At 41.9% G+C, this 72,089-nt stretch overlaps 1 protein-coding gene across 1 annotated transcript; it reads right to left on the reverse strand.

Annotated features, from left to right (window-relative positions):
• Positions 1–19,286: 19,286 nt before the first annotated feature.
• CHIT1 (chitinase 1) lies at positions 19,287–32,021 on the reverse strand. Its single transcript, XM_027082629.1, is given in 12 exon segments — positions 19,287–20,027; positions 20,029–20,186; positions 20,711–20,837; positions 22,134–22,247; positions 22,558–22,743; positions 24,704–24,827; positions 25,515–25,639; positions 25,846–26,011; positions 27,607–27,663; positions 28,245–28,446; positions 30,672–30,701; positions 31,997–32,021. Coding segments are annotated over 12 exon segments (1,401 nt in total). The 3' UTR covers positions 19,287–19,940.
• Between the last annotated feature and the right edge of the window lie 40,068 nt (positions 32,022–72,089).

A 72,089-nucleotide genomic window follows, 5' to 3' on the forward strand; every position in this document is an offset into this window, starting at 1 on the left:
ATTTCTTTCAGAAGACTGAATTCCTGATCTTTAGCTTGTAGCAGGGACCTTTAGTAGATGCAAGGAAAAGTAATCTGTAATTATGATTAATTAACTATCATCTGTAATAAGAAGATTAAATGGTTCTGGTTAATCAACAGATTGTAGGAATGTAGAGCCTTTTTAATTCAAGTATAATATGCAATCAATTTGTGTGAGAGAGTGAGGATACTAGCAAATCTCCAGGGCCTTTATTTTATGCCATAAAGTAAGAATGTCACCAGTTGACAAGGATATTTAAACCTAGGGACAAAACCTAAAATAAATAGATGTGTTGGCAATTATTGTGTCAGTTTTTGTACATGAACATCAGAATGTTTCTTTTCAAAGTGAAATGTGAGTATGATTGTTTTCAATGGAATCACTGAAATGGTTAAATGAATACATTTTACTTATAAATACTTAACCCTAAAAAGCTGAATGTTTCTTTTTGATAAGCAGGAATGAAAAGGATGGCTCTAACAACTGTGTTGAGCTAATCAATCATCTGGAGAATGTCAAATATAACTAATTATTTTTCATATCTCACCTTTTATAAGGTAAAAAATAAATTCACGTGCTACCCATGGCCATCTAAAAAAACCCATAAATAGTCTGGTAAAAAAAGACATCCTAACAGTTTTATGATTCTGAATAAGGGGCCTGAATTTGGGCAAGATAAAATTTGAAAGAGTTGTCAGAGGATACAAGATATGAACTTACATCAAAGTATCTAAAGGCAAGAAATAAACAATGTTTTTTTAAAACACTCAGATATAGGTAGTAATAATTATTAGAAATATTAACTTTTTCAAAAAGAAGTATCTTTGTTAAAATGTAAAAACATGCCAAAAGAACAGAGAATTAATATTAACAGAATATATTAATGATAAAAAGAGATTTCTGTTGTTTTGGAATAGGTTAAATTGATTATGTAAATGGACAGAAAAATCTCAGTAAGGGAACACAATACTAATGAGTAAATTAATTAACATTGGTCTAACTGCATTTAAAAACTTAACATATATAATTATGCTTTTCAAACTCATTATTTATAGCTATTTTAAACACAAGAAAATAAAGTTTACTTCCCCTCAGACCATCTAAGCTTATGACACAACCTCAGATTTGTCTCTTTTATGTTTTGACACAGCAAGAACATTTTCAGTTTAAGATAAAGTTATTCCTTTTTTTCCCCTTGATAAGCAAAAACACATCCATTATCTTGCATACACATTTCCCTACTGGCCCAGACATTTTGTACTTTTCTTAAAAACTCAATGTGTACATTAACATAACCCAAAGGCATTTACATAAGCTTCCAACCTGTTACTGTTGGCTATGTTAGGATGCATTAAATAACAGTGGGAGAATTTTAAATTTGTTGTTTGAGTATCCAGAGATTATTACTAATTCAAATCAATACAGTATTAGTTTAAGGTCATAAAGTTAGCTAAGGGTCTGGAAATTACAATTTAAGTTGGCACATCAAGTCTATGTGATCTTTTAGCATTACATAAAATAATCTCCTTTTACAAAGATATTACTTATTATCATCTATTTAGCTGAACTCTTTAATTTGCAATTTTATAATCTTAAATAAATTGATGTTAGTTTATATGACCAGAAAATACAGTAGGGGAAATTTAGGCAATCCAAAATAACTGGATTTTTCAAGAGAAAATAATCCTAAGAGTTACAAACTAGAATACTGTGCCTGCATTGTTTTTAAATGGTGGTAAAATCAGGGAGAAGGCATAGAGGTGTTTTAAGCCAAAATTGTTAAACCAGCTTAATTTTTCCAAAGAATCATCTTGACGAGAATACTATACAGATTTTTCTTCTTATACAATTATATATTAGATGTTAAAACGTCCACCTTATTTAACAGTAATACTTTTGCTTCTTATTTTGTAACCTAGAAACAAAGGTCATTAATTAAACCCAGAGTCAAAACTCTTTTTTTTTCTTTTTCCCCTGAATTACAGTTTTAGGGGAAAAAAAAAATCTGAAACAGTCAACAGATTTAAAGCATGTAAGTAGAAAATATTTTAGAAATCTTTGGATTCTTTACATTTGCGTGTTTGATATGATAGTATTGTTTTTAGAAAAAAGACGTTTGGAACATGAGTTTGCTCCACTAGATTTTAAAACCTTGTAAATGGGACTTCCCTCGTGGCGCAGTAGTTAGGAATCCGCCTGCCAATGCAGGGGACATGGATTGTATCCCTGGTCCGGGAAGATCCCACATGCTGTGGAGCATCTAAGCCCATGCACCACAATTACTGAGCCCGTGTGCCGCAACTACTGAGGCTGCGTGCTGCAGCTACTGAAGCCTGTACCCCTAGAGCCAGTGCTCCACAGCAAGAGAAGCCACCGCAATGAGAAATCTGCACATCACAAGGAAGAGTAGCTCCCACTCGCCACAACTAGAGAAAGCCTGCGTGCAGCAATGAAGACACAACACAGCCAATAAATAAATAAATAACTTAAAAATAAATAAAACCTTATAATCTGATTTATTAACTCCCTCCAGAAGTTTAACTATATCAATTTGTTTGCTCAAAATTTTTTCATATTTATAAAGTAGATAATTTTATCAACTCTTATACAAGTTGGAAGAACTAAAAGGATCACCTAAGAAAAAACTAAAAGGTGATCCATTAAAACATATAATTAAGCACCATTAGTTCTTTTATGGGGGGAAGTATCACTGTTGAAAACCTGAGTAATTGGGGGATTTCCTTCTGAATTCAGCAGGCTAAGCTCTCTCTCTTCTAATGTCCACATCCCTTTTTTAACCTTGTTATTTTTGAATCATTTGAATCTAATTTTTGAATCATTTAATTTTTTAGAGAAATTAAAGAAAGCTGATTTGTTTCCTTTCAACTTAGGTATAGGAATTTCACCTTTGTAGCTATAGTAGCTATTGGGACCATAATGAGTTATACACTTTAAAAGCCAGAACTTTGGGATGAGAAAGGAGGCTCTGAGTTAACAGAATCCCCATTGGCACCAACATGAAATACATCAACACAGACAATTCTATCAATAGTCATAGAACCACCAAAACCAAAAAAAATCCTTTTTTCAATTCTGTATTCTCAAATGCCAGGAAATATTAGAATCCTCAGAAAAACATATTTTCCCCCAAAAGACTACCAGGGAATCAGATTCCAGAAACACCATCTATTGCTCCCTGACAGAAATCACTTAATGGCCAGATCATGTACCATTCCTGCTGCCACTAGTGTGGGCACAACTTGCTGTGCTCCATCAGAGCCAGAAGCAAAACTGGCTAAGAATCAGCTTTAGCTCCATCACCTCAAATGAGAGTCCTCAGAGGTGTCAGGGGAGGGTGACTACAGAGTCCCCTCAGAGGGACTCTGTAGGTTCCATGTGTCTGTTGGCATCATTGGTGGAACCTCTAGGAATAAGTTGTCAAAGGAGGACCAGAGACCAAAGCATTTAGAAAATGGAAGAAAACACTCACTTGTGAAGTCTGTGAATGAATTCGCCTTCAGACAACTGGCTGGCCAAATACAAAGCACAAGTGTTTAAAGGAAAACATTTTTAATGGCCAGGATGACCATGTTTATATTAGTCTATTCATGGTGGAAAACAGCAACTTTCTTACATAATCATCATATTCACATCATATCCTCACATTTCAGCATAGCAAAACTCAGGGATCAAATTGTTTTTGTTAGGGAGTCCAAGTTTCTCAGGAATATTCAATATTTGGGGGACCTGAACCTGTTAGGCCAACGCTGTTGGTTTGTTTTTCCCCTTTTCCTGGCATGTGAGTGTTTAGTCATTTTGGAAACAGGGAAGTGTCAACTTTTGTTTCTTCAGTGCTCAACACATTTGTTTGCTGTTGATGGTCCCTCATAGGACCAGGAAAACCATGGTCTCTCTGGAGAAGCCACGTGAAGATAATGGACAGGTGGTTGTACTAGGTCTCCTTGGCTGACCTGAAATCAGTTTCCGGGTAAGTAGACTGGATGGGAAGTGACCCAGGCACCATTTCTCCCTGGAGAGATGGGATGGCCATGCCGGGGGTGTGAGGGGGTCCTCTGTAAGGAAGCAGTGGCTCCCTGTGGGTCTGTGTTCTCTGAGAAGTGGCCTGGGAAGAGATCCAGTTGATCCAGGCGATTCCCGATCCAAGGCCTCAGCTGGCTAGCTCTCACCTCTCTTGCCTTTACAGGCCTCTCAGATGGTAAGCTTCTCTCCCAACTTCAGCACTCTGGTGCCAACCCCCTACTTCAGTTTTCCTCTCCCTGATTCCAGACTCATGTCCTCCTAGAACCTTCCCTTTTTAACCAAGCTCACATTGAATGGCTCTTTCCTCTGTCTCTGGCTTTACAACCATTGAACCATGTGGGTTTGGGAACATTTGCCCCTGTAGTGGTGTGTTTAGTGCCTATGGGTTATAGCATTCCTCTCAGACTGGGAACTCTCTGAGGGAAGAGGCTGTCTCTTTCCCAAATGCCACACATGGCTCTCCCTGAAGGTAGGGCTCTCTCCTCCTTTCCATCTCATATCTGAGGGCAGAGATTACATCAATATATGCCGGACTTCACCGCCGTATCTAGGCAGGGTTATGACTCTCAACAGACCTCTTTAGCTCGAGGACCAAAGTCTCTGACAAAAGTCTTTGGATAATAATGGTGGTGATTTCAAGCCACTGCTTTGAGGGATATTTTGCACTCATCAACAAAGTGAATACAGAGGTGGTTTTAGTGATTCTTTGCTGGGCCTCCCTTCCTGTCCAGGTGACAATCTTAATCTCCCATCCAGTAGGGCATTCTCCCCCATTTCCTCTCCATTTGAATATCCAGAGGTAAGTAGGAATTAATTTTCCTCTCTCTCCTCTGTAAGCTCTAATTCTCATTTACAAATGTGTAGCTCTAACCTGTCTAAATATAGGCATTTTCACCATAACCAATGGTCCCCTCATTGGGATTGCTTATAATGCCAAGAGAAAAGAAATGCTGGTAAAATATAAAACCAGGGCTCTAGTGACCCCCCCAACCCCACGGTGTGCTGAGGAAGACTCAGAAAGAACCCTTTCACTCTCATTCAGCTCTGCCACCTCCTTACATTTGAGGCTCAATTTCTCCCCAGGATTAAATGAGAGGTTTGTATGTAAGGGCTGGGTGCATAGCAGATGCTCAGCAGCTGCTAGTTACCTTCCTTCTCCACTCCCCACCTTAATTTCTGGCTCTTCCATAGAATTTCCATCTTCAGATGAAATGTTTCTGTGGCTCTGCCACTAAGTACTGAATTTGTGGAGCACTTGGTCAGAGCTACATGGATCTCTTATACCATAGCCAGAGATGATTCCTTTAAGGGCTTTCAACACTAAAACAGGCAACTAGAAGAATCTACAGATCCTCCATTCTTAGGGAATCTTAAGTCAGGCCTTTTGAACTGAGATGAGATAAGAAGATTCTGGAGCCTGGGAAATGGATGAGGTTTGAAAAAAACAGCTTATATAGTAAGAAGATTACAGTAGACAGAATACTGGTTTCCCAAAGTTACCCACATCCTGATTCTTAAACCTGAGGATACAGTACCTTACATGAAAAAAATGGCTTTGAAGATGTGTCTAGGTCAAGAATCTTGAGATGGGGAGATTTCTCTGGATTATCTGGGTGGGTCTGATATAATCACAAGAGTTCTTCAGACACAGAAAAGGGGATGTGATGATGGAAGCAGAGGTTGGAGTGATCAGCTTTGAAGATGGAGGAAGGGGCCACGGGCCAAGGAATGCAGGTGGCTTCTTGAAGGTGTAAAAGGCAAGAAAATGGATTCCACCCTGGAGTCTCTAGAAGAAATGCAACCCTGCTGACACCTTGATTTTAGCCCCATAAAACTTATTTTGGATTTCTTACCTCCAGAACTGTAAGACAATAAATATGTGTTGTCTTAAACCACTAAAGTTCGTGGTAATTTGTTACAGAAGCAGTAGGAGACTAACACAGAGGTTGTTTTCTCCATCTGGCAATAAGGAAGCTGAGAGTACGTGACCTTTCCAGCTCATTCAGCTGCTGTGGCAGAGCCTGCCCTAGAGCCCAGACTTCAGTTTTGTTTCACCAGGCATAGCTTACAGCAGACCTGAGCTCAGGGACTGTGAGGCCATTCCTGAAAGTGAAAGTTCTCCTGCAAAGTGGTGGCCTTGGGGAGGTGAAACCTCCACGGTGTGAAATGAATACCTCCGGAATGTTGAAAGGGACATTTCGGCTCCCTTAATTAAAAAAAAACTTCAGGCAGGACTGCCCGAGTTGGCACTGGAAGAAGAATTCCTACATGGGAGGGGCAATTGGACCACGTGATCCCGACTCTGTCCCCAGGATTCACCAAGATGCACCTTCCCCTTGAGAGGCTATCACCAATGTGGCTTTGGGGACACTGGTTGTCCCTTAATAAATAATCTAGCCCAGGAGGTGGCACACTTTTCCTCTGCAGAGCTGACTCTGAGCCACGGCATTCAAATAAGACTTTAGGGAAGGTTCCAGGGTATCAAAGGGAAGTGCACACTGAGAGATGGATACCAGAGGAGGAGACCTCCCAGCTATGCTTTCGCCCTGATCCCACAGGAAGGGGGCCATCTCACAACCCATTTTCAGGGATGCACCCCTGCTCCCAAGCTGGGACCAAGAGAACCAGGCCCAAGAGATGGGTGACCCTCTCCTGTCTGCCTAAGATCAGTCTTATGAGCTCTGATTTCCAATAAAGATTTGCCCTTTCCCCACTTAAGTGCAGCCCTTAGTCCCAAGCCAACTCCTCTTCCCTTCCCTCCTCACAGAGACCAAGCTCCTGCCCTACAGACATGACCTGGCTCACCATTCAGGCCACAAGAATGTACCAGTCAACCAATGTACCATCCAATGCACCAGTCATCCAATACCATATCAGTTTCATGTGTACACTATTTGGTTAAAACACTAAATTGTTCACTAGAGCCTAAGAGTCTGTTACACCATTTATCCACCTGAGGGGGAAGAGGGCACTTTTTATGGGTTCCAAATGCTTGACGTGTATTATGCCAGTCACCGCTTTGGCAGTTCCTGGAATGGAGGTATTGTTCTTATCCTATTTTACAGATGAGCAAACTGAGGCTTGAAGAGGATAAGTAATTTGCCCAAAGTCACACAGATTTTATGTGGCAGAGCTCAAGGGCTTGAACTAGACCATGACCTTTGAACTACTGAGTGTGGGGGTAATTTAAGAAAGGTTGTTGTCATGGGAGAAGGGCAGGAAGAGAAGGGTAGAGCAACCATATGGTAAGAAAACTCATGGTATGTAGTCAGACACTAGAACAGAATGGTGGGAATCGGGACTGTCCTAGAAACTGGAAAGATCTTGCCAAGAAGGGCAGTCAGGAGCTAATTATATAGCACCACCATGTCCACAGGAGCTGCGTCAGGCCCTGGACTCTGCCACTTCTCCCTGTTGGTGATCTTCCATTCTCTCCACTCTTCCCCTGCAGTGACTAGCTTTTAAACCTGAAACTGAAGGTGACAGCAAGGAAGCAGGTAGCAAAGGAATCTTTGTCCAATTGTGCAGCTAAATTTGGAGAAGAAAGAAACCCCACAGTACGGTGCTTGTGTGGGCAGTTTTGAGAAAGTGTAAAAATGAGGGGAGGGTGCTGAGTCCCCGGTGGTGTGGAAGGAGGAAGAAAAGAACTCACAGGAGCTGGGACCCAGGGCTGCAGCTATCCATCCTTTCAGGAAGTATCTGCTGAGTCCCTGCTAGGGACCAAATCCTGGGCTAAGCTGGGGGCGGGGGCAGTGATGAGTGGGTGGAGGGACTTACTTTAGTTTGGATGGCCAGGGAAGCCTCTCTGGGGAGGTGAGCTTAAGCTGAAATCTGAAATGCCAAGAGGTGGGAAAGTGATCTAGGCAGAGAACACCATATGCAAAGTCCCAGAGGTGAGAAACAGCTTTGGGCATTAAAAAAAAAAAAAAAAAAAAGTAAGAGAAGGCCAATGTGGCTAGAGTATACTGAACCTAGGGGGAGAGAGGCAGGGGGCCCAGTGCAGAGAGAAGAAGGTCTGGGTCAGGGGGCCCTTGTAAACTATGGAGGGGTTTTGCTCTGTGTGCAATCAGATGCCACTGAATGTTTAAGCAAGGAGATACATGATAGGATTTTTATTTTAGAAAGTCACTCTTGCTGCTCTGTAGAGAATAGATATGGAGGCGGGAAGAGGTGAGAACATAAATAGCTATTAAAGAGGTCCAGGCAAGAGATACAGTGGCCTGGACCAGGCTGGTGAAGATGGGGATGGAGATAAGTGGGCAAATTCTAGACATTTATTGGAGGAAAAGTAACAAACTTACTGCTGTAAAGGGATGAGGGAAAAGGAAGAATCAGGAACCACACTGGGCTTCTACTTTTGGCAACTTAGAGAGGATTGTGGTAATTTTTTAAAGAGAGGAACACTTGGGGTAAGGATAGGCTTTAGAGTAAGGGGTTCTATTTCAGGCATAGTAAAGATGAGCTGTTTACACTTCATCTGAGTGGAGATAGCAAGAAGGCTTGTGGATATATGTGTCTGGAGCTCAGAGGGGACCCTGGGACTGGAGCTCCCCAGTATAAGTATGGGAGTCATTAGCATAAAGACGCTATTTAAAGTCATGGGAATGGATGAGATCATCTAGGGATAGAAGGGCAGAAGGCCCCTGTTCAAACCCTGAGGGATACTGACATTTAGAGATCAGGTGGAGGTGGAGGAAACCAAGAAGGTGCAGCTGCAACTATTTCATTCAACCAAACATTTATCAAGCCTACAGTCTTGGCTGCATATGCCACAGATGCTGGGGACACCAGGGCAGTAGGACAAGGCCCTTGTCCTCAAGGAGCTCACAGTGCGTAAGAGCAAGTGTATGAGCTGGTAGCTCCAGTACAACATGGTAAAGTAGTTTAGAGATGAACCCAGGAGAAGGGGCTGTTGGTCTCAGGTCTCTGAACCTGGGGGTATGGCCGAGTCTATGGGAGGGGCCATGGGCCCCCAGAAGATGAAGACAAAGGATGCAGAGGCTTGGAATTATTCCAGATCTGGTAGATCTCCCTTGAGACTCCTTGAGTCTCCTTGAACCCAGCTTCACCTCTCTTCCACCCTCCACGCCCTGGTTTTCCTCTACCAGAATGCCCACTGTCCATGCCAACACCACAGAGCCCTGCTCGTTCTTTGTTTCCATCCCTGTCTCCAGTCCCCCAGGTCTCCACCCCTTCCCAGACAGGCTAGCACCCTTAGGAGGAGAACTGTTTTCAAAAACAGGATTAACTTCAGAGCAAAATGACCACAGCCTGGAACCTTGCCCTCTAACAAGGCAGGATGTTGTCTCAAAAACTGTTGCTTAATTTCCTGCTGTTGAGAAATCATGTGTGTTGACCAGCTTGTTTTTCGTACTGTTTGAAGAAACGAGAGGAATCTGTCTCACTGAGCTTCTCAGAGAGAAGCCAGGTCAGCCCCCTCATGACTGCAGGTGAGGACCCTCCACTGACCACCCTCCCTCCTCCCATCTGCTGCTGAGTGCAGGGGGCTGGGCTGCACTCGTTCACTTTGCTGCCTGGGTCAAGGTGCCCCCATGGCTAATTCTCCCATGGCTATGGTTCAGTCCATGAACCTGCACAATCTGGCCCCAACCTCTCCTTCCGTCCTTGTCTCATGCTGCCTCCTTCCTGTGTGCCTTTATCAGTCAGTCTGGACGTGCCCTGGGGATCCTGGCACTCAGTCCTTGCCTGGGTAATGCTCTGCCGCTGAGACTGAGGAAGGTCTGAACCCACATTCAAGGCTCAGTCTCAGTGCTGGCCCCTGTATCTGTTAAAGCCCTCACCAAAATCACCCAACCAAAGAGTTCTTCTTCCTTTGAACATGCTTAGTTTGTTCCTTTCTCACTACTTATGGCTCATTTAATCTTGAACTATAATGCTTCATGGGCATGTTTATTGCCCCTTCTAGACTCTGTAAACTCCAGGAGATCAAGCTTTGAGTCTTGGGTCCAAATCTCATTTATCTCCATCCACAGTCTCAGCAAAGAGCTTGGACAGGCTTGTGGAATGGATGAGTTTTGATTAAAGTTGTAGGGGGGAACCTAAACTGATGTGGAAAATGCAACCTAGGACTTGATTTTATTGGTTCACTGGGAAAAATGCACCTCTATGCTAAGAACAGAGTCCATAAAGGGATAGAGAGCAGTTTGTTCATCCATCCATCCATTAATTCAACCATACATTCATTCAACAAACAGTTATTAAGTATCTACTATATGCCAGAAATAGTGTTAGATGCTGGATATATAGTAAGAAAACTGATAAGTTCTTGCTCATGTGGAGATTCTGTTCTAGCCCAGAAAGACAGATGATAAGCAAGGAAAACATCAAGTAGTGGTAAGTGCCATGATAAAAGAAAAAATAAGTCAGAGTGACGTGACAGTGTGACTAGGGAGTGATTGAAAGGGCTCTCAGAAGAGGTGACACTTAAGGAAAGACCTGAAGGATGAGCACAGGTGGCCATGGAAAGGTCTGGGTATGAGGAGTCTGTGAAGGGGGAAACACAAAGCTTTGAGGTTGGGGCAGGTGGGGAGAGAGATGGAATGAGTTTAATGGGCGCAAGGAATGGAAGGAAGGAAAGAGTGACTGGGTCATGGGGAACAAGTGTTCAGTAGGGGGGCAATGGTGAGATAGCCAATAAGAGATGGCGTGGCATGTAGAGGTTTGGAACAAGGTACGAATTTGAGCTCTGATTCTAATTATTAGTGGTGTGTGAACTTGGGCATCTTTTCTGGGTCTTAGTTTCTTCATTTGTAAAATATCTCATTTTTAGAGCTCTTACGAGGATTAAATGATATAATAGAAATAAGCACCTATCATGTTGACTCTGTATAAGTGGTAACCTATAATCCACATAATAACTTAAAAACAAGCATTACAAGGTTAGAGATGACCAGGAGCATGAAGCCCAGAGAGTGACAAGTTAGCAGTTGTCCTAATGAGCCTTCCTCGCTCTCTCCTAATTTCATCTCTTTCTTTCTCCCTGACTTTTCTCTCTCCTTCACCTTTTATCTTATCTTTTTATCTTTCTTTCTTTTCTCCCATCACAAATTTCTTACTTTTGCTCTCCTTCACATTATTTCAAGTCATATCGCAACTGCCCAAAATTTGGATTAAAGACATATTTTCAAATATTGCTTATTCTGTATAGTTTTGTCTTCCTTTTACAATCAGGTGTGTTTAATGTTCATGCACCTCCTCTAAGTTAAAACGCAGCAGCAGCATCCACACCTCAATTAAGTAAGTTTATATGATTATATGACCCTTGGTTGTTGTGTTTTTCCACTGAGGTCACTGTCTCTTATTAGAAAATGGCTCCAACCTACTGGATTAAAGGATTGGAAAGAGATTGTTTCAAGGCATTTGAGGACTGGTGTGCTAAGAGATCTCTCCACCCCTGGGGAGTGGAGGTCTGGATGCCCTCCAAAGGACAGTGACCTCTGAATCACTCCAAGGATGCTCTGGCACACAGCCAGCACATCACGCTCAGCTGCCGGCTGGCTCTCGCTCTGTGGCTGCTCCTGCAGATGTGGGCAGATGAGAGGGCAAGGGAGGCCTGGCTGAGGTCGCTAGTGGAGATGGAGGCCCCGAGAAATGTGTAAAGACACACTCTGGCATGAAATGAAGGGTAATGTAAGATTCTCCATCCCAGTGTTGCAAGTCCCTTTGCTTAGCTAAGAAAGCACAAGTTCCCTGTGCGTGCGTGCGTGAGTGTGTGTGTGTGTGTGTGTGTGTGTGTGTGTGTGGAGGAGAGAGCCGCAGAGCAAGCCCCCAACATTCAGCTCAAGACTTATATTAAAAGGGGCCTTTCACTTGGGAGAGCAGGGTAAAGGGGTAATACTTAGGCCAAAGGGAGGCTCTGGCCCCCCCTTGCTTTCCTATTTCTTGGGAAGAGGTGTTCAGTGGTTGGTTGTGGCTGGCTGTGGCCAGTAAATCCAACCCACCCACCGTACGGCAGGAAGCTGAGGACTCAGGATAAGAAGCAACGTGCCCAAGTCCACACAGGGAGGCAGAGGTAAAAGCCTAGTATACTTTCTTCCTTATCAGGTCACTTTTGAGTCTGGGTGATGGTGGTAGGAATAGGATAGGGTGACAACCTCTCTGTACTTTGACTTTATGGGTCCCAGATATCTAACTTCAAGTCCTGCCCTGGCTCGTGTTACAGGGTCTGAGCCCCTCATATTCGAAGTCTGCCTTTCTATGGGGCAGGGCTGAGTGAAGGAGCATTGGGTTGTACACTGGAAGGCAGCCCAAGACTTAACCATGGACACAGAAAAGCCATATCTGGCAAATTGAGAGCTAACTTTAAAAATGAATAGGGTGGAGGTTTCCATCCTTACAGGGGTCCAAATAAGGTCATGTGATCTATTGCTACAGCACAACACTCTCAAATTTAATGCTAGGAAGGAGCTTAGGAAAAACAAGACCAAGGGCCTATGCTCTGGGCTGGTTTAGACTGGTCTGCCTCCTCAGTACCCCAGCTGTTCTGCTTCAGAGGAAGGCCAAGGGCAAGGTGTAGTGATGATGGAAGTTATGGGCACTGAGTCCTTCTGCCCTTTTCCTCCAGATGCCTCCCCTTCTCAGGTTGCCCTTTCAGTGTCCTTTCTTGGAGTGTGGTCGCCAAGAAATGAAGGAGCTGAGTGGGTGGGAGAGGTTATCCTCAGCTAAGCCTGGGATCCTGGCTGCCTGGCATTGTCAGTTTCCTATTGGCGTGGGTGACAGCTGGGAATAGCAAGGACACTCTGAAGGAGGGAACGTGTGATGCTGGGGCCATCCTAAACTCCCAAGATCTCACATGCCATATGGTGGAGGCCAACGAGGAGAGGGGGAATGCCAGGAATGTCTGCGTGTTCTCTTGTCCCCACTCCCATGCTGAACAAAATGAGGTAAGGCCCAAGAGAAATTGGACAGTGAGCTTTCGGAAGCTATGCTTTTCTACTTGAGATGTATTTAAAAAACATAGTTTGCTGAATGACAGAATTAATTATTGGATTAATTAATTAATATATGACTGGGTATTTCCTCTTGGCACCAAGCTCTGAGCACAAAGAAACGGGTTTTACTTACAGCAGAGGACGGTGGAATGAGCTCCAAGAGTACTTGTTAGCAGTGATTCCACACTGAACTGGGTGGTGGCATCTGGAGAAGATGCTTAGAAAAAGTAGCTGCCCGGACAGCATGACACGGCAGGTGGTGCCCAGGGATCCCTTAGCAGCTCCCCACTCCCGATATACCCTCCACCACCCTCTCAGAGGCAGCTCCATCTAAAATGCTTTGCCATCCTTCTCCATTTTGGCACTGGCCCCTCAGCCATGATCCTCTCCAGTTTCCCCCAAACTCAGGGATAGCAGGACGTAGAGTCAAGGGAAATGCATGTGTCTCCCAGGTGAGAGCCTTACAATGCAGGGAGAGTGGCATTCTGAGGCTTTTGCCTTGTGGGATGGGGGTGGGGATCAGGGCAGAGGAAGGAGGCAGAGAGGCATGGAGGAGGCTGGTTCATTGAGCCTGAACTCCCTGGACATCCCTGGGGGTGACTGAGAACTCCCTTAGTGGGAGGATATAAGGATGGCGCCTCTAGATGAACAACATTTTCAGGAGGTTCATAACTGTCCATGAGACCTTCAAAAATCTGAGTCCACTCCAGTGACCTCTGAGAAAATTGTGGGTTTACAGCCTGACCCAACCCTTTCCAGGCCACTTGGGAGGGACTGATGGGAAGAAGGGAGAACCAACAACTTCCCTGACTTTATCTCAAATAAGGGCTCTACCCAGGAGCACAAGGATACTAAGTTCTGAGTAAAACAAAAGCAAGCTCTAGTGCCACCAGCTATAACCCTTATACCCATTGGGGAGGAAGGGGAGAATCTTTGGCCCAGGGAGGAATAAAAAGCTTTAGCCCTCAATCTACTCAAGGAAAATTAGAAAATGCAATGGTCCTGTAACCACAAAGAGACATTGAATCAGCAGTTACAAATCGTCCTCAACAAAAGCATGGGGCCAAGGCAGCATTCGTAGGAACTGCTCCCAAACATTCAAGAAACAGATAAGGGACTTCCCTGGTGGTGCAGTAATTAAGAATCCGCCTGCCAATGCAGGGGACACGGGTTCGAGCCCTGGTCTGGGAAGATCCCACATGCCGTGGAGCAGCTAAGCCCCTGCACCACAACTACGGAGCCTCCGCTCTAGAGCCCGTGAGCCACAACTACTGAAGCCCATGCGCCTAGAGCCCGTGCTTCGCAAAGAGAAGTCACCGCAATGAGAAACTTGTGCACCGCAGTGAAGAGTAGCCCCCACTCGCCGCAACTAGAGAAAAGCCTGTGTGCAGCAACGAAGACCCAACACAGCCAAAAATAAATTAATTAATTGAAAAAAAAAAAAGACAAACAGATAAGTCCTTCCATACAACTCTTTCAGAGAGTAGAAAGAGGGAACCTCCCCAACTCATTTTATGAGGTTAGCAAAACCTCAGTACCTCAAATCAGTTTATTATAAGCCTGGAAGGCAGCAAGGGATGGCAAGGACATCCTAGAATGTAAGAAAGAAAACATGCAGGCCCATCTTACTCATTAATATATAAGTACAAAAACATGAGACACAATATTAACCAGATCCAGCAATGTACAAAAGCAGTAATCTATCATGACTCAGTTGGATTTACCCTAGGAATGCAAGATGAATTTCACAGGGGGAAATTGATGACTGTAATTTACTTTGTTAACAGAATAAAAACAAAAAGTTACTATAAATAGAAACCATTTGACAAAATTCACAGCCCTTCTTTTATTTTCTAGAGCTTTACAATGTTTCAGCTTTATTCCTTAGCTTTTTTTCTTCCAGTTTTACGAGATATAATTGATATACAGCACCGTATAAGTTTAAGGTGTACAGCATAATGATTTGACTTACATCATGAAATGATTATCATAGTAAGTTTAGTGAATATCCATCATCTCATATAGATATAAAATTAAAGAAATAGAAAAAAATATTTTCCTTGTGATAAGAACTCAGAATTTAGTCTCTTAACTTTCATATATAACATTCAGCAGTGTTAATTATATGTATTATGTTGTTCATTACATCCCCAGTACTTATTTATCTTATAAGTGGAAGATTATACCTTTTGACTGTCTTCATCCAATTCCCTCTTCCCCCATCCCTGCCTCTGATAACTACAAATCGGATCCCTTTTTCTATGAGTTTGTTTGTGTGTTTTTGAAGATAATTGACTTACAACACTAAGTTAGTTCCTGTTATATGACATAGTGATTTGATATTTCCATACATTTCAAAATGATCACCATGGTAAGTCTAGTTATGATATTTCACCATACAAAGATACTACATAGTTATTGATGCTGTACATTTCATGCTGGTGACTCATTTATTTTGCATCACAGACCTTCTCTTGAAAACTCTCAGCAAACTAGGAATAGAAGGAAACTCCCTTTGTCTTATAAAAAGCATCTATGAGAACCCTACAATAAATAGCATACTTAAGGGTGAATGTTGCAAACATCTCCTTTCTGGCCAGAAACAAGATAAAGATGCCCACTGCCACTGTTTTTATTCACCACTGTACTGGACAGTCGACAAGAAAAAAAGTCATAAGGTTTGGAATGTAAGAAACAAAACATTAATGGAGATGATATGATTGTCTACATAGAACTTTCTGCAGAATAATCACTGAAACTAATAAAAGGGTTGGGAAAGTTTCTGGGTACAACACTGACATCCAAACATCAATGACATTATTATACACTAGCAATAATTAGTGAAAAAAATTTAATTTTTAAAAAGCATAAAATTTATCAAAAATTTAAAATCTAGGAATAAGTATCATAAGAGATGTATGACATCTTTAAGAAGAAAATTACAAAATTTTATTAAGATATGTTTTAGAAGAAATAACTACATAAAAAGATATACCATGTTTTTAGAATGGGAGACTCAATATCATAAAAATGTCAGTTTTCCCCAAATTGACCTATATATTCAATGCAGTTCTTGTCAAAACCTAAACAGAATTTTTAATGGAACTTGGCGAAAGGATTCTAACATGTACATGGAAAAGTAAGAGCTAAGAATAGCCAAGACATTCCTGAAACAGAAAGCATAATAGGATTTACCCTCCCATATACCAAGAAGTATTGTAAAGCTTTAGTAATTAAGTCTGTGAGTTACTGTGGCAGGGGTAAAAAAATAGATCAAGGCAGAGAAAGATACCCACGCATAGATAGAAACCTGATTTTTTAGTATCAAAATGAAAATGATGGATTATGCAATAAATGGTTCTGGGACAACTGGTTATCCAAATGGAAACAAAATTATTTTGGGTCCTACCTCACAGCATACTCAAATGTCAGTTTCAGAAGGATTAAAGACGTAAAGAAAAAAACTATAAAAATTTTAAATGACAATCTAGGAAAATATCTTTCTGACCTCAGACTAAAGAAAGATTTCTTAAACAAGACACAGGAAGCACAAACAATAAAGGGTATAAGATTACATTAAACAACACCTAAAAAGAATGAAAAGCCAAACCTCAAACTAGGAGAAAATATAGCCAAACTTGTAACTATCAAAGGATTTGTGTTCAGAATATGTAAAGAACTCCTACATTTCAATAAGAAAGAGACAAACAAACCAACAGAAAAATGGGCAAGGTACACTCATTCTATTCACAAAAGAACACAAATAGCTTATGACACAGGAAAAGATGCTAAAATAATGAGTAATTATGGAAATGCAAGTTTAAACCATAATGAGATACCATTTTGCACCTCTTGGATTGGTATAAAGTATAGTGTAGTAAAGGTGGGGATGGAATGCAGTGTGAACTTTGCAACGGGAGGGAAAACCTGTACGACCACTTTGGAAAAATATTTGACTGCACCTAGTAAAACTGAATTTGCATATGCCCCACATCCTATCAAGTCCACTCTTGGACAAATTCTACACATACTTACCAACAGTCATGCTCAAGAGTGTAGCAATATTGTCCGCATTAGCCAAAAGCTGGAAGCAACCCAAATGCCTATTAATAGCAGAATGTATAAATTGTGGTATAGTCATGTGATGGAATACTGCACAGCAGTGAAGGTGAGTGGGTTACAGCTCTGTGGAGCATAAGAAGTGGGCCACAGAAGGTACCACACAGTATGTTTCTATTTATTTAAGTTTCAAAACAGACTAGACTAAATAATATCTTGTTTAGGAACATACACACGGTTGGTAAGACTATAAGAAAAAAGAGGAAATGACTAACCAAAGTCTAGCTAGAAGGGTGTGGACTAGGGAGAGGCACATGAGTAACTTCAAAGTTGTTGGTAGTGTTGTTTCCTTACTCCCGTGATGGATTCCTGGGAGATACTGAACATACGTATTTTTTTAAACATTCTTTTGCCCATGTGGTAGATTTCATAATTGAAACAAAATAAAGACAATAGCGCTTCAGTTCCCATGGCTCCAGGTAAGGTGTGGTACATTAAGAAGTGGATGATGTCAGAGCAGGGGACTGTGGGCCCACCAGGAGAGCTGGGTCCTGGGGTGTGGTGGGGGTTGAGGATTTGCCTGGTGTTCCAGCAGGTATATTTGACATTGTGGTGAATGCTCTGAGTCTGCTCAGAGAGAAGACCAGAGGAACTTCTCCTCTGTGGGGCTGAAAGTGGTCATTGTTGTTAGAGAGAGTGGCCAGACATTCATGGACTAAGCCACTAAGGCATAAGTGACCCAAAATTCCTTTACAAACTATATTGCTCAACGCGAAGCAAACCTAACAATCCAGGCAATATTTGCACTTGACTTCAAAGGCCTACTCCATACAACGGTACGACACCTAGGTTATAAAGTTGGGGGTGGGTGGGTAGGGCAGACAGGTGGGTAAAGGGAGACAGTCTTGTTTAAAGTACACAATAGGGGGCTTCCCTGGTGGCACAGTGGTTGAGAGTCTGCCTGCCGATGCAGGGGACACGGGTTCGTGTCCCGGCCCGGGAAGATCCCACATGCCGTGGAGCGGCTGGGCCTGTGAGCCATGGCTGCTGAGCCTGCACGTCCGGAGCCTGTGCTCCGCAACGGGAGAGGCCACAACAGTGAGAGGCCCGCGTACAGCAAAAAAATAAAAAAAATAAAGTACACAATAGTATTTGCTTTGGGACAGGGGCTCAAAACTCATAAGAGTGACGGTGGACATCTGGGGGTCCCACATGAGAAGCTGGCGTGGCTGAGTTTAGTAACAACAGCTGGGGTACCTGGCAACTGAACTGGGGTTGGACGATAGGAATGAGAGCAGAAGAGACTGGGCCTTGATAAAGTGTCTTGACACTGTGCTGATGACAGAGACTTTAGTCTTTAGGCGGGAGGAAGCTGTTGGTAGTTCTTAGGCATGGGAAATGACAGGGTTAGATTCCTCATTTAGAGAGATCAAGCTGGTCACAGTGTGGAGGTTGCACTGGATGAGAGAGGTACAGGAAGCAGAGAGCCCAGTGAGAAGGCTAGTGAGAGGTGGTGCTGATCACGTTGGACCCAGCTAACACGCACTTACTTCCCCTAATCCTCACCCACCCTGACAGGAGGAAGCTGTCCCCAGCTGCCGGATGAGGGCACTGAGGCTCCATTTCTTTGCCTAAAGTCACACAGCTGGTAGGTGGTGGAGCCGGAAGTCGGTTCTGCAACTGTCTGGTGCTAAGCCTCCTGCAGCCCCCGCCATAAGGAGACTTCCATCCTAGACTCCATTCTGAGCAGAGACAGGTCTCAGCTGAGACCTCAGAGGAAGGAACATGGGCAAAAGCAGACCTGTGCTCTGGACTGAAGAAGAGCAGATTTCAAAAGGCTTGAGGACAGGCAGGGTGTAGAGGGGAAGTCACCGCTAGAGGGATCTGGTGCTGCCTGTACTCATGTGAAGGGCCAGCTCATCTCTCTCCCCACTTGTCCCCATACCCAGCTGCCCGAGTCCCACCCAAAACACCAGCTTTGGGTGAGTGCATGGCAAGCTGGACCATTAGATTATGTGCAGATTTTCTTCAAATTGACCAAGAATCAACTCAAAGCTTCAAGGACTATTTGGATTACTCTATTTGTCCAGGGTACTGTATGTGCATGCTCTTCTGGCCCATATTGGCCCATTTAGGCCTTGGTTTTGGTCTCAGAACTGGGTTAGAATAGGTCTTCAGTTTAAATACCTGTTAAAGGAGGGTAATGAGTATCCCTGCCTCATCTGTCAAATGAGCGCTTAGTAGCAGGGGGTCTGGATTCTCGTTTTAATGCAGAGTGGCCGTGCGCTGAGCCCTTAAGGCAGGGAACAACTCTTCTCTGCTGCCATCTAGTGAGCATCTTGGGAATAACACCTGAATGGAGGTCACCAGGAATAGTTCTCTCTCCAAGGGGTTCTGAGCCAATGAAGAATGTGTCAGATCCAGGGCCATGCCCCAGATGTGATCATCTGTGTCCTGGAAGCTGCCCACTAGAAAGTGGAGTCTTCAAGGTGAGACCTGGTGCAGAGCATGACACCCTGAATGGATCGCCTTCTCACCTGGCTCTGACCTAGTCATGCCTTATGTCACCCTCCCCTCTTGTCTCCCTACCTTCCTCAGGGTAGAGTTTGAACTAACAGAGTGCTTAGAGAGCCTCTGTAAGTCACCACATCTGGGGGCAGTGGGGTGCAAACCAAAGATTTATTTTTCAAGTAAAATAGGCAGCCCAGGAAGAGCAGAACAAGAGGAAACCAAGGCTGAGAACAGAAAGCTTGGATATGGAAAGACACAAGAAGCTAGATTGCAACTGCCAGGGAGAGCTGGGGAGGTGGGCTATGGAGTGGTCCTGGGTCCTCGCCCAGGTGCTGGGGCCGAAGGGGCCTTGGAGACTCAACTCCAGGTGCAGCATTTGCAAGAGGAGCTGAACACCAGGCTCCTCGGGCAGCTTTGCTGGAACAACCGCCCCCCTGTACAACTTGTAGTAGCTGGACCAGTCCAGAGGGTTGGGGTAGAGCCCGTCACCTTTGCCCTGGCAGAAGATGTCTTGTCTGAGGCTGGAGCCATACTCAGGTTCAGAGAGCTGGCCTGGTGCAGGAGCTTCAGGCTCTGGGGGGCCTGAAGACATATATGGACGACCTGGGAAAACAGTGATGATTCAACCAAGGTTCCTCCAAAAGATCCCAACCCCATAGGCCAAGCACACAGGCAGCAACATAGGCAGCAGCAGCTCAACACCCCGTACCTTACAGGCAGGGCATAGTCAGACACCCAAGGCAGAGAACAGCCAGACCGCAAGCACACCTACAGCTGGAGCACAGCTCAAGAGAAAACACCGGAGCTACAAGTGTCATAGGCAGTCAATGGCTATCTACCATCTGCAAAGCCCAACCAAGTAATGGTGAGGGCCAGCGGGCTCTCACAATGAAGGCTGAGTGCAGGCCTTGAGAAGAGAGGCTGAGGGCCCTCTGGAGGGAAGCCCTGGTTACCGACACCCTGGGCAGGCATTGGTACAATCAGAAAGAGGAAGAAGAGTGTGAAAAGAGAATCATTTCTACAGCTTCCTCAGCTCCTGGGGGTGAAATTTGGGAAATCACGGTAGTGGGGCAAAGTCATTTCCTCAGAAGAAGCCAGTTCCTGAGGTGCCCTGACCCCATACTCACTCAGCTCCAGCAGCAGCATCTTGATGAGGGGGTAACGGCCCTGGTTGCAGAAGAAACCAGCAAAGTTGTCCATGTTCAGTGTCCAAACCATGACCCCACCCAGTCCCGTCTGCTTCAGATAGCTGACCTGTGTGAGGAGCGAGATGGGGGTGGAGGAGAGCAGGGAAGCCCGGCCAGCAGCCCCAGAGCCGGTTTCCTCATCCAGGCAGGGACCTCCTTTCTCCAGCACCCCCAGGTCCATTAGTCCTTATCCTTGCTGGGCATGATTCATTCTGGAATCTCCCTGCCCTGACATAAACATGGCCAGGGGTGGACATGAGGGTGGAGGTGTGAGGAGTACATAGATGTGTGACTTTCCTTAGGTTGGCAGCCTTAACTTCCCAGCATTTTCTGGGCTGAGCTGTTGTGTTTGGGGTACTGTCTGCTGATTGTGATGAGTTCAGTTACCATAGGGAACGACTAAACTTCCCCAAAGATCTGAATCCATTCCCTGTCTTCATGTCTTTTTGTCCACGCTGAGGGCCTTCTCACCTCCACCAGTTCCCTGAGGCTTCTTTAGGGTATGGCTGTGTGTCCCCTCCAAGTGGGCTTCCCTGGCCCTAGCCCTGCCAGGGGGCCATGGCTCACCTCTGGCGTGAGGCTGGGGTTACAGGGTAGGGGTGGTTGGAACCCTTGATGGCCCCAATGTCCCTCCCAGCTACCTCCCTTTCTACACCAGTCCCCACTCAGGGTTCCAGCTATGGTACAACTTGCTCTCAGAGGCCAGCTTCCCCTTTCCTCTCCATCAAGTCTTTCTCCTGCGCTTTCCTCCCCAGAAGGCCCACCTTCTCTGCTTTAAGACTTTCTCAAAATCCCTTCCACCATGATGCCTTCTCTCATCTCCCCCAGCTGCCTCCTCAATTCTCCAGAGCACTTTGTCTACACCACCAGAAGAACCTGCCACTGCATAACTGACAAAAGATAAGCAGATGAGCAAATGCAGGTCCCTCTGCAGGTGCCAATGACCTCACTGGAGAGAGAGACATGGAAACAGGTAAACGCACTCAAGTTTTGAGGCAGGAGTGGAGGGGGTTTCATATAAGTAAATCAAAGGATCTATAATTTGAACATGCACCAAATATTGTCAATGGACTGAATAAAATGATATGCCTTACTGTGTGTATTTCTCCTCTTATATATCTGTAGAATTTGTGTTTAATAAAATGCAAATACTTTCAAGAGAGATTCCAATGTAGAGCAATTTTTTTGCCATTGTGTCTTTTCTTAATCAATAGGTGATAATGGTACCAAATGCTATCACATGGAGATCTGTGAAATGCTGGGATATTTCTCCTTGAAGAAGTTCTGAATGCTGTCATTGAATGTTATTGACAGGCCTTGGGCCCACACAGGACCACACCTTCCCAGCAGGGCCAAGCCTCACCTTGATTTTGAAGCTCTCCACATCGTCAAAACCGACCCACTGGTTGCTCTGAAAGGCATAGGGCACCTTCTGGTCCTTGATTCTGTGCTCATCAGCCCCCTTCCAAGAGCAGACCTGTAGGAGCAGAGGGCAGAGCTGGGAAGGAGGTGGGAGGCACTGCAAGCATCTTCTCCCTGTCATGAGGAGACTAGAGACTGAAATATTCACGTCTGAGAAGCTTGGAGAATCTAGGAAGCTCTAGACTGAGTGACCTAGAACTGTCGATTCAATGAGGCACCTGGGGTTAGGGATAAATCCAAGATGACAGGCATGGGATGGAATTTACCCAACCAGAATTCACTGTGCCTAGCATCCTCATTCAGAAATTATGGGAGAAGAAGCCCCTGCTCTGCACAATACTCCAGGTGGCTGTGGGTTTTCCTACTTCACAGTAAGCCAGGAGTCCTCCGTCTTTGGTGAAGGGGCCAGGAGTTCCAGGCCCCGTGGCTTGGGCCCCCACTCCGGTGTCCAACAAAGAGGCCAGGGTAAAGGATCACCCATAGGTGGGCATGCCAAGGATCAGTTTGCTGGCAGGGGTCCCTTTCTGCAGCCACCATTGCATGGCAGAGTCCTGGTGGTGAAGGAGGAATGTCAGGGCTAATTTTCTTTGCCTTTAGACTGGTTCAGATCATCCAAGCCTGGGGGCTCCAGAGGAGTTTCATGAGCATTTACTAGTGTTCCAACCCTTCCCCATCTTCTTTAGATCCCGTCTTAGACCCTGAACCACAGTGATTGAAGCTGCATGGCCCTATAGCCAAGAGCATGGGCTCTGGATTCAAACAGTCATTGACTCAGTAAATATTTACTGAAGGCCAGCTGTGTGCCAGGCACTGTCCTAGATGCTTGGGATACCTCAGTAAACAACGATCTCTGCCTTACCCAGCAGTTTATTTGATCTTGCCGAGCCTCGAGCTTCCTGTCTATAAAATGGAAATGATAAAAATATTTGTCACTAAGGGCATTGTGAGAATTAAAAGATATAATGCATGTATAAGTCTAACATAGTGCAATAAAGGGGAGCTATGATTGTGATCATTACCATCACTGTTGTTTCACCCTCAGTACAAGAGCAGGGAATTTTATTTATCTCTGTATCCCCAGTGCCTAGAACAATGCTTGGCACTAAGATGCGCAAATAGAAAGAACAAATGAGCACAGGGCTTCTTCACCTCTGCACAAGACCTTCCCCCATCATGTATTACTTGACATGACACCCCCAGGCCTGTGACATGAGGAGGTACCCAACATAACTCTGTGGATTAAACAAATAATGAAGACTCTTCCCTCAAACCAGGACGGTAGGCTCACTTTCCCCAAGAAGCCACCCTGTTTGAGTCCAGGTTTTCTAGTTACCCTGCAACCTCTTAGCACTTAGGTATTTTCACTGTATTGATTTACATGTATTTGGTTTTGCTGGTCCATATGATTTATCTTTGGTCAGACTGGAGCTTTCTGAGGGCAGAGCACCCTGCTAAGTTCTGTGGTATTTTTGTGCAAATTTGGAAAAGTCACCCCTCTGGCCAGAAGCAACATGCAGGGCACATAGTATGGAGAGTAGAAGGCCTCTTTGTAGGAGGATAAAGGCCTCCCTTCCCCCACATGGATCCAGGGCACACAGCTTGGAGAGCACCGTGCCAGCGGGAGTTCAACCCCCTCACCTCTCAGCTGAATGTCTTTGTATGTCTCCCCACTTGACTGGGCTGGCTTCTCCTGGGACCCACACAGTTTCCCAGATGAGGGTGGAGGAGCCAGGTGCAATGTGAGGTCTAGATGCTCAGCTCAAGTGCCTGAAGAAGTGCACTTTATTTGTGAAAGAGCCATGGAAGTCCTAGATGTTCCACCCAGCTGACACACAAAGATGTGGGCTCCCAAAATTAACAAACATTTTAATTTAGGGCTTTTTGTTATTGTTGTTTGTTAAGAAGGAGAAATGATACGGTCAATCTTGACTTTTAAAATTAGAATGGGCTTGTAAAACAATGTCTAGCCTACTGAATGAGGAAGAGCTGGGCAGGAAACCTCCACCCACTCCAGTCTACAACCAAGCCTTCCCTTTCCCGGGACTGGGGTGGCGTAGGGGTGGTTCTGCCCTGAGATGTTATCAACTTGGGAAAGCTCTCACCTCTTTCCAGAAAACACCTTCCAGAAGGACATTCAGTGCCAAGGAGCAAAAGCTACCCATTATCTTGAAGGAAATGGGGCTGAGGGTGTATGAAGGGAGCGGAAGCCATTTTGGCTGGAAACTTGAGTTCAAAGACAGCCTCCCAGTTAGTCACTGGTTTGTTTGATGTGTCCCCAAACTAGATTTGTGTCTAATATCAGTCGACATGCTATACAGAAGTGAGGTTTCTCCTCAGCAGCGGCATGGAACAGGAAAATAAAACAAACAAACAAACACACACAAAAGAAACAAAAATATCCTGGCTTCTCCATGCCCTGCTTGGTATCCTGCTTTTCCCTTCCATTTGGTTCTTCGACGCTCAAAAGGGGCCACCGGCAAGGGCCTGTGCCAGGGGCGTCCTCCCACTTACCACATTGAATTCGGCCACGGCCCCGCTCTCTCCCTGTCTCTCGTCGGGGGAGCGGTTATGCCCTGTGTTCTTCTCCCAAGAGCCACGGAAGTCATAGGCCACGAAGCTGAGGAACTCCAGGTTCCTGCATGAGGCGTGGGAAGAAAGAGTGAGGGGCTAGTGCGCAGGGTGGAGCCCTCCCCCTTCCTTGCTCCTCCCTCCCCTCTCACGCAGTGTGTGGCCTGGGGAGAGACCTGCATGGTGGGGGCGGGCTCCCTTCTGGCTCTGGGAGACGCAGCAGCATAGGCAGCCCCTCCGGTCGCCCCGCCCGCCCCCCCCCCCCCCCCCCCGCACACCGTCATCCAGGCCATTCTCATTCTTGGCGGCTCACGTCTTCAGCATCCTCCTCCCAGCTGTCCCCCCAGCACCCTCAGGACACAGTCCACTCAAGGACACCTCTTGCTATTTTGCTATTTTGAAGGGAAATCTAGCTTAGCATTTCTCAAACTTTAGTTGTGCACATAAATCACCTGGGAATCTCATTCAGGTGCAGGCTCTTATTCAGTAGGCCTGGCGTGGGAACTCATCCTCTTGGAGATGCTAAGTGCTTCCCTCTTTCCTCCCCCAGGGATATTTCACTTTAAGACTGAGGGCCAGGCTCCAAAGAGAGGGACTCCGGAGTGATGGAGCAGCAGATGTGGTAAGGAAACCCTCCCTGGGTCTGTTGGTGGTGCAGGCGAGCCCCTGCTCCATTCTGGGGGAAGCTCAGACTACCCTTGGTCTCTTTCCCCCGCAGAGAACACAGGGTCCATGCCATCTGCTTGAGACTCACAGAGCAACGTTGTCCCCCTTGCATCCAGCTTTTGTGCAGTGTTGTCCTGCTGGGACAGCTGTGCTCGGCAGGAGGTGTGCCTTCCCTGAGGCCTGGGCTTCCTGCTGAAAGGCATTGGCCAGGGCCTGCAGGGGCAGCTCAGAGTGAACACACAGGCAGGGAACAGGTAGCCCTGTGAGCCCCAAGCAGATGTTCCCGCACAGGAGCCTGAAAACTGACCACAGGGCTGGTCTGTGCTATGCAGACACATGAAGCAGCTGAGCCTGGGGGCAGAGCAGCACCTATGTGGCCCCCTGGCCAACTAGGTCTTCCCTATCTCACCCAGCTGTACCTGCACCAGAGCTTTGAAGCACTGCTTATCTGATGGAGGGCTCCCCCGGCTTCCTGTGTACCCCCAGTCAAGGTCGAGACCATCAACGCCATATTAGCACAGAAACCTGATGGCTGAGTTGACAAAGGTCTGTCGGTTATTGGCTATAGCCACCATATCCACGAACCTGTGGGTTGATAAAGGGCAGTGTGGGCCTGTCTTACACAGGACAGTGGGTCATGCTCCCTCAGAGGCAAGTGAGAAACTACTCAAGATATTGGTGCTCAACTGTCTAGGCCAGAAGGGCACCGGAAGGGCTGCTTCAGAGGCTGCCGGGATATTTGCAGGTGGGTTATGGGCCTGGCTAAGGGAAAGGGACAATGTAGAAGTGCCCCAAAACATTGACATCACCAGGGGCACACTGACTCACTAGGAGCTCTGCTTCCCAAAATTCCCTCCAGAAGCTTACTGCCACATCCCTGCCCAGGGATTTGCTCTAACCTGAATCAGAGCTGGCTGTCAACCCAGCATGGAGATTGAAAAAAGAAGAGGAATCAGTTTCTAAGATGAGGAGGAAGAGAAGCCCAGCAGGCCAGTGAGGATCTGGGTAACCCTGGGGGGCTGCTCTTCTACTTCCCTGGCAGGTTAACATGGTTACTATTCTTCTAACTCACGTTTGTAGAGTGCTTCGTGCTCTTGGTATTACCATTACTAGTCCAGAGTTCTTTACAATTCCTGAGGTGCCCCAAGAACAACCTCCCCACATCTTACTTTCTCAACAAGTCCCTGGACTTCTTGGGGGTCTTGAGTTTTATAGACCGTTTCTATTTTAATTTATTTTTTTAAATTAGCTAATAGCATCAGTTCTTAAGTGAGGTTTGTGTGCCTGGGAACCCCAGGCTGAGAATCCTGAATTTCAGTGAAAAATCTGTGTATAAGCAGTGTTTGGGGAAGGGGAGTCATAAATTTCATCAGGTTCTCAAAAGGACTCATGATCCAAAAAAGTATTAGAAAGACTGGTTTAGAATTTTGGGGACCTTACAGTTAGCACTTTCTAGGAAAAGTATGGTTCCAAATATACCATTCCATTATCTCCATAAATCATCAAAAATGTCCTGGAAATGTCAATATTCTGGCATCCAAGCTCAATCTCACAGACTGCTTTTGACACCCAGAAAGGGAACAAAAATTCTCAGACATACTGTTCCAGAGCTCAGAAAATATAGACATTATATGTTGTCTGGGATTAGTTGAGACCCTCCCTTTACACATTTCATGGAGGAAGAGACTGAGGCCTGGAAAGAGGTCAGACTCTGTGCTGCATATAAAGCAAGACTGGATGGGCTTCCCTGGTGGCGCAGTGGTTGGGAGTCCGCCTGCCAATGCAGGGGACACGGGTTCGTGCCCCGGTCCGGGAGGATCCCACATGCCGCGGAGTGGCTGGGCCCATGGGCCATGGCCGCTGAGCCTGCGCATCCGGAGCCTGTGCTCCACAACGGGAGAGGCCACAACAGTGAGAGGCCCGCGTACCGCAAAAAAAAAAAAAAAAAAAAAAAAAGACTGGATGTATAACGGCCTGGAGCTAAGCCCACTTCACTGCCTCCTGAGGAGGTACCAAGAAGTCAGAAGGTAGGGCAGCCCCCAGAGTCCACTCTTCTCTCCCACTCTCCCTCACCCTGGCTACACCTCTACCTGGCTGATTCCCCGACTGGGGATCTCTCTGGCCAGTGAGCCAGTTCCACACTAGGGGCCCTGCCACATTGGTGCCCACAGACAACTCACTTCTGAGTGCCGAAGTTCCAGCCCCCAGTGGCCAGCAGCGTCTTCAGCTTGGGGTTCCTGGAAAAGACAAGAGAAGCACCGGAATTTATCCAGCCAGGTCCTGGGGCTCACCTCACTAACAAGGAAGCAAGGAGCCTGGCAGGGCTGGTGGGGTGAGGTAGGGGATATATAAATCCCTATGGTCATATTCTGTACCAGGGAAGCTCTAGATTGGGAAAGAAAAGACACATTCCTGACTCTGAGGACCTCTTATCTGGCTGGGGAGCCGTACACTCAAGGAATTTAGAAAGCAAGAGATCAGGACAGATCTTCAGAGAGGCTGTATTAAGGTAGTGATAACACTTGAGCTGAAGGATAGATAGATTTTAGGAGATAGAAGGGCACTCATTCCCAGTGGAGGGAAACAGTTTCACAGTCCAGATTCCACTTAGACCTAAACTGGAAGGGCACTTAAGGAGTCACTATCTACCCCCACCTCTTCCACATAAGCACGGGAAAGCCCAGAGAAGTGATGAGACTTGCCCAAAGCCACACAGCAGGTCTGCAGCCAAACTGCAGTAATGGAGAAGGTTTCTGGCTTTGAGAGGAGGCGCCTGTCTTCTCCACCTCCCATCCCCACCTCCTCCACTGCAGCTCACATCTTCTTCAAGCTGTTGAATTTCTTGCAGAGTGTCTCAGCATTCCACGCTACGGAGCTGAGCTGGTGACTGTTCATGCCAGCAAAGGCATATATGAGGTGGGTGCACAGCTTGGGGTCCACATCCTTGGGCAAGAAGCGAGCAGCCCCCTGTCTGTACTGGGCCCAGTTAGTGAAGTAGCAGACCAGTTTTGCCGCAGAGCCTGGCCAGTTGGGGCAAAGCAAAGAAATGGCAATCAGAAGGGCCTGCTATGGACTGGCACCCTCTGCCCAGAGGCAGAACTTATGTCATGCCAGCAGACGTTAAACATGGCCCTTCATCTGCTGGAGGCAGGGAGGCAGAACTTTCAAATCACGGCTTGGAATACTTCAGAATGTTAATTAAAATACAAATATATAAAGTGGCAGAGAGGAGACCCCAGTTACAGGCCTGGGTTTATGTTTCTTTAGTCTTGCTTTAAAGAGGTTTGCATTTACGTACTATTATCCCTTGTAGAGAATTGGTTTAATATCACTGACAAGGTTCTAACAAAGAGAATATTTTCTCTAGGAAAAGGCAGCTTGTTTCTGTCATCCCCATACCCTGTAGAATGGCTTTGTGTGTAGGGCCTCTCCTCCCAGATGGGGGCTTGTCTAGCAGTGATGGCTCCCACCAAGGGCAGCACTGTGCAAAGTTGACCAGAACGCAAAGATGCTCGTCTTCATCCCTGCAGCTGCCAGAAGTGTACTTTGGGCCGATCTCTTTAGCCTTGGCTTAGGGGTCCCCATCTGAAAATGACAGTGTGGTCTCTGAGAGCTCTTCCAGCCTTGCAGACTATGATCATGTGGTTTGTACACGCCAGCATTTTATGCCAGGGACTTGGCAGAATGATGAGTTTAGACTGGAGTATGTCTGTGGTCACGGTCTAGACCCTAGGATTTCCTTTTGCACAGACAGGGTCTCTCTGCACCCTCCTGCAGCCCCCATGTGGCCAGTGAGAGGACGAGGAGGGAGAGCAGTGCAAAGTGGCTATAGGAGGGTGTGTAGGAACCCAGAGCATGAAGGGCTGGCTGAGACACCCCTGCGCCCATGGATGGCTCTCAGAAGGAGGAGTCAAAGCTCCTAGTAGTCACTGGCCCTAACTAGAGGTCACCCGGGAGTGAAGTTTGCCGATGGGACTGGGGCGTTGCCTGAGTGACATAGAAGGAGGATTGGTGAACTCCCCAAAGCAAAAGAAGGAAGCAGGGGATTAACCCAGCAAACACATCCCTTGGGTCCATCTAGAAAGGAGCCAGGAGGCTCTTTTTATTTTGTATCATATCCTGCCATAGCATATTGAATATTGTGCATGAATATTTGTACTATAGAGGCAACAAAGTCTGGTGGTTAACAGCAGGGACTTTGGAATTTCATGCCTGGGTTGAAATCCCCACTCTGCAACTTTTTAGCCAGATAATTCAGCTTTCTCCTTCATAAAATGGGAATGATGATTGCTCCTATCTTAAGGACTACTGTGTGAATGAAGAGTTAATGTATGTGAAACACTCAGAACAGTGCTGGCAGAAAGTAAGCTCTGTTCTAAGTGCTTTGCATACATTAACCCTTAGCCCACACAAAATTCTATTATTATAAATATATACCATCCCATACGATAGCACACCATATGCCCAGAAGTAGCTTGGATTAAAGCTTTTGAGGAAATCTTCAACTTTTCTCTCTTCCCCATGTTTGCTATTTCTCTGGACCTGGCTGTCCCCTCCTGTGAGATGAACAGGGGAAATGTGTGTCCTGTGCCACAGCCCAGGCTCAGGATGAGGGTCTGAGTACAGGGAGTGGTGTGGGATAGGAAGGGAACCCAGGAGTCCAAGTGGCTAAACATCACCCAGAGAGTTCCCCCCTGCACAAGAGGGAGCCCTCCTGGCTCTCCCAAGCTCCACATGCAATCAGTTCAACAGACACGGAAAGAGTGTGCTGTCCTTGCCTGAGCCAAGGGGCTAGGACATGGAGCTGGAGAAGACTTAGGTTCCTTACTTCCAGTAGCTCAGAGCTCCCCTACTGGTGGTAGGGGAGACGCCTAAGCCAGTAATTAGAAACACTGTGATATATACTGTAAAATGGGTTCCAGTGCGATGAGAGCACAGAGGTTGGAGCAAGTGGCCTCAGGAAACACCAGAGAGAGGCTGACATTTAAGCTGCCCCCATGGACACACAGGAGTTCGGCTAGTGGGTTAGGAGGCTAGAACCTTCCCAGAAGAAGGAATGGCAAGGCCATTATGGGGACAAGGACACTTGCAGGGGCCGGAGCGTTGGAGGCGAGAACCCACTGAAATCTGGCAAGAGCTCTTGGGGTGGACGTAAGTGTTGGGGGAGTGAATGGGAGAGGGTAGCAGGGCCCAGGGAATGGGGCTGAGGGAACCCAGGGCTAGCTTCAAGAAAGGCGCCACTTACCCCGCTGGATCGCCAGCAGAACCATCAAACCTGAACAGCACAAAAGAGAAGGCAGAGATTAAGATGTCATTCTTACTTTCCCAGGCCCTCTATGGTTATTGAAGCGCAGGAGCGAGAAGTGGTCCGGGATGGGGGTGGGCTCAGGACAGTTTCCTACAAATCCAGCTTCCTCTGCCCACAAGGGACCCAGGAGGGCACTGTGTCCATCCCTTCACCCAGGCCAGACAGCAGGGGGCCCTACCTGGCCTGGGCTAGTCCCAGAGCTGATGGAAGTCTCCATGAGCTGAGACTGCTCCCTCTCTAGAACATTAGTAGAGGGCAGTGTGGATTTAGGAAGATTCTAGGAAAACCACTGACTTTTAAGCTTTTTTTTTTTTTTTTTTTTTTTTTTTTGCGGTACACTGGCCTATCACTGTTGTGGCTTCTCCCGTTGCGGAGCCCAGGCTCCGGACGCACAGGCTCAGCAGCCATGGCTCACGGGCACAGCCGCTCCATGTCATGTGGGATCTTCCCAGACCAGGGCACAAACCCGTGTCCCCTGCATCAGCAGGCGGACTCTCAACCACTGCGCCACCAGGGAAGCCCGACTTTTAAGCTTTTTAGAGAGAAGGTTTCTCTTTTGAAATAAGTAGAAAACCTGTCCTCAGGATGAAAAGAGCCAATTTGGAAGGGCTAGGCCAGAGAGCTCATCTCTAGGTGAGGTCTCTGTACCTCTGCTCACAGCCACAATTGACTATTTTTTGCTGCTTTCCTGCCACACTGCACAAGAGGTTGGCTGAGTTACCAATATCCTTGGAGACATAGGGCTCAGTGGGACTCCTTTAAAAGTATTTATTTCATCTCTCTGGAGAACTTGGATCTTCCCATTAACCTAATAAAACCTGCATGAAAATTTGTAAGGGCACCCAGGGTCATGGCTCCCAGGCTGCCTTTTGCAGGGCAACCAGCATCAGGGTGGGGAAGAATTCCTTGGCAGTGGGCACCCCTGGAGAGTAGGGGGCCTCAGAACACAGGAAAGACAAAACCACCCAATGCCGAGGGGTTCACTGACTCTGGGCTTCCAAAACAGGAGGAAAAGTCATTTTCAGCCTGTTGAGAAAAGCTTTTCCTTGCAACACAAAGCCTCTTGGGCTGAAAGACCTCAGGGGGGAGCCCACAGGGACTGCAAGCCTGGCAGCAGAGGGAGAAATGGAATGACCCTCCAAAGTTCTCCTGAAAGCTTCTGCTTCCTTACACACAGCACCGAGGAGCCATTTCACATACACCTCCCCACTTCCCCACAGCTCCCAAGGCGCAGCCCATGCTCCCTGACAGCACCCACTCACCTGCCCAGGCTACAGACCACACCATGGTGCTGGCTCAGTTACAGACTCCAGCCCATGCAACCAGCTATCCAGGTCCTGCCCTCCTTTTATCAGGCCACCCTGTCCCACCACAGCCAGGGGTGTTGAAGTCAGACAGGGGCAGGGGATGTGGTATGGAGGTCTAGGGTGCCAAGTAGCACGGACTGGGGACACCTGACATAATGCCCTTTAGCAATGCTTGGTTTTCTGGAACAATCACAGGGTGTAACCTGGGCTGTCATCATTGCCAAGCCAGGAGGCAAAGGGAGGGAAGAGGGAAGTGTTTCTAAACGTTCTGCTGGGCAAGCTTGATTCTGATTTTCTCTGTGTGGGCTGGTGAGGACCACCAGTAGCCCCAGGCTTTGGAGGAAGAGAAACACCTCATGAATGAGGGGAGCAGGCTTCCAGACCAGCCTGCCTGCTTGCTTTACCAGGGCCCTCTCTGGAATTTAGGTAATCTCTCTGTAAGATGATAGTGTTGCACGTATAATCTATATTTTACAATAGTAATATTTTTATTACTATCCATGTGATAGTAATATTTTAGATCCATTGAGAAAAATACATAACGATAAATAGCAACTGTGAGCTTAGTAATATTTTTAAATGCCTGTGTTTCTTATGAAGAATCAGAGGGACATCTATCAGTGCCCTGTGGCTGCTGTAACAAATAACCTCAAACTAGGCGGCTTAAAGCAGCAGGATTTATTACCTCACAGTTCAGGAGGTCGGAAGTCTGATATCGAGGTATTGGCAGGGCCATGCTTCCTCCAGAATCTCTAGGGAAGAATGTCTCCTTGCCTCGTCCATCTTCTGATGGCTTCTGGTGTTCCTTGGTTTGTGGCAGCATCACTTCGATGTCTGTCTCCATTCTCACAAGGCTTTTTCCTCTGTGTCTTTGCACGTCTTCTTTTCTGCCTCATATAAAGACCCTTGTCATTGGATTTAGGGACCACCCAGGGTGATCTCATCTTGAGATTCCCACCTTAGTTACATCTCCCACCTTAGACCCTTATTCAAGTAAGGTCACATCCTGAGGTGCTGGGTGGAGATATTGGGGGAGGGGGCAGCATTCAGCCACTGCAGGACCTACTGGGACATGTTACTTATTCTGTCTGCAGACAATGGCCAGTGCGTACATGAACTCCAAGGTCCTGGCAAAACTCTGAGCTTCTAGGGGACCTGCTCTTTGGTCCTAGGCCTTAATGTGAGTGGCCTGAATGGCTGAGTGGGAACGTCCAGTGGCAGCAGACTCTGGAGTCAAGTTGCCTGGGTTTGAATCCCAGCTCTGTCATTTACTGTGTAACCTCGAGCACATTCCTTGATTTCTTTGAACTCCAGTTTCTTCATCTGTAAGGAGAAGTCCTCAGAGGATGGTTATTAATGCCCTGCCTGCTCTTATTCCTGGGGCTGCCCGGCCCTGACACTTCTGCCCAGTCTCTGTTGGTGTCAGAGATCAGGGCTCTGGTAACCTCTGTGAGGTCTCTGAGGCGGTCAGAGCTCTGTGCCCAGATGGACGGTCCCTGTGTCCTTGCCTTCTCTTTCACTTAGGGATCCTGCCAAGGAGCCTGTTCAGAATCACCTGAGGTCTATAGAGCTGCCTCAGGTCTTGGAACGTGGGCAGAAGGGGAAGGGAGAAGGTGGAAAGTGAAAGCCAGGAGACTTTGAGAGGCTTCTCCAGAGAGACAGGTGGCCTCCTTATCTTGCCCCATTCTCCCGTACATATAGCTGACCTGTCAGCTTTGAGCTTTCCTGACTCGGCTTCGTGTCACCAAAAGGACCCTGCATTGTGGTGCCCAGGATTCTGAGTCACTCTAAGTGCTGACCTGCCCCCAATCATCTGGGGTCTCCACTGTGCCCAGTAGCTCCGCCATTAGTATCTCTACCTTGGTTTATGTAGCTGTTTCTTTTCTTTCCCCCTGACTACCTCATTCCTGCTACTCTCTCCTGAAGCAGAATGCTCTTTTCCTTCCTAGCCCTTATCCTAATTTGAAATTATATACTTATTTTGTGAGTTTATGAATTGAATGTGTGTCTTTCTCACTAGACTGGAAGCCCCAAGAGTGGGAACCATGTCTGTTTGTCCACTACTGTGCACTGACAACCCCAGTGGCCAGCACAAAGAATAGTCCTCAACAAATACCTGAAAATATTGAGTTTATTATTGAATGCTGTTTCCTCAGTCCTCTCACCATTCAATGTCAAGTGCTCAGAAAGTATCTGGTTGATGTGAGAAGTGCCAACCTCCCCATAAAACCTCTTAACTATTAGCAGAAGCTATTCTCCCATATTGCAGTTGAAGAACCAGAAGCCAAAGCTTCTGTTTCTTGCAAACTTGCCCAAAGCTGGATAAAAGAGGAACCAGAGCTGGAGTGAAGGTTCCCAGGTTCTTCCCTTTTCTATCTGGGCATCTTCTGATGGGCCTGAGCCCCAGGCAGGGGTGGACCTCGTGGATGCTGGCCACTGTGGCCTTCAGTCATGCTGAAACGCACATCTGGGAGCCCTCCCCCCACCCTCTGGCAAGAAAGGGCACACTGAGCCCTCTCTGGCCATGCAGGTTGTGGCCTTGCCTGTCCAAACGTCAGCTTGTTTCATGATCCTGGTAGACCACATCCCAGTGGAAGCTGCTTTTCTCACAAATAACAACACGTTTGAGTATGAGGCAGTTGGCATTCAGTGGGTACCAGAAATGAGAGGCGAGGATTGGATCTAGGTAGCATATGGGCCAAGGCTAGAACTACAGCCCATTCATTTCCCTGAGCTTCTCCCCCACTCCCTCCTTCAGAGCCTGACATTCCATGTAGACCCCTTTCCTCTTCCTCCTTCCTTCTCTCTTTCTCACTCTCTTTCTCTCTCTCCTTCTATTCTTCTCTCCTTTATTTCTACACATAATTATTAGTGTAAAATAATGTTCATTGTATACTTCGCAGCATTAAGCAACATAAACTTAAAATAGATTTATGTGTTGCCTATTGGAGCCTGGAATTCTATACCCAATTACAAAGAAATAAACACTTTCTCAATATATTGTTAAAAGGAAAAAGCACAGTGTACCCATTGCACATGGCAGATTGAACACAGGTGTTTATCTCCACTCTCTTCTGAAACCCCCTCAAAATAGCAGTTAAAGGATTAAAATGGTATAAATCAACTAGGATGAAGTAAATGGAAGAGGGGACCAAAATAGATGAGAGATATCAACAGCTGTTTGGAAGATGAAACAGAATGAACAAGTGGAACTCACTCAGCAGACCTGAAAAAGCTGAAACCTCAGCCACCAGGTGGGGAATGCACAGGAAGCAGGGGATTCATGCCAAGGTACCCTGGAAAGGCACAGGAGTTAGCACAAAATTGTGAAGTGGAGTGAAGCTGACAACAGTAGGTATGAGTGAACTGTTTAGACCCCCAGATCTTCTTCTCCATCCCCATAAAATACAAGATGAACCAGAGTGACTGTACATTTGGGAACACGTTGCCCAGCAGAGAGTGGAGGGGAATGGGGTAAGGGGGATACCAGACTGAAGACTGAGACTGATGACAGGGGAATTAAATGAAGGTCTCTGAAAGTCTCTGGGATGCTCAGACCAACCAGCCCTTCCCTCCACTAGAGCCCCAAGCAGAGCATTAACTCCTCTCAGGAAAACAAACCAGCCTAAGAGAAAAGTTACCAAAACTCAGACTACCAAAACTCAAATGACATCTTGAATGGAATAGCCATGCCCCTATCCCATCACCCCAAAGTGGGAGCCCTTAGATAAAAAGCCACCAAGCCCCTGGAGCTTCCAGTAGTGATGACTCACTATTGCATATGGAAGAAATGAAGGATCACCAGACATTTGAGGAAAGAGTCCCTACATGAAAGATAGATCAAACAAACAGAAAAAAAAAGGAACTTGGAGAAATCAGAGTGAGTGGCAGTGAGGGCTTCTGATTTTCTAACCTCAAACAATTATGTTCTGACTCTTAATGATGAGCACACGTTACTTTTACTGTTTTACTTTTATTATTTTAAAAAATTTAGTCTACCTGTTTGCTGTACACCTTTTAGATAACAAGCACTGTGCCAGGCACTGGGGACCCTGAGATGAATACACAGCCCCTGTGCCTGTGGAGCTTGCAGGCTACAAGGTTAAGTACTGCTTCTCACTGGGGTCATTTCTCAAAATGCAAATCCCCTTGAGAATCACTCACACTTCAGCCTTTTCTCACTGGTAGGGAGAATTTTCTTTTTTTTTTTTTACATCTTTTTTTTCTTTTACATCTTTATTGGAGTATAATTGCTTTACAATGGTGTGTTAGTTTCTGCTTTATAACAAAGTGAATCAATAACACATATACATATGTTCCCATATCTCTTCCCTCTTGCGTTTCCCTCCCTCCCACCCTCCCTATCCCACCCCTCTAGGGTGGTCACAAAGCACCCGAGCTGATCTCCCTGTGCTATGTGGCTGCTTCCCACTAGCTATCTATTTTGCGTTTGGTAGTGTATATATGTCCATGTCACTCTCTCACTTTGTCACAGCTTACCCTTCCCCCTCTCCATATCCTCAAGTCCATTCTCTAGTAGGTCTGTGTCTTTATTCCTGTCTTACGTCTAGGTTCTTCATGACATTTTTTTTCTTAAATTCCATATATACGTGTTAGCATACGGTATTTGTCTTTCTCTTTCTGACTTACTTCACTCTGTATGACAGACTCTAGGTCCATCCACCTCATTACAAATAGATCAATTTCATTTCTTTTTATGGCTGAGTAATATTCCATTGTATATATGTGTCACATCTTCTTTATCCATTCATCCGATGATGGACACTTAGGTTGTTTCCATCTCCGGGCTATTGTAAATAGAGCTGCAATGAACATTTTGGTACATGACTCTTTTTGAATTACGGTTTTCTCAGGGTATATGCCCAGTAGTGGGATTGCTGAGTCATATGGTAGTTCTATTTGTAGTTTTTTAAGGAACCTCCATAATCTGGAAATAATAAATGCTGGAGAGGGTGGGGAGAATTTTCCATCCCCACAATGGGCCCTGAGCCTTTTCTATCTTCCACCAAACTTGTTGAAGCTGAGATTCCTCATTAGTCAAGGCTTTAAATGTGCAAGGGCAGTGGTTTAGCTTGGGGCCTTGGGCCAAGGTCTGCTGGTCCCCCTGTGATGGGTTCCCTCTGGCAAGGAAGGCTGGTCCAAAAAGGCTCCGTGTGGGAGCATCATGGTTCTGGCCCATTGCCCCATTAATATGAAATCTCATCTCTCAATCAGGGTGGTGCACAGCCTTCTGTTTCAGGTGCTTCCACCCACTCACTGCCTGCTGACTGGGGAACTCTATAAGTATCAGCTTCCTCTCCCGTGAGCTCCCCATATCGTCATGGGATGCGCTATCACAGGCTCCGAACTGAGCTGGGCTTGGCCTGGCAGGACTCATTGTACATTGTACCCATGTATACCTGTCTATAATTCTCCCTCCCATGTCTAGGCATTTGAGTTTTCCTTTTTTTTAAATTAGCATTGCCAAAGCTTTGTGTATATAGCTCATTTTTTTGAATTTTTGAATTTTATTTTATTTATTTTTTTATACAGCAGGTTCTTATTAGTCATCAATTTTATACACATCAGTGTATACATGTCAATCCCAAACGCCCAATTCATCACACCACCACCCACCCCACCCCGCCGCTGGCCCCTCTTGGTGTCCATACGTTTGTTCTCTACATCTGTGTCTCAATTTCTGACCTGCAAACCGGTTCATCTGTACCATTTTCCCAGGTTCCACATATATGCGTTAATATATAATATTTGTTTTTCTCTTTCTGACTTACTTCACTCTGTATGACAGTCTCTAGGTCCATCCACGTCTCAACAAATGACCCAATTTCATTCCTTTTTATGGCTGAGTAATATTCCATTGTATATATGTACCACATTTTCTTTATCCCTTCGTCTGTCGATGGACATTTAGGTTGCTTCCATGACCTGGCTATTGCAAATAGTGCTGCAATGAACATTCAGGTGTGTGTGTGTCTTTTTGAATTATGGTTTTCTCTGGGTATATGCCCAGTAGTGCGATTGTTGGATCATATGGTAATTCTATTTTTAGTTTTTTAAGGAACCTCCATACTGTTCTCCATAGTGGCGGTATCAATTTACATTCCCACCAACAGTGCAAGAGGGTTCCCTTTTTTCCACATGCTCTCCAGCATTTGTCGTTTGTAGATTTTCTGATGCTGCCAATTCTAACTGGTGTGAGGTGATACCTCATTGTAGTTTTGATTTGCATTTCTCTAATAAGTAGTGATGTTGAGCAGCTATTCATGTGCTTCTTGGCCATCTGTATGTCTTCTTTGGAGAAATGTCCGTTAGGTCTTCCGACCATTTTTGGATTGGGTTGTTTGTTTTTTTGATATTGAGCTGCATGAGCTGTTTATATATTTTGGAGATTAATCCTTTGTCCGTTGATTCATTTGCAAATATTTTCTCCCATTCAGAGGGTTGTCTTTTCGTCTTGTTTATGGTTTCCTTTGCTGTGCAAAGGAAGTTTTTGTTTCATTAGGTCCCATTTGTTTATTTTTGTCTTTATTTCCTTTACTCTAGGAGGTGGATCAAAAAAGATCTTGCTGGGCTTCCCTGGTGGCGCAGTGGTTGAGAGTCCATCTGCCGATGCAGGGGACACGGGTTCATGCCCCAATCAGGGAAGATCCCACATGCTACGGAGCTGCTGGGCCTGTGAGCCATGGCTGCTGAGCCTGCGTGTCCGGAGCCTGTGCTCCACAACGGGAGAGGCCACAACAGGGAGAGGCCCATGTACCGCAAAAAAAAAAAAAAAAAAATCTTGCTGTGATTGATGTCAAAGAGTGTCCTTCCTATGTTTTCCTCTAAGAGTTTTATAGTGTCTGGTCTTACATTTAGGTCTCGAATCCATTTTGAGTTTATTATTGTGTATGGTGTTAGGAAGTGTTCTAATTTCCTTCTTTCACATGTAGCTGTCGAGTTTTCCTAGCACCACTTATTGAAGAGACTGTCTTTTCTCCATTGTATATCCTTGCCTTCTTTGTCATAGATTAGTTGACCATAGGTACGTGGGTTTATCTCTGGGCCTTCTATCTTGTTCCATTGATCTATGTTTCTGTTTTGTGCCAGTACAATATTGTCTTGATTACTGTAGCTTTGTAGTATAGTCTGAAGTCAGAGAGTCTGATTCCTCCAGCTCCGATTTTTTCCCTCAAGACTGCTTTGGCTATTCGGGGTCTTTTGTGTCTCCATACAAATTTTAAGATTTTTTGTTCGAGTTCCATAAAAAATGCCATTGGTAATTTGATAGGGATTGCATTGGATCTGTAGATTGCTTTGGGTAGTATAGTCATTTTCACAATATTGATTCTTCCAATCCAAGAACATGGTATATCTCTCCATCTGTTGGTATCATCTTTAATATCTTTCATCAGTGTCTTATAGTTTTCTGCATACAGGTCTTTTGTCTCCCTAGGTAGGTTTCTTCCTAGGTATTTTATTCTTTTTGTTGCAATGGTAAATGGGAGTGTTTCCTTAATTTCTCTTAAAGATTTTTAATCATTAGTGTATAGGAATGCAAGAGATTTCTGTGCATTAAATATGTATCCTGCAACTTTACCAAATTCATTGATTAGCTCTAGGAATTTTCTGGTGGCATCTTTAGGATTCTCTATGTATAGTATCATGTCATCTGCAAACAGTGACAGTTTTACTTCTTCACTGCCAATTTGTATTCCTTTTATTCCTTTTACTCACTGATTGCCATGGCTAGGGATTCCAAAACTGTGTTGAATAATAGTGGTGAGATTATAATATTATCTCGTTCCTGATCTTAGAGGAAATGCTTTCAGTTTTTCACCATTGAGAATGATGTCATATATGGCCTTTATTATGTTATGGTAGGTTCCCTCTATGCCCACTTTCTGGAGAGTTTTTATCATAAATGGGTGTTGAATTTTGTCAAAACTTTTTCTGCATCCATTGAGATGATCATGTGGTTTTTATTCTTCAGATTGTTAGTATGATGTATCACATTGACTGATTTGTGTATATTGAAGAATCCTTGCATCTCTGGGATAAATTCTGCTTGATCATGGTGTATGATCCTTTTAATGTGTTGTTGGATTCTGTTGGCTAGCATTTTGTTGAGAATTTTTGCATCTATATTCCTCAGTGAAGGTCTGTAATTTTGCATCTATATTCATCAGTGAAGGTCTGTAATTTTCTTTTTTTGTAGTATCTTTGTCTGGTTTTGGTATCAGGGTGATGGTGGCCTCATAGAATGAGTTTGGGAGTCTTCCTCCCTCTGCAATTTTTTGGAAGAGTTTTAGAAGGATGGGTGTTAGCTCTTCTCTAAATGTTTGCTAGAATTCACCTGTGAAGCCACCTGGTCCTGGATTTTTGTTTGTTGGAGGATTTTTAATCACAGTTTCAATTTCATTACGTGTGATTGGTCTGTTCATATTTGCTATTTCTTCCTGGTTTAGTCTGGGGAGGTTATACCTTTCTAAGCATTTGTCCATTTCTTCCAGGTTGTCCATTTTATTGGCATAGAGTTGCTTGTAGTAGTCTCTTAGGATGCTTTGTATTTCTGCGGTGTGTGTTGTAACTTCTCCTTTTACATTTCTAATTTTATTGATTTGAGTCCTCTCCCTCTTTTTTGTGATGAGCCTGGCTAATGGTTTATCAATTTTTTGTTTATCTTCTCAAAGAACCAGCTTTTTTTTTTTTTCTTTGTGCGGTACGCGGGCCTCTCACTGTTGTGGCCTCTCCCGTTGCGCAGCACAGGCTCCCGATGCGCAGGCTCAGCGGCCATGGCTCACGGGCCCAGCCACTCTGCGGCATGTGGAACCTTCCCGGACCGGGGCATGCACCCGTGTCCCCTGCATCGGCAGGCGGACTCTCAACCACTGCACCACCAGTGAAGCCCAAAGAACCAGCTTTTAGTTTTATTGATCTTTGCTACTGTTTTCTTTGTTTCTATTTCATTTATTTCTGCTCTGGTCTTTATGGTTTCTTTCCTTCTGCTAACTTTGGGTTTTGTTTGTTCTTCTTTCTCTATTTCCTTTAGGTGTAAGGTTAGATTGTTTATTTGAGATTTGTCTTGTTTCTTGAGGTAGGCTTGTATAGCTATAAACTTCCCTTTTAGAACTGCTTTTGCTGCATCCCACAGGATTTGGATTGTCGTGTTTTCATTGTCATTTGTCTCTAGGTATTTTTTGATTTCCTCTTTGATTTCTTCAGTGAGCTCTTGGTTATTTAGTGGCGTATTGTTTAGCCTCCATTTGTTTGTGCTTTTTTTGTTTTTTTCCCTGTAATTCATTTCTAATCTCATAGCGTTGTGATCAGACAAGATGCTTGATATGATTTCATTTTTCTTAAATTTACTGAGGCTTGACTTGTGACCCAAGATGTGATCTATCCTGGAGAATGTTCCATGCACACTGGAGAAGAAAGTGTAATCTGCTGTATTTGGATGGAATGTCCTATAAATGTCAATTAAATCTATCTGGTCTATTGTGTCATTCAAAGCTTGTGTTTCCTTATTTATTTTCATTTTGGATGATCTGTCCATTGGTGTAAGTGAGGTGTAAAATCCCCCACTATTATTGTGTTACTGTCGATTTCCTCTTTTATAGCTGTTAGCAGTTGCCTTATGTATTGAGGTGCTCCTACATTGGGTGCATATATATTTATAATTGTTATATCTTCTTCTTGGATTGATCCCTTGATCATTAGGTAATGTCCTTCCTTGTCTCTTGTAACATTCTTTATTTTAAAGTCTATTTTACCTGATATGTGTATTGCTACTCCAGCTTTCTTTTGATTTCCATTTCCATGGAATACCTTTTCCCATCCCCTCACCTTCAGTCTGTATGTGTCACTAGGTCTGAAGTGGTTCTCTTGTAGACAGCATATATGTGGGTCTTGTTTCTGTATCCATTCAGCAAGCCTGTGTCTTTTGGTTGGAACATTTAATCCATTCACGTTTAAGGTAATTATTGATATGTATGTTCCTATGACCATTTTCTCAATTGTTTTGGGTTTGTTTTTGCAGGTCTTTTTCTTCTCTTGTGTTTCCCACTTAGAGAAGTTCCTTTAGCATTTGTTGTAGAGCTGGTTTGGTGGTGCTGAATTCTCTTAGGTTTTGCTTGTCAAGCTTTTGATTTCTCCATCTACTCTGAATGAGATCCTTGCCAGCTAGAGTAATATTGGTTGTAGGTTCTTCCCTTTCATCACTATAAGTATATCATGCCACTCCCTTCTGGCTTGTAGAGTTTCTGCTGAGAAATCAGCTGTTAACTTTACGGGAGTTCCCTTGTATGTTATTTGTCATTTTTCCCTTGCTACTTTCAATAAGTTTTCTTTGTCTTTAATTTTTTCCAATTTAATTACTATGTGTCTCAGCGTGTTTCTCCTTGGGTTTATCCTGTATGGGACTATCTGTGCTTCCTGAACTTGGGTGGCTATTTCCTTTCCCATGTTAGGGAAGTTTTCGACTATAATCTCTTCAAATATTTTCTTGGGTCCTTTCTCTCTCTCTCTTCTCCTCTGGGACCCCTATAATGCGTATGTTGTTGCCTTTGATGTTGTTCCAGATGTCTCTTAGGCTGTCTTCATTTCTCTTCATTCTTTTTTCTCCATTCTGTTCTGCAGCAGTGAATTCCACCATTCTGTCTTCCAGGTCACTTATCCGTTCTTCTGCCTCAGTTATTGTGCTATTGATCCCTTCTAGTGTAGTTTTCATTTCAGTAATTGTACTGTTCATCTCTGTTTGTTTGTTAATTCTTCTGGGTCTTTGTTAAACATTTCTTGCATCTTCTCGATCTTTGCCTCCATTCTTTTTCCGAGGTCCTGGATCATATTCACTATCATTATTCTGAAATCTTTTTCTGGAAGGTTGCCTATCTCCACTTCATTTAGTTGTTTCTCTGGGGTTTTATCTTGTTCCTTCATCTGGCACATAGCCCTCTGCCTTTTCTTCCTGTCTCTCTTTCTGTGAATGTGGCTTTTGTTCCACAGGCTGCAGGATTGTAGGTCTTCTTGCTTCTGCTGTCTGCCCTCTGGTGGATGAGGCTATCTCTAGCTCATTTTTTAAAGGAAATAAACTCATATGTTTCCTAACTGATTCTATGTTTCTTAATAAAATGGTAGGAACCCTTTAGTGATTGTGATGAATTATTGGAGACTCAGCATGAACTAGCTTGAGAGTTAAAAACTCCTCAGGGCTCAGTCTAAGTTAGGGTACACTTTGTGTGTTTTACCTCCAGAAGCTCCACCCAGTTCTCACATTAAAGATTGGGGGAAAATCTCATGTTCCTTGCAAAGGGAGAGGAAAAGCAATTATTTGGAAATAGGCCTGGAGCATTGTCCATAACAAAGACTTGTCCTCTAAGGGAAACTACTTTACCAGAGTTTTATCTGAGCTGAGGAAAATCAGTTAGCCAACTCTGGCCCCCTTTAGCCTTCCTGTCTCATGTAAGAGAAGTAAACACAAAGGCTAAGAAATTCTTTGAAGGGCACAGCCCAGAGACTGGGTCCAACTAAAAAGCTGAGATTTATATAAGATTATAGAATGCATCCCCTCCCCAAGAATTTGCCCGCAAATCAACAAAGTTCTAGTGGATTACCTATAACAGTGAATTACAAATGAGAGAGCTGCAAGACACAAACTCTATTTAAGAAGGAATTCTAAGGGAAACCCAAGGACAACAAGAGAGGAAACGAACAAACAAACGAGGAAAGTAGGGGATACTGAAGCCTCTGACACTTACAGCTACATTAAACATGAAACTCAGTCCCATTCCTTGCCCCATTAATATAAAATCTCATACTAAAAGCTTAATTATTTCAGTTTCTATTTCTTGATACATCATGTCCAGCTTTCAACAAAAAATTACAAGCCATGATAAAAGGCAAGTAAAAACACAGTTTGAAAAGAACCAAACTCAGATAAGACACAGATTTTTGAATGAGCAGATATGGAAGTTAAAATTACTATGATTAATATGTTAAAGGCTCTAATGAAAGAGTAGACAACATGCAAGAACAGGTGGGTAATGTAAGCAGAGAGGTGGAAATTCTAAGAAAGAGTCAAAAGAAAATGTCAGAAATCAAGAGCATTGTAAAAGATAAGAAGAATGTCTTTGGTAGTCTCATCAGTAGACTGGAATCAGCCAAGGAAAGAATCAGTGGTCTTGAAGATATCAATAGAAGCTACCCAAGGCTTCCCTAGTGGTGCAGTGGTTAAGAATCTGCCTGCTAATGCAAGGGACATGGGTTCAAGTCCTAGTCTGGGAAGATCTCACATGCCGTGGAGCAACTAAACCCGTGCACCACAACTACTGAGCCTGTGCTCTAGAGCCTGCAAGCCAAAACTACTGAACCTGCGTGCCACAACTACTGAAGCCCATGTATCTAGAGCCCGTGCTCTGCAACAAGAGAAGCCACTGCAATGAGAAGCCCATGTACTGCAATGAAGAGTAGCCCCCACTGGCTGCAACTAGAGAAAGTCCGTGTGCAGCAACAAAGACCCAACACAGCCAAAAATAAAAATAAATTTATTTTTTTAAAAAAAGAATTCACCTGCCAATGCAGGGGATACAGCTTCGAGCCCTGGTCCAGGAGGATCCCACATGCTGCAGAGCAACTAAGCCTGCAAGCCACAACTAATGAGCCTGTGCACCACAACTACTGAAGCCCACATGCCTAGACCCTGTGCTTTGCAACAAGAAAGGACACCGCAATGAGAAACCCGCGCACCGCAACGAAGAGTAGCCCCTGCTTGCCACGAGAGAAAGCCCACGTGCAACAATGAAGACCCAACACAGCCAAAAATAAATAAATAAATAAATTAATTAATTAACTAAAAAAAATAAGAAACTACCCAAACTGAAATTTTAAAAGAAAAATAGAATTAAAAATAAAAGAACACCCAAGAAATGTGGAACAATTGCAAAAGATATAACATACATGTAATGGGAATATAAGAATGAGAAGAAAGAAAGAAGTAGAAGAAATATTTGAAGCCAAAAATAAAATAAATAAAATGTTTTAAAAATTCCAAAATTAATGACAGACACCAAAATCACTGATCCAGCAAACTCAGCGAACACCAAGCAGTATAAATATGAAAAAATAAACCCACAAAACTATGCTTAGGCATATCATGTTCAAACTACAGGACACCAAAGACAAAGAGCAAATCTTGAAAGAAGTCAGAAGGAAAATATGCCTTACCTTTAAAAGAGCAAGGATAAGAAATACATGAGGCTTATTATCAGAATCCACACAAGGAAGAAGAGAATGGAGTGAAATATTAATGTGTTAAAAGAAAAAAAATCAACTTAGAGTTCTGGATCTAGCAAAAAATTGCCCTTCAAAAATAAAAAAACAATAAACACTTTTTCAGACAAAGAAAAATTGAGGAAATCTATTGCTTGTAAGAAAATTTAAAGAAGTTTTTTAGAGGGATGGAAAATGATATAGGTCAAAAACTCAGATCTACCTAACAAAAGGAAGAGTATCTTTAATTAAAGTCCTTTATTTTTCTTATTCTTAATGAATATTAGAGATATCTCTATTAGAGATAACTGTTCAAAATAATAATAGCAACAATGTATTGGGTGGTTATAGCATATGGATGAGTGAAATAAATGACAGCAAGGCTATAAGAGACATGAGGGAGGAATTGGGAATAATCTGTTATAAAGCACCTGTACCACTCATGAAATTGTATAATGTCCTTTGAATCTGGATTTATGTTAGTTGTAAATGTATGTTGCAAACTCTAAGACAACCACTAAAAATATTTAAAAAGAAGTACAACTGATTTACTGAAAGAAAAGGGAAAAGGCAATCCTGTAAAACATTCAGTTATAACTAGAGAAGGCAGAAAAAGAGGGGAAGATAAGAAAGGAAAACTGTGACCAATAGAGCACATTTACAAACATGGTAGAAATTAACCCAACTGTATCAATAATCATTTTAAATGTGAATGGTCTAAATATACAAATTAAAAGACAGAAACTGTCGTAATTGATTAAAAAACACAACTCGTTTATAAGAAATCCACTTTAAATATAAAGACACAAATATATTAAAAGTAAAATGATGGAGAAAGATATACCATGCCAATACTAATCAAAGAAAGCTGGAGTAGACATATCAATTTCAGACAAAGCAAACTTCAGACCAAGGAAAATTATCAGAGATAAAGAGGGGCACTGCATAATGATAAAATAATCAATTCTCCAAGAATACATAGCAATTCTTAATGTGTATACACCTAACAACAGAACGTCAAAACAGTGAGGCAAAAACTGAGAACATCGAGGAGAAATAGACAAATCCACTATTATAGTTGGAGACTTCAACACCCCTATCAGTATTTGACAGACCCAGTCTGTCAAAATCAGGCATAAAATCAGTAAGAATACAATTGAATTGAACAGCACCACTAACCAACTGGATCTAATTGACATTTATAGATTACTTCAACCAACAGCAATATAATCCACGTTCTCCTCAAGCTTACATGGAACATTCACCAAGATAGAGCATATTCTAGGCCATAAAACACATCTTAACATATTTGAAAGAATATTTATCATGTAAACTATGCTCTTAGACCACAATGCACTTAAACTAGAAATCAATAACAGAAAGATAGCTGGAAAATAAAAAAAACATTTGGAGATTAAACTTATAAATAATACATAGGTCAAAGAAGTCTCAAGAGAGATGAAAAAATAGTTTGACCTATATGAAAATGAAAATACATCAAAATTTGTGTGACACCATGAAAACAGTGATTAAGAGGAAATTTTATAACATTGAATGTATTTATTAGTAAAAAAGAAAACTCTAAAATCACTACTTTAAGTGTTCACCTTAGGAGACTAGGTAAATAATGGTAAGACAAACCTAAAGCAAGTAGAAGAAAATAAATTGAAAAATTAGGGCAGAAATCAAAACAACTGAAAACAAGAAATCAATAAAGGAAGCCAATAAAAACCAAAAGCTGGTTCTTTGAAAAGATCAATAAAATTGATAAACCTTTAGCCAGGCCAACCAAGAAAAGAAAAAGAGAAGACAATAATTACTAATATCAGAAATATGTGAAAGGGGGCTCATCATTACTAATCTCATGGACATTAAAAGGATAATAGAGGGGGATTTAGTTGACAGTCCAGTGGTTAAGTCTGCACGCTTCCAACACAAGGGGTGCAGGTTTGATCCCTGGCCTGGGAACTAAGATCCCACATGCTGTGTGATGCAGCCAAAAATTTTTTTTAAAAAAAGGATAATAGAGGAATATTATGAACAATGTTATGCCCACAAATTTGATGACTTAGACTAAGTGGATCAGTTCCTTGAGAGACACAAACTATCAAAACTCACATAAGGAAAAATAGATAATCTGAATAGGCCTTTAAATGATTAAAGAAATTGAATCAATAATTAATAGCTTTCCAAAAAAGAAAGCACCAGGCCCAGATGGGTTCACTAGTGAATTCTACTAAACATTTAAGGAAGAAATGATACCAATTCTCTACAATCTCTTTCATAAAATAGAAGCAGAGTAATACTTCCTAAATCATTCCATGAGGTTAGTGTTACCCTGATACTGAAACCAGATAAAGATATTACAGCTGGAAAGCTACAGGCCAATATCTCTCATGAACATAGATGGAAAAATCCTCAACAAAATATTAGCAAATCAAATCCAACAATGTAAAGAATTATACAACATGACCAAATGAGATTTATTCCAGGCCTGCAAGCCTGGTTCAACATTTAAAAATCAATTAATGTTATTTATCACATCAATAGGCTTAAGAAGAAAAATTACATTATCAGATAGATGTAGAAAAAGCATTTGACAAAATCCATCACTCATTTATGACAAAAAAATTTTAGCAAACCAGGAATGGAGGGAAACTTCTTCAACTTTATAAAGAACATCTACAAAGAACCTATAGCTAACATCATTATTAGTTGTGAGAAACTAGATGCTTTTCCTGTTACAAAGGGAGATAAATTGGGAACAAGGCAAGGATGTCCCCTCTCACTACTCCTTTTCCACATTGTATTGGATTTCCTAGCTAATGCATTAACACAAGAAAAAAAGGAAATTAAAGGCATATAGCTTTAGAAGGAATAACTAAAATTGTCTTTGTTCACAGGTGATATGATTGCCTACGTAGAAAATCTCACAGAATCAACAACAACAAAAACTATCTTGGAACTAATGAGGAATTGTAGAAAGGTTTCAGGATATGTTAATATGCAAAGTCAATTCCTTTCACATACACAAGCAATGAACAATTGGAATCTGAAATTTCAAACACAATACCATATTACATTAGTGCATGCACGCACACACACACACACACACACACACACACACACACACAGAGATAAATACTGAGCTTTAAATCTAACAAAATATGTACAGGGTGTTCATGAGGAAAACTACAAAACTCCAATGAAAGAAAATTTAAAAGATCTAAATAAATGGAGAGATAGTCCATGTTAATAAATAGGAAGATTCAATATTGTTAAGATGCCAATTCTTACCAACTTGACTATCAATTCACATAATCCCAATAAAAATCCCAGCAAGTTATTTTGTGAATATTGACAAGTTGATTCCAAGATTTACGTGGAAAAAAAGAGGGCAATACTGAAGAAAAAGAACCAAGTCAGAAGGCTGACTTTATATGAATTCAACACTTACTGTGAAGCTACAGTAAACAAGACAGCATTGGTATTAGTGAAAGAATAGGTAAATACATTAATTTAACAGAATAGAGAGCACAGAAATAAACCCACCCAAATAAAGTCGACTGATCTTTGACAAAGGGGTCAATGGAGAAAAATAGTTTTTCCAGAAAATGGTACTGAAGCAATTGGATACCATGTCTGGTGTTTCCCAAATCACCCTCAGATTTAATGATTCACTAGGTCTCAAAGAACCCTGAAAACATGTTATGCTCATGGTTATGGTCTACTACGTGAAAGAACACAGATTAAAATCAGCAAAGGAAAAACACACACTGGAAAGACCAGGAGCAAGTTTCTAGTTGTTTTCTCCCAGTGGAGCTGTACAGACAGTGCTTAATTCTCCCAGCAACAATATGTGACAACATGTACAAAGTATTGCTAACCAGGGGAGCTCACCTGAGCTTTGGTGTCAGTCACATAGGCATGGAACATTAGGGTGATTAACCTTAGTTGCTCCTTTTCCAGCCCCTCCAGAGGTCAAATTAATATAGCATCACACAAGACCCCCAAAATAAATCACATTGTTAGAATAAACTATCTGGCATGATCCAAGACTCCAAGTATGAAAAGACAGGCAGGATATTTCATGAACTTAAAGGTTATTTCCAAAAAGCAGTTCAGGAGCCAGTCCCTTCTTTAGAATGTGCAGGGTTTGAACATCCCAAGGCTGCTGAGTTAAACCTTTGCTGAAGAGACATCCATATGCAAACGAATAAAATAAAATGAATCCAGACACAAACCTAACACCTTTCACAAAATTAACTCAATATGGATCATATATCTAAATGCAAAACACAAAACTGTAAAAGTTTTAGAAAGTAGCATAGGAGAAAATCTAGGTGACCTCGAGTTTGCTGATAAGTTTTTAGACAAATGCCAAAAGCACAATGCATGAAAGAAAAAAATTGCTAAGTTGGACTCTATTAAAATCAAAAACTTCTCTGTGACACTGTTAACAGAATGAAAATACAAGCCACAGACTGGGATAAAATATTTGCACATCTGATATGATTTACATATTTGATATGTGTTTAGTATCCAAAATATACACAGAACCCTAAAACTCAACAGCAAGAAAACAAACAACCCAATTAAAAATGGGCAAAAGATCTGAACAGACACTTTACAAAAGAAGACATATAGATGGCAAATAAGCACATACAAAGATGTTCACATCCTATTTCCTTAGGTAATTGCAAATTAAGACAACACCACATACAAGGAGGAACCAGCAAGTGAGCAGGACATGACTGGTCCATGAGGCAGCCATTATGTGGAATGGACCCCCTGGCTGGTACCACATTTTAGAGCACATTGTTTCCCAGTTAAATTTCCTTTGATGAGTACTTGAAAAAAAATAAAGTAATAACCCAGCCATTATCACACATCAAAAAATTGAGGTTCTGCTCCCTTTGAGGATTTTACCTAATGCTAAAGAGAGAGAAGAAATCCTCATCATACACTGTACAAGCACACTAAAAGTAGCCAGCAGATAAATTGACCTACAAATACTCTGAGCACATTAAGCTTTAAAGATATGGAGATTAGCTCAAGATGGCTGAGTAGAAGGACATAAGCTAACCCCTTCTCATGAAAACACCAAAATCACAACTAACTGCTGAACAATCATTGATGAAAAAATGCTGGAACCTATGAAAACAAATGCCCTATGTCCAAAGACAAAGAAGAAGCCACAATGAGATGGTAGGAGGGATGCAACTGCAATAAAATCAAATCCCATACCCCTGGGTGGGCAACCCACAAACTGGAAAATAATTATACGGCAGAAGTTCCCACAGGAGTGAAAATCCTCGGCCCAATGTCAGGCTTCCCAGTGTAGGGGTCCAGCAATAGGAGGAGGAGCCTCCAGAGAATCTGACTTTGAAGGCCAATGGTCTTTGATTGCAAGAATTCCACAGGACTGGGGGAAACAGAAACTCCATTCTTGGAGGGCACACACAAGCTCTCATGTGCACCAGGACCCAGAGAAAAAAAGCAGTGACCTCATAAGGGACTGGGACAGATCTACCTGCTAGTATTGGAGGGTCTCCTGCAGAGGTGGGGATGGCTGTGGCTAACTGCGGGGACAAGGACACTGGCAGTAGCAGTTCTGGGGAGTACTCATTGGTGTGAGCCCTCTTAGAGGCCGCCATTATCCCCAGCCAACAGCCTGTATGCTCCAGGACTCTGATGTCTCAGGCCAAACAACCAACAGTGCAGGGGGGACACAACCCCACCCATCAGCAGACAGACTGCTTAACGTCTTCCTGAGCATGGCCTTGCCTGCCAGAGGGACAAGACCCAGCTCCACCCACCAGTGGGCAGGAGCCAGTTCCTCCCATCAGGAAGCCTGCACAAGCCTCTTAGACAGCCTCATCCACCAGAGGGCAGATAGCAGAATCAAGAAGAACTACAATCTTGCAGTCTGCAGAACAGAAACCACAAACACAGAAAGTTAGACAAAATGAGACAGCAGAGGAATATGTCCCAGGTGAAGGAACAAGATAAAACCCCAGAAGAAAAACTAAGTGAAGTGGAGATAGACAACCTACCAGAAAAAGAGTTTAGAATAATGATAGTGAAGATGATCCAAGATGTCGGAAAAAGAATGAAGGAACAGATCAAGAAGATACAAGAAATGTTTAACAAAGAACTAAAGAAGAAACAAACAGAGATGAACAATTCAATAACTGAAATGAAAAATACACTAGAAGGGATCAGTAGCAGAATAACAGAGGCAGAAGAATGGATAAGTGACCTGGAAGACAGAATGGTGGAAATCACTGCCACAGAACAGAACAAAGAAAAAAGAATGAAAAGAAATGAAGAGTCTAAGAGACATCTGGGACAACATAAACACATCAATATTTGCATTATAGGGGTTGCAGAAAGAGAGAAAACACCTGGGAAAATATTTGAAGAGATAATAGCTGAAAAGTTCCCTAACATGGGAAAGGAAACAATCATCAAAGTCCAGGAAGCACAGAGAGTCCCAGGCAGAATAAACCCAAGGAGGAACATGCCAAGACACATAGTAATCAAACTGACAAAAATAAAAGACAAAGAAGACAAAGAAAAAATATTAAAGGCAACAAGAGAAACCCAACAAATAATATGCAAGGGAACTCCCATAAGGTTATCAGCAGATTTCTCAGCAGAGACTCTGCAGGCCAGAAGGGATGAAAGGAAAGAACCTACAACCAAGAATACTCTACCCACCAAAGATCTCATTCAGATTCAATGGAGAAATCAAAAGATTTCCAGACAAGCAAAAGTGAAGAGAATTCAGCACAACCAGACCAGCTTCACAAGAATGCTAAAGGAACTTCTCTAAGTGGAAAAGAAAAGTCCACAGCTAGAAACAAGAAAATTGCAAATGGAAAAGCTCACTGGTAAAGGTAAACATACAGTAAAGGTAGGAAGTCATTCACACACAAATATGATATCAAAACAAGCAATTGTGAGAAGAGTAGAGCACAAATGCAGGATATTGGAAATGCATTTGAAATTAAAAGACCGGTAACTTAAAACAATCTTTTTAATATATAGACTGCTATATCAAAGCCTCATGGTAGAACTTCCCTGGTGGTCCAGTGGTTAAGACTCCATGGTCCCAATGCAGGGGGCCTTGGTTCAACCCCTGGTCAGGGAAATAGATCCCACATGCCACAACTAAGAGCCTGCATGCCACAACTAAAAGATCCCACATGCCACAAATAAAAAATCCCACATGCCACAACGAAGATCCCTCACATGGCAAAGAAGATCTCATGTGCTGCAACTAAGACCCAGTGCAGCCAAATAAACAAATAAATATTTTTTAAAAAACAAAATTCCTTAAAAAAAAAAAACCTCATGGTAACCACAAACCTAAAATCTACAATAGATATAAACACAAAAAAATAAAAAGGAATCCAAACACAACACTAAAGTTAGTCAACAAGAGAAGAGAACAAAAGAGGAAGGGAAGAAAAAAGACCTACAAATACAAAACAATTAACAAAATGGCAATAAGAACATACATAAATGTATTAAATGCTCCAATCAAAACATATAGACTGGCTGAATGGATGCAAAAACAAGACCTGTATATATGCTGTTTATGAGAGACCCACTTCAGATCTAGGGACACATATAGACTGAAAGTGAGGGGATGGAAAAAGATATTCCATGCAAGTGGAAATCAAGAGAAACAAGGAGTAGCAATACTCATATCAGACAAAATAGACTTTAAAATAAAGACTGTTACAAGAGACAAGGAAGGACACTACACAATGATCAGAAATCAATCCAAGAAGAAGATATAACAATTGTAAATATATATGCACGAAACACAGGAGTACCTCAATAGATAAGGCAAATGCTAACAACCATAAGAGGAGAAACTGACAGTAGCACAATAATAGTGGTGGACTTTAACACCCCACTTTCATCAATGGAGAGATCATCCAGACAGAAAATCAATAAGGAAACACAGGCCTTCAATGACACATTAGACCAGATGGACTTAATTAATATTTATAGAGCATTCCATCCAAAAGCAGTGGAATATACATTCTTCTCAAGTGCACATGGAACATTCTCCAGGATTGATCACATGCTGAGCCACAAAGCAAGCCTCAGTAAATTTAAGAAAATTTAGATCATATCAAGCATCTTTTCTGACCACAACACTCTAAGATTAGAAATAAACTACAAGAAAAAACTGTAAAAAACACAAACATATGGAGGTTAAACAATATGCTACTAAACAACCAATGGATCACTGAAGAAATCAAAGAGGAAATCAAAAAATATCTAGAGACAAATGAAAACAAAAGCACAACTATCCAAAACCTATTGGAAACAGCAAAAGCAGTTCTAAGAGAGAAGTTTATAGCAATACAATCTTAACTCAGGAAACAAACAAAAAAAATCACAAATAAACAACCTAACCTTGCACCTAAAGCAACTAGAGAAAGAAGAACAAAACAAAACCCAAAGTTAGAAGAAGGAAAGAAATCATAAAGTTCAAAACAAAAATAAATGAAATAGAAATGAAGAAAACAATAGAAAAGATCAGGGAATTTACTGGAAGTCCAGTGGTTAACTTGCACTTTCAAGGGCCTGGGTTCAATCCCTGGTCAGGGAAATAAAATCCCACAATCTGCACAGTGTGTAAAAAAAAAAAAAAAAGAAAAGAAAAGAAAGAAATCAATGAAACTGAAAGCTGTTTCTTTGAAAAGATAAACAAAATTGATAAACCTTTAACCAGACTCATCAAGAAAAAAAGGGAGAAGGGCTCAAATCAATAAAATTACAAATGTAAAAGGAGACATTTCAATGGACACCACAGAAATACAAAGGATCATAAGAGACTACTACAAGCAACACTATGCCAGTAAAATGGACAACATGGAAGAAATCAACAAATTCTTAGAAAGGTACAATCTCCCAAGATTGAACCAAGAAGAAATAGAAACTATGAACAGACCAATCACAAGCACTGAAATTGAAACTGTGATTTCAAAACTCCCAACAAACAAAAGTCCAGGACCAGATGTCTTCACAGGTAAATTCTATCAAACATTTAGAGAGGAGTTAACACCTATCCTTCTGAAACTATTCCAAAAAATTGCAGAGGAAGGAATACTCCCAAACTCATTCTATGAGGCCACCACCACCCTGATACCAAAACCAGACAAAGGTATTACAAAAGAAGAAAATTACAGGCCAATATCACTGATGAACATAGATGCAAAAGTCCTCAACAAAATACTAGCAAACAGAATTCAACAATACATTAAAAGGATCATACACCATGATCAAGTGGGATTTATCCCATGGATGCAAGGATTCTTCAATATCCACAAATCAATCAGTGTGATTCACCACATCAACAAACTGAAGAATAAAAACAATATGATCATCTCAATAGATGCAGAAAAACCTTTTGACAAAGTTCAATACATATTTATTATAAAAACTCTCTAGAAGGTGGGCTTAGAGGGAACCTACCTCAAAATAATAAAGGCCATATATGACAAACCTACAGCTAACATCATACTCAATGGTGAAAAGCTGAAAGCATTTCCTGTAAGGTAAGGAACAAGACAAGGTTGTCCACTCTCACCACTTTTATTCAACATAGTTGTGGAAGTTCTAGCCATGGCAATCAGAGAAGAAAAAGAAATAAAAGGAATCCAAGTTGGAAAAGAAGAAGTAAAACTGTCACTGTTTGCAGAGTACATACTATACAAAGAAAATCCTGAAGATGCTATCAGAAAACTACTAGGGCTCATCAATGAATTCAGTAAAGTTGCAGGATACAAAATTAATACACAGAAATCTGTCATATTTCTATACACTAACAACAAAACATCAGAAGAGAAATTAAAGAAACAATCCCATTTACCATTGCATCAAAAAGGATAAAATACCTAGGAATAAACCTACCAAAGAAAACAAAAGACCTGTACTCCAAAAACTATAAGATGCTCGTGAAAGAAATTGAAGATGACACAAACAGATGGAAAGATATACCATGTTCTTGGATTGGAAGAATCAATGTTGTCAAAATGACTATACTACCAAAGACAATCTACAGATTCAATGCAATCCCTATCAAATTACCAGTGGCATTTTTCACTGAACTATAACAAAAAAGAAATCTTAAAATTTGTATGGAGACACAAAAGACCCCAAAGAGCCAAAGCAATCTTGAGAAAGAGAAACAGAGCTCGGGCTTCCCTGGTGGCACAGTGGTTGAGAGTCCGCCTGCCGATGCAGGGGACACGGGTTCATGCCCTGGTCTGGGAAGATCCCACATGCCGCAGAGCAGCTGGGCCTGTGAGCCATGGCCACTGAGCCTGCACGTCCGGAGCCTGTGCTCCGCAACGGGAGAGCCAACAAGAGTGAGAGGCCCACATACCGCCAAAAAAAACAGACCTGGAGGAATCAGACTCCCTGACTTCAGACTATACTACAAAGCTACAGTCATCAAAACAGTATAGTACCAGCACAGAAACAGAAATATAGATCAATGGAACTGGATAGAGAGTGCCAGAAATAAACCCACTCATCTGTGGTCAGGTAATCTATGACAAGGAGGCAAGACTATACAATGCATATAAAAAACTAAAAGTAAGACAAGCTACTATAAAATTCTTAGAGGAAAACATAGACAGACACTCTTTGACAAAAATTGAAGCAATATCTTTTTCCAATTGTCTCCTAGAGTAATGGAAACACAAACAAAAATAAACAAATGGGGGTGGCCCTGAACCAAGATGGTGGAGTAGAAGGACGTGCTCTCACTCCCTCTTGTGAGAACACCAGAATCAAAACTAGCTGCTGGACAATCATCAACAGGAAAACACTGGAATTCACCAAAAAAGATAACCCACATCCAAAGACAAAGGAGAAGCCATAATGAGATGGTAGGAGAGGCGCAATCACAGTAAAATCAAATCCCATAACTGCTGGGTGAGTGATTCACAGACTGGAGAACACTTATACCACAGAGGTCCACCCACTGGAGTGTAGGTTCTGAGCCCCATGTCAGGCTTCTCAACTTGGGGGTCTGGCAATGGGAGGAAGAATTCCTAGATAATCAGACTTTGAAGACTAGTGGGATTTGATTGCAGGACTTTGACAGGACAGGGGGAAACAGAGACTCCACCTTTGGAGGGCACACAAAAAGTAGTGTGCGCATCAGGACCCAGGGGAAGGAGCAGTGACCCCAGGGGAGACTGAACCAGACCTACCTTCTAGTGTTGGAGGGTCTCCTGCAGAGGCAGGGGGTGGCTGTGGCTCACTGTGGGGACAAGGACACTGGCAGCAGAAGTTCTGGGAAGTACACCTTGGCATGAGGCTCCCCAGAGTCTGCCCATAGCCCCACCAAGGAGCCCAGATAGGGTCCAGTGTTGGGTTGTCTCAGGCCAAACAACCAGCAACCCTGGGAGGGAACAACCCTGGGAGGAAACACAGCCTACCCAGCAGCAGTCAAGTGGATTAAAGTTTTACTGAGCTCTGCCCACCAGAGCAACAGTCAGCTCTACCCACCACCAGTCCCTCTCATCAGGAAATTTGCACAGCCTCTTAGATAGCCTCATCCACCAGAGGGCAGACAGCAGAAGCAAGAAGAACTACAATCCTGCAGCCTGAGGAACAAAAGCCACATTCACAGAAAGAGAGACAGGATGAAAAGGCAGAGGGCTATGTACCAGATGAAGGAACAAGATAAAACCCCAGAGAAACAACTAAATGAAGTGGAGATAGGCAACCTTCCAGAAAAAGATTTCAGAATAATGATAGTGAATATGATCCAGGACCTCGGAAAAAGAATGGAGGCAAAGATCGAGAAGATGCAAGAAATGTTTAACAAAGACCCAGAAGAATTAACAAACAAACAGAGATGAACAGTACAATTACTGAAATGAAAACTACACTAGAAGGGATCAATAGCACAATAACTGAGGCAGAAGAACGGATAAGTGACCTGGAAGACAGAATGGTGGAATTCACTGCTGCAGAACAGAATGGAGAAAAAAGAATGAAGAGAAATGAAGACAGCCTAAGAGACATCTGGAACAACATTAAAGGCAACAACATTCGCATTATAGGGGTCCCAGAGGAGAAGAGAGAGAGAGAAAGGACCCAAGAAAATATTTGAAGAGATTATAGTCGAAAACTTCCCTAACATGGGAAAGGAAATAGCCACCCAAGTTCAGGAAGCACAGATAGTCCCATACAGGATAAACCCAAGGAGAAACACGCTGAGACACATAGTAATTAAATTGGAAAAAATTAAAGACAAAGAAAACTTATTGAAAGTAGCAAGGAAAAAATGACAAATAACATACAAGGGAACTCCCGTAAGGTTAACAGCTGATTTCTCAGCAGAAACTCTACAAGCCAGAAGGGAGTGGCATGATATACTTAAAGTGATGAAAAGGAAGAACCTACAACCAAGATTACTCTAGCTGGCAAGGATCTCATTCAGAGTAGACGGAGAAATCAAAAGCTTTACAGACAAGCAAAACCTAAGAGAATTCAGCACCACCATACCAGCTCTACAACAAATGCTAAAGGAACTTCTCTAAGTGGGAAACACAAGAGAAGAAAAAGACCTGCAAAAACAAACCCAAAACAATTGAGAAAATGATCATAGGAACATACATATCAATAATTACCTTAAACGTGAATGGATTAAATGTTCCAACCAAAAGACACAGGCTTGCTGAATGGATACAGAAACAAGACCCATATATATACTGTCTACAAGAAACCCACTTCAGATCTAGGAACACATACAGACTGAAGGTGAGGGGATGGAAAAAGATATTCCATGCAAATGGAAATCAAAAGAAACATGGGGTAGCAATACTCATATAAGGTAAAATAGACTTTAAAATAAAGAATGTTACAAGAGACAAGGAAGGACACTACGTAATGTTCAAGAGATCAATCCAAGAAGAAGATATAACAATTATAAATATATATGCACCCAATGTAGGGGCACCTCAGTACATAAAGCAACTGCTAACAGCTATAAAAGAGGAAATCGACAGTAACACAATAATAGTGGGGGATGTTAACACCTCACTTACACCAATGGACAGATCATCCAAAATGAAAATAAATAAGGAAACACAAGCTTTGAATGACACAATAGACCAGATAGACTTAATTGATATTTATAGGACATTCCATCCAAATACAGCAGATTACACTTTCTTCTCCAGTGTGCACGGAACATTCTCCAGGATAGATCACATCTTGGGTCACAAGTCAAGCCTCAGTAAATTTAAGAAAATTGAAATCATATAAAGCATCTTGTCTGACCACAACGCTATGAGATTAGAAATGAATTACAGGGAAAAAAACGTAAAAAGCACACACACATGGAGGCTAAAGAATACGTTACTAAATAACCAAGAGCTCACTGAAGAAATCAAAGAGGAAATCAAAAAATACCTAGAGACAAATGACAATGAAAACACGACAATCCAAAACCTGTGGGATGCAGCAAAAGCATTTCTAAGAGGGAAGTTTATAGCTATACAAGCCTACCTCAAGAAACAAGACAAATCTCAAATAAACAATCTAACCTTACACCTAAAGGAAATAGAGAAAGAAGAACAAACAAAACCCAAAGTTAGCAGAAGGAAAGAAACCATAAAGACCAGAGCAGAAATAAATGAAATAGAAACAAAGAAAACAGTAGCAAAGATCAATAAAACTAAAAGCTGGTTCATTGAGAAGATAAACAAAAAATTGATAAACCATTAGCCAGACTCATCAAGAAAAAGAGGGAGAAGACTCAAATCAATAAAATTAGAAATGTAAAAGGAGAAGTTACAACACACACCACAGAAATACAAAGCCTCTTAAGAGACTACTACAAGCAACTCTATGCCAATAAATTGGACAACCTGGAAGAAATGGACAAATGCTTAGAAAGGTATAACCTTCCAAGACTGAACCAGGACGAAATAGAAAATATGAACAGACCAATCACACATAATGAAATTGAAACTGTGATTAAAAATCCTCCAACAAACAAAAGTTCAGGACCAGAGGGCTTCACAGGTGAATTCTATCAAACATTTAGAGAAGAGCTAACACCCATCCTTCTCAAACTCTTCCAAAAAATTGCAGAGGGAGGAAGACTCCCAAACTCATTCTATTAGGCCACCATCACCCTGATACCAAAACCAGACAAAGATACTACAAAAAAAGAAAATTACAGACCAATATCACTGATGAATATAGATGCAAAAATCCTCAATAAAATACTAGCAAACAGAATCCAACAACACATTAAAAGGATCATACACCATGCTCAAGCAGGATTTACCCCAGAGATGCAAGGATTCTTCAATATACACAAATCAGTCAATGTGATATACCATACTAACAATCTGAAGAATAAAAACCATATGATCATCTCAATACATGCATTAAAAACTTTTGACAAAATTCAACACCCATTTAAGATAAAAACTCTCCAGAAAGTGGGCATAGAGGGAACCTACCACAACATAATAAAAGCCATATATGACATCATTCTCAATGGTGAAAAACTGAAAGCATTTCCTCTAAGATCAGGAACGAGATAAGGATGTCCACTCTCACCACTATTATTCAACACAGTTTTAGAAGCCCTAGCCATGGCAATCAGTGAAGAAAAAGAAATAAAAGGAATACAAATTGGCAGTGAAGAAGTAAAACTGTCACTGTTTGCAGATGACATGATACTATACGTAGAGAATCCCAAGGATGCCACCAGAAAACTCCTAGAGCTAATCAATGAATTTGGTAAAGTTGCAGGATACATATTTAATGCACAGAAATCTCTTGCATTCCTATACACTAATGATTAAAAATCTTTAAGAGAAATTAAGGAAACACTCCCACTTACCACTGCAACAAAAAGAATAAAATACCTAGGAAGAAACCTACCTAGGGAGACAAAAGACCTGTATGCAGAAAACTATAAGACACTGATGAAAGATATTAAAGATGATACCAACAGATGGAGAGATATACCATGTTCTTGGATTGGAAGAATCAATATTGTGAAAATGACTATACTACCCAAAGCAATCTACAGATCCAATGCAATCCCTATCAAATTACCAATGGCATTTTTTATGGAACTCGAACAAAAAATCTTAAAATTTGTATGGCGACACAAAAGACCCCGAATAGCCAAAGCAGTCTTGAGGGAAAAAATCGGAGCTGGAGGAATCAGACTCCCTGACTTCAGACTATACTACAAAGCTACAGTAATCAAGACAATATTGTACTGGCACAAAACAGAAACATAGATCAATGGAACAAGATAGAAAGCCCAGAGATAAACCCACGTACCTATGGTCAACTAATCTATGACAAAGAAGGCAAGGATATACAATGGAGAAAAGACAGTCTCTTCAATAAGTGGTGCTGGGAAAACTGGACAGCTACATGTAAAAGAATAAAATTAGAACACTCCCTAACACCGTACACAAATATAAACTCAAAATGAATTAGAGACCTAAATGTAAGACCGGACACTATAAAACTCTTAGAGGAAAACATATGAAGAGCACTCTTTGACATCAATCACAGCAAGATCTTTTTTGATCCACCTTCTAGAGTAAAGGAAATAAAAACTAAAATAAACAAATGGGGCCTAATGAAACTTCAAAGCTTTTGCCCAGCAAAGGAAACCATAAACAAGATCAAAAGACAACCCTCTGAATGGGAGAAAATATTTGCCAATGAATCAACAAAGGATTAATCTCCAAAATATAAAAACAGCTCATGCAGCTCAATATTAAAAAAACAAATAACCCAGACCAAAAATGGGCAAAAGACCTAAAGAGACATTTCTCCAAAGAAGACATACAGATGGCCAAGAAGCACATGAATAGTTTCTCAACATCACTAATTATTAGAGAAATGCAAATCAAAACTACAGTGAGGTATCACCTCACACCAGTTAGAATTGGCAGCATCAGAAAAGCTACAAACAACAAATGCTGGAGAGGGTGTGGGGAAAAGAGAACCCTCTTGCACTGTTGGTGGGAATGTAAATTGATACCGCCACTATGGAGAACAGTATGGAGGTTCCTTAAAAAACTAAAAATAGAATTACCATATGATCCAACAATCCCATTACTGGGCATATACCCAGAGAAAACCATAATTCAAAAAGACACACACACTCCAATGTTCATTGCAGCACTATTTACAATAGCCATGTCATGGAAGCAACCTAAATGCCCATCGACAGACAAAGGGATAAAGAAGATGTGGTACAATGGAATATTACTCAGCCATAAAAAGGAACGAAATTGGGTCATTTGTTGAGACGTGGATGGATCTAGAGACTGTCATACAGAGTGAAGTAAGTCAGAAAGAGAAAAACAAATATCATATATTAACACATATTTATGGAACCTAGAAAAACAGTACAGATGATCCAGTTTGCAGGGCAGAAACTGAGACACAGTTGTAGAGAACAAACGTATGGACACCAATGGGGGAAAGTGGTGGTGGGGTGGGAGTTGTGGTGTGATGAATTGGGCGTTTGGGATTGACATGTATACACTGATGTGTATAAAATTGATGACTAATAAGAACCTGCTGTATTAAATATATATATAAAATAAAATTTAAAAATTAAGAAAAATGGTCCTAATTAAACTCAAAATCTTTTGCACAGCAAAGGAACTCATAAACAAAATGAAAAGACAACCCACATAATGGGAGAAAATATTTGTAGACAATGTGACTGACAAGGGATTAATCTCCAAATTTTACAAATACATCATGCAGCTCAATATCGAAAAAACAAACAACCCAATCAAAAAATGGGCATAAGGTCTAAATAGAAATTTCTCCAAAGAAGACATAGAGATGGCCAAGAGGCACATGAAAAGATGGTCAACATCACTAATTATTAGCGAAATGCAGTTCGTAACTACAATGAGATGTCACCTCACACCAGTCAGAATGGCCATCGTAAGAAAATCTACAAACAATAAGTTCTGGAGAGGGTGTGGAGAAAAGAGAACCCTCCTACACTGTTGGCGGGAATGTAAATTGGTACAGCCACTATGGAAAACATTATGGAAGCTCCTTAAAAAACTAAAATAAGAGTTACCATACAATCCAGCATTCCCATCCTGTGCATATATCTGGAGAAAAACATGGTTCAAAAGGTTACATGCACCCCAGTGTTCATTGCAGCACAGTTTACAATAGACAAGACATGGAAGCAACCTAAATGTCCATCAACAGATGAATGGATAAAGATGTGGTACACATATACAATGAAATATTATTCAGCCATTAAAAAGAATGAAATAATGCCATTTGCAACAACATGGATGGACCTAGAGATTATCACACTAAGTGAAGTAAGTCAGACAGAGACAAATATCATATGATATTGCTCATATGTGGAATCTTAAAAAAATGATAGAAATGAATTTACTTACAAAACAGAAACAGACTCACAGACATAAAGAAGAACTTATGGTTACTAGTGGGGAGAGGTGGGGAGGAAGGATAGATTGGGAGTTTGGGATTGACAGGTACACACTGCTATATTCAAAATAGACAACCAACAAGGACCTACTGTATAGCACAGGGAACACTGCTCAGTATTCTGTAGTAACCTAAATGGGAAAAGAATTTGAAAAAGAATAGAGACGTATTTATGTATAACTGAATCACTTTGTTGTACAACCAACACACCATTGTCAATCAACTATACTCCAATATAAAATAAAAATTTTTTAAAAAATAATAAAAGTAAAGATATGAAGTGGTTTCCAAAAAAAGGTAACAATACATGCATATTAGAATGGCTAAACCAACATAAACAAAAAAATAATTGACAATATGAAATGCTGGTGAGGTTGCAGAGCTAAAAGAACTCTCATTGCTGGTGAGAATGCAAAACAGTACAGTCACTGTGGAGAGAGTTTGGTAGTTTCTTACAAAGAAAACAGGCTTAACATACTAATCATGCTCTTAGGTATTTACCCAATTAAGATGAAAACTTAACACCTGGATGTTAAAAACCTGAATGAAGGGCTTCCCTGGTGGCGCAGTGGTTGAGAGTCCGCTTGCCGATGCAGGGGACACGGGTTCGTGCCCCGGTCCGGGAGGATACCACATGCCGCGGAGCGGCTGGGCCCGTGAGCCATGGCCACTGAGCCTGCGTATCCAGAGCCTGTGCTCCGCAATGGGAGAGGCCGCAACAGTGAGAGGCCCGTGTACCGCAAAAAAAAACCCAACAGCAACAACAAAAAAACCTGAATGTTTACAGCAGCTTTATTCATAACTGCCCCAAACTGGAAGCAGTCAAGTTGTCCTTCAATAGGTGAATCAGTAAGCTGTGGTACAGTGTACATCCATAAAGTGGGATAAACAGAATTGAGCTATCAAGCAACAAAAAGACATGAAGGAAACTTAAGTTCATATTAATAAATGAAATAAGCCTAAAAACAGTCTGAAATGCTAAATATGGTATAATTCCAATTATATGACATTCTGGAAAAGGCAAAACTATAGAGACAGTTAAAAGATTAATGGTTGCCAGGGATTCAGGAGGAAGAGGGGGAAGGATGAATAAGTGAAGCACAGAGGATTTTTAGGGGGCAAAACTATTTTGTACAATACTGTAACAGTGGATACATGACATTATACATTTGTCGAAACCCATAGAACTGAACTATTAATACAAACTATGTACTTTATTTAATAGTAATACACCAATATTATCAATATTATCAATAGTAGTATATCTTGAATTATAACAAATGTATCATGCAAATGCAAGATATTAATAATAGGGGAATCTGTGGCAGGAGAGGGGATATGAGGATTCTTTTGTACTGTTAGCTTACTTTTTCTATAAATCTAAAATTGTTCTCAAACTACTATGTATAAAACAAATAAATATAAGGATATCATGTACAGCACAGGGAATATTGCAAATTTTTTACAATAACTTTAAATGGAGTATAATCTATAAAAATATTGAATCACTGTTGTACACCTGAAACTAATATAATATTGTAAATCAACTATACTTCAATAAAAAATAAAATTATTCTAAAAAATAAAATTTATTAATTTTAAAAAATCAGTGGGAATAGAAGTGGTCGTATAGGGCATCCTGGTTGTGCTCACAATCTTAAATCTTAAATCTTTCAACATTTCACTATTGAGAATGATGTTTTGTAGACACCCTTATGAGATTAAAGATGTTTCCCTATTTTCATAGTTTGTCAAAACTTTTTTTTCAAATAACAGATACTAAATTCTATCAAATGCATTTTCTAATCTACTGAGATGATTATGCTTTATGTTTCCTCTCTACTCTGTAACTGTGGTGCCTTATACTGATCAATTTCTACTGTTTAGCTGAGCTCACATCACTGCAATATACCAGCCTGGGCAGGAGGGTTCTTAACATATGTTGCAGGGTGAATTTATTGGTAGTTTCTTTAAGACTTTTGCTTCTGTGTTCCTGTAATTTTTTTTTCTCATAGTATCTTGCCAGGTCATACTAGCAAGATCATGCTAGCCTCATAAAATGAGTTGGGATGAGTTTCCCATTGTCTCTTCCTTGGGAGAAATTAAGAAAGTTTGGCATTTGGTAGCATTTGCCTGTTAAGCCACTTGTACTTTTTTTTTTTTTTTCCCGGTACACGGGCCTCTCACTCTTGTGGCCTCTCCCGCTGCGGAGCACAGTCTCCGGACGCGCAGGCTCAGCGGCCATGGCTCACGGGCCCAGCCGCTCTGCGGCATGTGGGGTCCTCCTGGACCGGGGCACGAACTCGTGTCCCCTGCATTGGCAGGCGGACTCCCAACCGCTGCGCCACCAGGGAAGCCCGCCACTTGTACTTTTTTGAGGAAAAATTTTTCATTACAGAATTTTTATTTTTCTGTTAGTTATAGAACTATTCATCATTCTTATTTCTTTCTATGTCAGTTGTGGTAAGTTGTATTTTATCAAGGAATTTCACCTAAATTTTCAAATGTAATATCTTCTTATCTTTTTAGTGGTTTTATGATCTGTAATGATGTGCCCTTTACACTGCTGACTTGTATTATTTTGTGTCATTTCCCTTTTTAATCTTGCTTAGTTTTGCCAGAGGTTTATTAATTTTATTAGCCTTTACAAAGAGCCAACTTTTGGCCTTGTTGACTATCTTTATTTATGTTTTCTATTTTATAATTTTCAGCTCTTTATTAGTTTCTTCCACTTTAGGTTTATTTAACTGTTCTATAACTTCTTGAGCTGGATACAAGATCATTAATTTTCAGCCCTTCTTATATAAAGCATACATTGTTAATATCCCTCTAAGCCTTGTTTAGCTCCATCCCACAAGTTTGGTTTGCTTTTGTTTTTGTTTTTTTTTTTCCCCAGTGGGCTGGCAGCTCCTGAACACACACCTCAGGTTCTGGGCAACTCTGACCTCACAGGTTTTGATGTATAGTTTTTTGTTATGCCTCACTTAAAAATATTTTCTAATTTGCGCTATGATTTCTTCTTTGCTCCAAAAGTTTTTTTTAGAATTGTAGTTCTTATTTTCTAAAAATCTGGAATTTTCTTATCTTTTGTTGTTGTTGTTAGTAACTCTTGGCTTAATTGCAGTGTGGTTAGAAACATTCTCTGTGTGATTTCAATCCTTGCTTTATGGCTCAGGGTATAGTTAATTTTTGTAAATGCTTTGTGGATGTTTGAAACAATGTACATTCTGTTATTGGGTGTAATGTCCTGTATATGTCAGTTAGGTCAAGTTTGTTAATTGCATTCTTCAGTATTTTATAATTCTTCCTGATTTTTTTTGTTTGCCTAAATCTTTTACCAAAGAGGGTGTGTTTAAATTTTCAATTATGATTGTAGGTTAACCTATTTTTCCTTGCAGTTCAGTTATTTTTATTTTTAAATTTTTTAAAAATTTTATTTATTTATTTGTTTGTTTACTTATTTATTTATTTTGGCTGCGTTGGGTCTTCATTGCTGCACATGGGTTATCTCTAGTTGTGGCGAGCAGGGACTACTCTTTGTTGCAGTGCTCAGGCTTCTCACTGCAGTGGCTTCTCTTCTTGTGGAACACGGGCTCTAGGCATGCAGGCTTCAGTAGTTGTGGCACACAGGCTATAGAGTGCAGGCTCAGTAGTTGTGGTGCACAGGCTTAGTTGCTCTGCGGCATGTGGGGTCTTCCCAGACCAGGGCTCGAGCCCATGTCCCCTGCACTGGCAGGTGGCTTCTTAACCACTGTGCCACCAGGGAAGTCCTCTATTTTTAAAAATTAACTAAATCCCGTACTTTATTTGGACATCTGATTTTTCCTTAAAGTTACTTTTCTGTTTTAATTGTCTCCTTAGCCTTCTCTGATTTGTGATACTTAGTTTCTCAGACTTTTTTGTGTGTGATGACCTTAATAGTTTTGAGGAGTACTGGCCAGGTATTTTTTAGAATGTCCTTCAACTTGGGTATGTCTGATGTTTTTCTCATGGTTATGATCTTGGAGAGACAGCAGTGAGCAGTGGCTCGAAGCAAGATCTTAGTTTTCTGCCCAGGAATTGAACCTGGCTAGCCTGGGTGAAAAACCAGGAATCCTAGCTGCTAGTCTGCCAGGGGCTAGAGGCTAGAGGCAAATTTTAAAAATGAATTTCACAAGGAGGCAAAAACTGTAAAAACAGGTAAAAAGTTTATTATTAGAGATACAGCACAACATGTGGAAGAGCACACAGAGAAACAGTTTATTTAAGACAGAAGCAAGGCAGAGATACACACCTGGAGAGAAAGGATGTGGGTGTTCTCCCTAATGAGTAGGAGTGCAGTAAAGAGGCGGTTAAATCATTTATATAGGGCAGTTCTTCCAGGTCTTTGTTTACCTTTGGCCAATAATCTCATTTCTTTTCCCACATCTAACCTGTTCTAAGACACTCCGCAACATCTTTTTGCCAAGATGGATTCCAGCACAGAGGCCTGTGGGAGGCTTGGCATCACCTATTATGGGGTGACACCCTCTCCTTTTTGACCCCAAGGAATGTTTCTGCACCTGTGCAGTTGGGGAGTTCTCCTTGACCTCAGGAGTGGTCATCTTATCTCTTTCCTCCAGCAGAGCTCAGCTTCTGCCATTAACTTTGTCCTTGGAGTGTCAGGGAAAACAAAGCTCCAATTTTACTCTGCTTGGCAAACTCCAGCTGCTCTGCCCAGAGACCTGTATATCTCCTACCTCAGTTAGACAGGGGCTATGGACTTGGGGAAGGTAGAACACACAGGTGAACTTGTGAAGGTGAAGTGCCATTCTCATCACATCATATCATGTTCTTGAACATCCTTGCTTCTAGGCCCTCTCAGTGGAGAGCACATATGTATGTATATTGACCACAAGTTCAGTCAGTTTGGGCTTTATATATTTTGAGACCATGAAGAAATAAGAAAAACACAAAAACTTAGAATTACTATATATTCCCAGTGAATTAAACAGTTTATCATTATGAAGCATTCTTCTTTATCTCTAGAAATATATTTGCTTTAAAGCTTATTTTGTTTGATGTTAATACAATGACACAAGTTTTGGGGAGGTTAGTGTTTGCCTAGTATATTTGATCCATTCTTTTTCTTTCAATTTTACTATATTCTTATGTTTTAGATGTACTTATAAACAGAAAATTGTTATTTTAAAATCTAGTCCAACACGCCCCTTACATGTAATATAATTATATATGTGGATTTATATTTACCATTTTACAATGTGCTTTCTTTCTGCCTCATATATTCTATGTTCCTTTTTTCCTTCTTTTGGATTGAACATTTGTATTATTTCATTTTTCTTCTGTTAGTTTAGAAGTTATATGCTCTTTTATAATTCTTAGAAATTACAATATTACATCCTGAAGTTAGTTGGTGCTTTTATCCTCTTCCCAGTAACATATGGATAACTATTTAACTCCATTAAACCCCTTCACAACTTAATGAATTTTAATTCTCTCTATATTTTATACCCTAAAAAATTGTTGTTGTTGTCTTATATATACAATATTAGTTTAGATTTACCAATGAATTTAGACTTTTTGTTGCTTTTAAATCCTTTCACTATCTCTGAGTGTCCATCTGGGATTATTCTCCTTCTGTCTCAAGAATGGCCATGAGTATTTTCTTTAGTACAAGCATGCCAGTGAAATATCTTCTCATTTTCTCTTTATCTGAAAATGTCTTTATTTCATATTTATTCTTGAAGCATACTTTTGCTGAGAATAGAATTCTATGTTAGCAGTTATTTTCTTTAGAACACTGAGTACATAATTCCATTGTTGTTCTAGCTTCCATGTTCCTGTTGAGACTATGACTGCCATTCTATTTCTTACTTCTTTGGATGATTTCAAGATTATTTCTTTCTTTTTGCTTTTCAGCAATTTACTCTGACATATACCTAATAGTGAAATTCCTTTTATTTACCCTTCTTGATATTTATTGGGCTTCTTAAATCTATGGATCATATCTTTCAACTATTTTTGGAAGTTTCACATTCATTATCTCTTCATATATTTTCCCCCATTCTTTTTTTCTTTTCCCTCTAAATATCCACTGAAATATATGTTAAAACTTCTCACTCACTATGTTCTCTATGTCTCTTACATTATCTTCTGTTTTATCTCAGGTTTTTTGCCTCTCTATCCTTTATTCTGGATATTTTCTTCTGATCTATCTTACAACTCACTAATTCTCTCTTCAGCTGTATCTAATCTGCTGTTAAATTCTTTTTTTTTTTTTTTTTTTTTTGCAGTACGCGGGCCTCTCACTGTCGTGGCCTCTCCCATTGTGGAGCACAGGCTCCGGATGCACAGGCTTAGTGGCCATTGCTCACAGGCCTAGCTGCTTCATGGCATGTGGGATCTTCCCAGACTGGGGCATGAACCCGTGTCCGCTGCATTGGCAGGCGGACTCTCCACTACTGCCCAAATTCTTTTTTTGAGTTTTACTTTCAGTTATTTTATTGTTTTAGTTTTATAATTTATACTTGAATCTTTTAAAAATAAGCTATTTTGGGCTTCCCTGGTGGTGCAGTGGTTGAGAATCTGCCTGCTAATGCAGGGGACACGGGTTCAAGCCCTGGTCTGGGAAGATCCCACATGCTGCAGAGCGGCTAGGCCCGTGAGCCACAACTACTGAGCCTGCATGTCTGGAGCCTGTGCTCCGCAACAAGAGAGGCCGCGATAGTGAGAGGCCCACGCACCATGATGAAGAGTGGCCCCTGCTTGCCACAACTAGAGAAAGCCCTCGCACAGAAACAAAGAGCCAACACAGCCAAAAGTAAATAAATAAATAAATAAAATTTAAAAAAATAAGCTATTTCACTTTATGTAGTTTTCAGCTCTCTGCAAAAAAATTTCCACCCTCATGACTTAATCACATCCCAAAGCCTCCACTTCCTAATACCATGATTTGGAGACTAGGATTTCAACACATGAATTTGGGAGGGACACAAAACATTTAGTCCCCAACATTTGGATAAATACATAGATGTGGAATTACAGGGTCATGGGGGAGATATATGTTTAATTTCATAAGAAACTACCAAACAGCTTCCCAAAGTAGTTGTATCATGTTACACATCTAAGAGCAATGTATGAGCATTCCAATTATGCCAAATACTTGCCAATACATGTTGTTTTCAGTTTTTCAAATTGTAAACATTCTGGTGGGCATGTAATGATATCTCACTGTGGTTTTGCTTTTCCTTGCTGACTAATGATGCTGAGCACTTTTTCATGTGTTTATTGTCCATTTATATGTCTTCCTTTGTAAAGTGTCTGAGTTTGTCATCCATATTTTTATTGAATTGTTTGGTTTTATTACTGAGTTACAGGAATTTTTAATATACTATGGACAAAAGTCCATTTTCAGATATGTGTATTACAACTGTTTTCTACCAGTATGTGGTCTTGTCTATTTATAATCTTGAGTCTTTTGATGAATAGCAGTTTTTAATTTTGAGTAAGTCATATTTCATTTTGATTAAAACTTCAGAAAAGAAGAATTTCTTTCATGGTTAGTGTTTTTTGTATCCTATGTGGGACATTATTTGACCATATGTGTAGGGGTCTATTTCAGAACTCTGTTGTGTTCCATTCTGTTCCACTTCCATTGACCTGTCTTCAAATTCACATGCTTGTTTCTTCCAATGTTTCTAGTCTGCTGATAAGCCCATCACATGAATTCTTCATCTCTGATATAATATTTATTATTTCTAGGATTTTCTTTGGGCTCTTTTCTATAGTTTTTATCTCCCTGCTGAAATTCCCTGTGTGCTTACATATAATTTCCACATTTTCCTCTAGACCCTTTAATATACTTAAAATAGTTATTTAAAATTTCCTATCTCATAATTCCAACACTTGGGCCATCTTTGGATCTGCTTCTATTGATTATTTTGTCTCCTGATGATGCATCACATATTTTTTCTTCTTTGAAAGGCTCATAATTCTTTTTAAATGACAGACATTTTGTGTAAAAGAACAGTAGCCTTGAATAAATAAAATATATACTTAGAAAAGGGCATGCCCCTTCCTCTCTGTCAGGCTATTAAAGTGGTGGACTGAGTTCATCTAAGATGTAATTGAGGTAGGTCTGGGCTTGTTGTAGCTTTAGTTTGATTCAGCTCACCACTGGTTTCAAGTGATTTGAAGGCAGAATCAGAGCCTTCCCTTCAGCAGGTACCAGTGAGGTTCCAGAAATTTCTTTGTGCTTTATAGTCCAGCTGATACCTTTTTGACTGTGGGAATATATCACTTTGTTTTTTTAAATGGCCACTAGCTTTTGCATCCCTACAGAGTTTTCTTTGCTCTGCACTCTAACCCCTGGCTTTCTGAGCTTCGGGAGAACTCTCTTTATCCTGATTCCCCACGCCTAGCCTTGGAGTGCTGAGGCAGTGTATTCAGTGAAAGACCAGCCTGCTCTTGAGCAGTTTACTCCAGTTCTCCTTTCCTGCTCCCACTTTATTTGCTTCTTCCAAACCCATGAAGCTGTTAAAAGGGAAAAGGTCGGGTGGGAGATTCAGATTGACATATACGAACTATTGATACTATGTATAAAATAGATAACTAATGAGAACCTACTGTGTAGCACAGGGAACTCTATTCAATGTTCTGTGGTGACCTAAATGGGAAGGAAATCCAAAAAAGAGGGGATATATGTATACATATAGCTGATTCACTTTGCTGTACAGTAGAAACTAATACAACATTGTAATGCAACTATACTATAATAAAAAATTTTTTTTAAAAAGTAATACTTAGCTTCTCATCTGTGTTTTCTTGATTGGGCAAAAGTGGCCCAAATGCAGGGCTCACCTCTCAGCAGATACGTTTTCTTCCAGATCTTGGCCCATGATTCTTTAGAAATTTATTAGTGCTCCTATGCTCTCAAGCAGGTGTTTTATTCTTTTGTACAGTTCTAGTTATTCTCAGTGGGATGGTTGACCTAAATTACCTAATTTGTCGCTAGCAGAAGATGCCATATCTATCTTAGTTTATTCCTCACTCAATCTTCCAAAAACCAAGAGCAGTGTTTTAAAATTTCTCTTCTTCCATACCATTTGTGATGTTATTAATTTCTGAATTTTAATATATTATAGATTTTAATATAATATTATTTAATGCCTTAACTGTTATATACAAATGATGGCTATTTTTATGTGTTCTATTTCCCACTCCCTGATTTTTTGCCTTAAATTCTACTTCTTCTGGTTTTTTAAAAAATATTTTCATT

Source organism: Aethalodelphis obliquidens, unplaced genomic scaffold (assembly GCF_003676395.1).
Source record: "Aethalodelphis obliquidens isolate GAN/ISIS:26980383/991018 unplaced genomic scaffold, ASM367639v1 scaffold48, whole genome shotgun sequence".
Taxonomy (NCBI): domain Eukaryota; kingdom Metazoa; phylum Chordata; class Mammalia; order Artiodactyla; family Delphinidae; genus Aethalodelphis; species Aethalodelphis obliquidens.